General features: G+C 29.1%; 3 protein-coding genes across 3 annotated transcripts; 1 reads left to right on the top strand and 2 right to left on the bottom strand.

Annotated features, from left to right (window-relative positions):
• Positions 1 to 20,719: 20,719 nt before the first annotated feature.
• LOC113383426 (protein disulfide-isomerase A3-like) lies at positions 20,720 to 21,949 on the bottom strand. The gene is made up of 5 exons (XM_026621696.1): positions 21,812 to 21,949; positions 21,598 to 21,731; positions 21,189 to 21,405; positions 20,892 to 21,026; positions 20,720 to 20,824 (listed from the first exon to the last, which is right to left on the bottom strand). The coding sequence occupies exons 1-5, from the start codon at positions 21,947 to 21,949 to the stop codon at positions 20,720 to 20,722; spliced, it is 729 nt and encodes a 242-aa protein (XP_026477481.1).
• Positions 21,950 to 22,517: 568 nt separating this feature from the next.
• On the top strand, positions 22,518 to 23,372 carry LOC113383415 (probable protein disulfide-isomerase ER-60). Its single transcript, XM_026621686.1, has 4 exons — positions 22,518 to 22,627; positions 22,734 to 22,932; positions 23,057 to 23,191; positions 23,250 to 23,372. Exons 1-4 carry the CDS (start codon positions 22,518 to 22,520, stop codon positions 23,370 to 23,372), a joined length of 567 nt encoding a protein of 188 aa, XP_026477471.1.
• A 5,590-nt stretch (positions 23,373 to 28,962) lies between these two features.
• LOC113383404 (short stature homeobox protein 2-like) lies at positions 28,963 to 57,699 on the bottom strand. Its single transcript, XM_026621675.1, has 6 exons — positions 57,609 to 57,699; positions 54,908 to 55,134; positions 48,178 to 48,235; positions 31,080 to 31,291; positions 29,166 to 29,214; positions 28,963 to 29,105 (listed from the first exon to the last, which is right to left on the bottom strand). Exons 1-6 carry the CDS (start codon positions 57,697 to 57,699, stop codon positions 28,963 to 28,965), a joined length of 780 nt encoding a protein of 259 aa, XP_026477460.1.
• Positions 57,700 to 72,089: the final 14,390 nt, after the last annotated feature.

Raw genomic sequence — 72,089 nt, 5'->3', positions numbered from 1 at the left:
TTTTTTTGATGATTTTGATGAAACTTTATATAAAGTTAGATTTTGTAGTCTGAAATAACATATTGAAAAATTATAGGCCTACGATAAGCGCATGAATTATGAAAATTCTTTAAAATTTATAATTTCTTCGCCATCTTGGGTAATTCTAATGAGAATCTATACCGAAGCATATGTAATGTACGTTCTTTGTTGTTTCGTAATTAGTTACTGATTACAGTTGACGCCTACGCTTAAATAATTACATTTTTGGAACAAGAAATGAATGAAATTGAATATGTTAAGTAAACACTTAATTTAAATAATTACAGATATTATAAGTCTGTTTGAATGGAATCAATTGGAAATCGTACCGATTGTTTTTTAGTGAAAGCGAAAATATTATATTATAAAATATTACTTCGCAAAAAAATCTGATTCCCTAATTATTGATTGATTATTTATACATGTCGGGAAGTTCATGTAACTTTCCTCAAGCCAAACTTTACTTACAACAAGTTTATTTTAATTTTCAAGTCCATTTCTAAGTTCCTGATATGTTGAATATTATTTGAATGTTGGTCAGGATCACTGTGATTAATTAGATATAGGCGGACTGTAAATTATAAATATTGCATCACCATAAGATATGTGAATAAAACCACTATTTAGTTTATGATATATATTGAACTTCACTCTACAACCTTCTTCTCTCATTACATTTGCTAGTCTCCCTTATTATTATAAGTTACAGGTATTTATACTCATACCATTGTATCCCCTATCCCAAAGGGTCCCGGATTAAATAGAAAAAACCCTGGTCAAATCTTGACCAAATGTATTGATAATATTTAGTAATATTAACTAAGTTTATAACAAAATATTTTGTATTATGTAATTTCATACTTATTTTTTGAAAAATGCACTATTAGAACCGCGACTATCCGACCAAGCGCGTAATGGACGCCGCGCGAGAAAAAGAGCCAAGAAATGAAAGGATTAGAGTTTTTCTCCTCGGTACCTGATATTCCGTGATTGCAAATTTTGTCTGTGAAATAACGCTTCTGCAGAACTTTTTTGTAAATGTAATTACATTTTCTTGCAGTGTAATTTGTATTAACATCTTTTGAGTATGGATCTTTTTGTAATCAAGGATTATAATTACAATTAGAGTTCTTTGGTAATCCATTACACAACCAAGTTCCTTGAAAGAATAGGATTAAAATGAGGTGAATTTATGTAAAAACTCGTTTTATTCATAGCCATTCTGTTATATTTGGAGGTGCTATTTTTTCAATTTATTTAATTTTATTTTTTATTGCTTTAATTTTGTTTTTGGAGTCCGAACTAAATATTTTTGCTTTTTTTGTGTATTCACAATAAGGCAGCATTGAGAAATTGAGAAAATCCGTTGAACAAATTAAAGTGGAAAATTGAAAGAGAGTAATCCACTCTATCTGCTTAGTTTGAACGTTATGAATTAATCCTAATTAATTACAAGTTTAATATTAATCTGTATAATCTCTCTCAATTTATGTTCTATGTTTTTGTAATACCGTAAATCTCTTTTGTACTTTTTTATATGGTTAAATTCTACGTTGCAGGATGCGCATTTATCATTATTATGAAAATGTAATCAATTATATCATTTTATTTATATCGTTGCACATACGTTATTTGCATTTTCTGTTTTTATTTGTTCGTTGTTCGACTGAATTAATTGAGCCCGTATTATTTGCATAACGTGAAAAATTTTAAACGAATATATAAATAAAATTGCGGGTTTGTGGGTAGTGTAATATAGATATTCGAAATATACGTCAGTAAAATAATTTTCAAGCTATTATTTACCATGCCCAAGATATTTCATCAAAACTATTTTCAAATTTTTACATTTTTATATGCATATATTAGCTGTCTAACTTCGTAGGGATATTCTGACTAATTTTGAGCGAAAAAATAACCTGACCCCATATTTTCGGTTTCTTGCTATTTATTCGTCTTGTTTAAATTTTTCTGTCACATGTTGCGACTGTAGCTGTATTTATTAGTATGTTAAACTTCAAAAATAAATTTACTACCGACACATGAAACCTATCCAAGAGACAAATGACTAATTTCCATATTTATTACATCTGGATTTCCATTCTATTGTTACATACGCATATTTTATTGAAGTCGTAGAAAGAAATATATGACGTGCTCCACTGAATAAATCACATGGGCCGTAATGTTCCGATCGACTGGCTTACGCCCGATTCGGAATTCGATATCGAGAACAGTTTAAGGGAAATGGGAAAATCATATAACGCACAATATTCTTAAGAGCATATGCATGTGAATGGGAAACTGAAGAACTTCTCGATTCGTAATAAGAATTATTTCTTTAAACCTGTAGTTAAAAATATATTTTCAATAACTCGTATTAACTTATAATGAAAATTGGTAATAAAACTAATATATATAAGGGCGAATATATGTGGTCATGCTATTTGTTTTAACCAACAAGTTACCACTTTCATACATGGCTGCAAGGGTTGATTAATCCGTTATAAACTTGATCCATTTTTCATCAGGTGTAATCTTTCTGACGACAGAAATTACCAAAACTTTAAATTCGGACATCAGTTCAAAGCAAATACCTTTTCCTGATCGAATTATATACTTCAACACTTCTAATTCAATACTTGATAAAACTCTATTGTGTTGTTAATTATTTTTTGGAAGTATATCGTGTTTTATATACATTTATATACCTAATTCCATTTTAATCATTTTCGAGAAATTCTTTTATAAACACCTATCATATTTTTTCCAAGAAAGGGATTTGAGTTAGGTTTTGTGATAGAATTAGAATCGAAAATGTTGGTCGAATTACTGAGAACAGTGGGATATTTCATATGGAATCACGCCAACACAGATCATTCTGAAACTATATATATATATATATATATATAATGTGTATATGTATATCCATTATTGTGCATCACGCAACGTAGCCTCAGACCGACCAAATTGAATATTATTGTCGCCGTTTTGCTACATGCGTAGATTGTAAATTGGAACTGATTTAATAGTTCGTAGTTCCTGAATATATATGCTATCATCGTGAATTCAATGTTAATACTTCAACAATATGCCCGATAGAATCAAATTAGGCAAATATCATATCAAATATCTCCCTTCCGCTTTTTTGCTCTTGGTTTATAATACAAAAAGGCGGAAGGGAGATATTTGACAACCTATTATAAACACCTAAAAACTATACTCAACTTTCACCTCATTTTTTTTCTTGCTGAATCTATGATATTATAATTTAAATTCAATTATGAATAAATATGCTCATTGAATAGTAAAATAAACTTTTCGAAGAGAAAAAAATCTGGGAGAAAATTCCATTCCTCAAATAGCATAGTAGTTTTCGGTCTGTCTACGTTTCGCTACGATTTGGATACAAAGTATACTGCAGCAATTTATCAAGATTTGTTTCGTCTAACACGAACAATCCTCAATAAATGATCAACGATTTATTTTCTGAATATTTTAGTCATAAAAGCAAAAATTTTGAATTTGTATATTGTTCAATCTTCTATATGAAATTTTCAGTTTATATAGTGGAGCCGCCAGTACACCAAGCATAGGTATACAAATGATTCGGGATTTATTACTGAATTTAATCACTTAATGTGTAAAATAAAAATGTCTTAGAATTTAAACCTATAAATACTGAAATAATTTATACATTAATGAGATTCTGAATAACGTTCGAAAAAAGTATTAGTTACTAACAGCTCGACTGACGGAAATCAGTATCACACTAAAGAAAATTAAGATTAACCGAAAATATAAAAGAAATAAGTCTTTCAAGATAATTAAATAAAGAAACATTCGATGAATTACTTTTAGTTACCTTTTTTTTAGTTGTCTAGTAATGTAGTAATGAGAATTATGTGTTCTATGAATATAAAGCAACCCAGTTGTTAGCCATTTTTTTCTGACGAGATCTTTGTTACTTGAGATGAAATTATAGGTCAACATAGGACTTAAAATTCTGCTGCCCGAAACGAGAATAGAACTTGGAACTAGTGGTTGCAAGACCAATCTGTTACCACAAATCCACGGAGCAGCTAATAGTTTCCTTGAGCCAAAAATATTGAAGAGTTCAAGAGTTTAGTTATAGAAGATATATTTATACTGATCGTGATTGATCACTATATTATAATATTATAATAGTTCATAAGTTTCTTAATACTTTATACGCGCTTTTCCATTTCTGAACCAATCATTTTCTTGTCGATAGTTGCATTATTTCTACCAAAATTGCAAATTTCCCGTTGTCTGTATCCGTGACACAGTTTTCCAACAAAGCTTCTCGTTCGTATCTTATGTATGTTTGGGATTTGTAACGGTTTCCATAAAGAAAATCTAAGAGCTATAGCGCAAGAAAGGACAAATAGAAGCACTTGTAGAGAAAATCCAAGGCGTGCATTAAAGATAACTACAATAGCGCAGGAAAGCTAGAACAAATATGAAATCCAAAGCAGATGGAAACACAATGCGCACAGAAAAATATTGTTTAGCACTCACACTTTATTTGCACGTATAAGAGGACACAAAAACATAAATATAGATCTCTGTTTCTCCGGAGGGAATTACAAGGAATTTTTCACTGTTGCACAAAATATAAATTTTATCACGATTTACTTTTTATGTAACCCTTTACCAAAAATCAGAAATTATAGTAAAATAAGATGCTGAAATCATTCAGATTCGTTTGTGGACTGATGGAGACATTTGGCACGTTATCATTGTTATTATAAATAATTTGCATTATATACTAATATATTTGATACTAAAATATATAGATCTTCAGGGCAGTACATCACATAACTAGTGGTGCATGACATAGTGCCTTGCAATCTCTATAAAATACCTCATTTTTCAATGGATTTCCCAAACCGCTGGACCAATCGTTTTAAAAATTTGATTTAAAACGATTTGATCAGTTCTTTATTTCCATTTTTTGTAAATGTTCTAAACTTTCGAAACGTAAAGATATTCGATTACTTTAACTTTTTTTGCAGGAAGTGAACTATGGGAAAATATTTTTAGTATCTTTATTTTACCACAAAGTTTAGACATATTGTCTTATGTCATCTTCAGTAGTAATATAAACTTGATTAAACTTATAATTAATTTGCAATACATTCACTATTAGGCACTGTTAAACTAAATCATCTTATTTTAAATTATCAATTATATTAAACAAATATAAAGTTGCAAAATCCAATAATTGAAACAGATCCACCCAAGGCAAGGCAAGGTGTTGTACAAGCAAAATTTTTCTCTTCTTATACTTCTGGCCTATTATTAAATAAACTTTGTTTTAGTTATTTTGAAGCTGAGACGTCGTTCAGTTAAGTTAATATTTTATTTCCTAGATGAAAGTATATTCCTCTTTGATTTATTTGGGATTTATACACACATACACACACATATATATATATATATATATATATATATATATATATATATATATATATATCTTTGATAGTGATCAACTCCTTAACAATTCACATACTACCATAATGTATTTTATTAATGCATTTTAATTATTGTAGTCATTACATTATTATTTACTCACTAGATACACACTTTATATGAATTAATTAAAATATTCCAATCAACGTTCCGGTAATATCGAAATATAAAACCGTAGCCACGATTTCACAAAGGTGTGAGCTCAAATGATAACGTATAGTTAATTGATTTTGTAAATTGTTTAGTAATTCGATCAGAAAGGTGAGATTATTTGATGTTTAAATGTAAACAGCAATTCAATGTCCTAGTTTGCTATCCAATTGACGTTTAGATCGGATTTCGAGGGAATTTTCATTAGTGGAATTTCTATTAAATAGTTTGAATCATATAATTATTTGGATATAAACTTTAATTAAAAATAATTCGACTAAAGTGCAGTGGATCGTGTGATACATAAATAAATTGTTAATTACAACAAACTAAAGTTTTTATTTATTCTATATATTCATATCGAAATCTATGACTAAACTTATTCTGAATTTATACGTTTTTATTCTGCGTTTTAAATCATAAAATAGTTTCAACGACTAATTAATAACATTTAACAGATTTTAACATTGATGATCAAATAAAAAAGTATCACATTGTGATTTCCAAACCTGTTATTCTTCACTAAAATGGTTACAAAGTACCATCAGAATTTCCTGAAGATAATATGCAATTAAGATCTGTATCTAGAAAATTGAACTAAGAATTGGAAGCTTTTATCGATGTAATATATCTCAGGATAAATGGCATGATTAATTTGGTGAACTCTAAAGTATTTAGTAATTTATATGAAACTATTTAAAAGTTTGTTGTACGTACATTTAAGGAATACTAATTTGAACAAAGTAGAAACTAAATGTTGAAACTAAAAGTTCCATTAAATAAAATTTATTGAATAGTCTCCATACGCTTGCTTTGCAAGCACCCTTCAGCCTCATAACACTATAATTAATATATTTACTTGAAATATATTTATTTATATATTTCTAGAATCAATATAATTTTAATTCTTAATATATTAACACGTATTTTTATTAATATGTCTATAGTAGAAAAATTAAAATAAATAAATAATCAACATACTTCAATTAGTATCTAACCTACAGAGCAAGAAGGAAGTGAGTGTAATTACTAGATAGGATGACTTTTATACTAAAATATTTATTTTTTATATTATTATATACATTATATTGTATCCGGTATATATGTTATCAGGAAAATTAAGAACACTTGAAATAAAAATTGAACAACAGTTAGAGAAGTTGAGAAATGTAGAACTGAAATCTTATACACTGGAGTTGTAGAAGTTGTATAGTATGATAAAATAATAATTCTCATAAGCCTACACTCAAAATAATTATATTACAGAACAATGTATAAATGTTGAAAAATATTTTCTCATGATAACTATGTATTACCAAATGTTTAAGTATAACTATATCCAAAAGATTTTAGAACATAGCTATACATTGAATAGCAAATTAGGTTTAAATTTAGAATATAAATATATCTCATCAACATGAATAATGCAGTATGAAAAATAGCTCTATTACGGCATAAACCATTGCGAATGGACGACCTTTTTCGCTCACGGAAGGGGATTATTCATATAATATTCTGTTGAAGAAGAATTTATGTCGACTTTTGCGAAAGGCTTTCCTGATAAGACTTTGACATTCCACAAAGAAGATAATGGACAACTTAGGTAATATATAGGTGAATTGTAAAATTGGAGTTTAGCTTGAGCAATATGTCAACAGTTTGTGGAGGTATTTGTTGGTATTTATGGGTTAATATACATTAAATATATTAGGCATATTTTTAACAAATTTCTATTTATAGATTCTTCGAATATGAGATTTAAGAAGTGATACAAATTATGATTTTTATTCCTGGGCAAGTATCTATACGTGGTGAAATTGCTCTTTTCAAAAATTACTCTGTAATGAGCTTCCTTTTTGCCAAAATAAATGTACTTCATGAAGAAGACTTATACCAGGTATGTTAATATTTTTCACACTTTTCAGTGAAGTTGTTTAGTATATATATATATATATATATATATATATCTTTCACTATGTCTATGATCTATCTATCTATCTTATCTAATGACTATGATTTATTCTGATAAAACAGAAAAGTATTTTATACTGAATTTTCTATACATAATATTGATTTTTATTCAACTTGTCTATTATCTTCAACCTGAAGTCAGTTTGTACATAGGTCAAGTGATATCTGAATAAAATTAAACGTCTTTTTCATTATCCACTTTATGATAAACTATTTTACAAACAAAACACTTCTAAACTATTACCGGCTTTATGATACAAAAGCTATCAAGGAATATCCGACACTTGAGGCACTTTTCAAATAACGACCGTTCATCTCGTAAACCGAACAATAACAAAAGCTGCGATATTTAGTAAATAGATAGTGCGCATAATTTGATCCTCTTCCGGATGCTGCAAGAAGATGCTCATTGAAGGATCTTGCACAAGATAATAATTTGATAATATTCAGGGGTGATATAATGCTTCGATACTGATATGTAGGAAAAAGAATTCAAAATAAATAGATGAGAATTAGTACGTCGCAAAATTTTGAAATGTGTCGACATCATTTTGCAATTCGGTGCACGCACCAAATTAACTTCGCCAATGCTTATGTTTAGGTTTTAAAGGTTTAGGTTTTTTCTATGCAAAGCTAATGTATTTGATGGTATTCTGAATATTGTTGCTGGATTTTTAGAAAACAAGAAATATATTTATATATACATATACATATATATATATATATATATATTTATTTATATTTATATATATATATATATATATATATATATATATATTGCTGCGACCCAATGGTTTAACTATAACTAATATATTACTAACTATAATATACGCTACGCATATATCCGATTCTCAGTTTCTCAACATTGTATTCATCCCAAGAATTGTATTAACATTGTATTAACTCATGTCGAGTAACAAAAGTATTATAATCAAAAATAGGACCGATGAACTTTTTCCTAATGCGTACGTGATCCTCAGCATACGACGCAGTAATTCCTATGAATATCGATCGGGGAATCACATAATTTGCACTCACACATATAAATGAAATTTAGTTTATCATATCCTAAAAGGAGTAAAGCCCCTCTTCTAAATAAAAGGTTATATAAAGCCGAAATGTAACTTAATGTGGGCAGTTGTGTAATTTTCGTATAGATGACGACATCTCAGAGTATTAATGAACGGGAAAATAAAAGTATACAAGAAGAATATTGTGATTAATTTGAACTTATTATAATATTACAATAACATCTAACGAAATTGGTTGATGAAGAGAAAAGCTAATCGGCGCCCAACAATATATATATATATATATATATATATATATATATATTCATATGATACTAAAAATATTTTTAATGTTACGATCGAATGTAAAATAATAAATAAAATTTTACTACTGGCGTCTTATTGTCACTTCCGCATTTTCTTTACGATTATCTCTCGAAGCCGACGTGACCAAGCTTCTATGAGCCAATTTTATGAATATTCAATATTTTATATCAGATGAAAAAGGTTTAAAAAATTTTCATGGCAATTTATGGTTACGAACACGCGTTTCATAATGCCGTTAAAATTCTATAAGATTATAAAAATTGCGAATTTATAAAAATATATCAGCGTACGTAATAATAAATCTATTACACCGATACGCAAACTAATTAATGAATTGCAAAAAAATAAATGAAAAAATATATAGGGTAGAGCGGCTTAAAAGTTCGCGAGTAAAAAGGTCTACTATTATTATCTTAAATAAGTATGCTATTTTTAGTGATATTATTTTAAAGCAGAAAATAAAAGATGCGTAATCAGTAACCATGCGTAATCATTAGGGTTTGTCGGTTTTCAAAAACCGTTTTTTTGGCAAAAATTATGCAATTCGAAAACTGGTTTTCACTTTATAAATGAAAAATGACAAATATAGCCAAATATAAAAGATAGTTTCAGGCGTTTGATACTTGGAATCACATCGGTTCAATAGCATTTGGAATTTTATTAGTCTTCTATGGTTCCCAGAAAGGTTTTGTTTTATTTTTTTGTCTAATGTATATATTAATTTAGATTTTTGTGACATCTTGAAGAAGTAACTTCCTCTACTCAAACTTAAAAAAAAAGAGTTTTTAGCCATAGAAGCCATAAATAAAAGAACAAAAAACTTGGAATTATTGTAACAGGCTTTAAAAACTTTTGTGAGTAAACAAAGGACGCGTTCAAGTAACAAATCGATATTTCTCAGTTTTTTAAAATCATGTTTTATTAAACAAAAAAATAATTGGAATATTTAAAATTAATTAATAAAAATTGTTTGGAATAAAAAATTCTCAGGGTTAAATTGTTTGTATCTAATAGTTTTTAATGCTTTTTAATTAATAAATATTTTTTTAAATGTATTATTTTTCCATATATATCATAAAAATATATATACACTAACATAAAATAGAAATATATAATAACGAATAATTATTTCCAAAGTTATTATATCGAGATAAACTTGTATTTTTTCATTTTACTAATTAAAGTTGAAATAATTTTATTTACTATTCATAAAATTGAACAATAAATAAATTCTGCTTTAAATCGCAGCGGATAAATTTTTGTTATTACAAAATATTCGAGCAAAAATTTATTTTATATATAAAATTCGAAAACCGGCAAAAACCTGTTTTCTGATAAAATTTAAATTTGAAAACCGATTTTCTGAAATGTCGGTTTTTGTATAAACCTTAGTAACCATCTTGATACTCGCGACGTTACTATCAATAGGTATACGAAAATGTATCAATACGAGTATTCATACCAAAGTTTTTTTGTTAGTCGTTATTTTGGTTTGAGCTCTTGTTTTTAGTTTGTGATACCTGAATATAAAAATTTTTAGGTTTTGTATCATTATTTTTAAGCTAGATTCAACAGTTTTAATACAATCGCAAATAAAGTCTAAAAAAGGCATACTTTGCAAAAGATACAATAAATTAATAGTTCTTCGATCTCTACTGATTAATATTCTTTCGAAATAGCAGATCAAGGTAATATGCAATGAAATCTTTAAATAAAATAGGTTCTATTATTTGCATTTGGCGTTTGTTAAATAATGTATCTTATTATTTTGTCCCGTTATCATAGATGTTGATTTTGGCCCTTGGTTATACATTCTTACATCGCCCATGCGGCAAAAAAGGGACAGATGACAAATTTTAGAAAAATAGTAAAAAAACATATTTCTATTATTATGAGTTAACTGGGAATTTTACTAAGCATAGTTCGATAGTTGTGTGTTTCATACATTTTATGTGTTGTCATGTAGTACACTTAATTTAGACCGTATAGTTACTGAAAGTCACATTGGACCTTTGTGTGTCGCCCAGTCCCGACCTACTACCATACTCAATTTTATTTAATTAATTCTATTATTATTCATAAATGAGTATTTTATTTTTATACAGAAACATATATAATTAGTATTAAGTTTGAGATTATATACATAGAGAATAATTATTTGAATAATTAAATAATGAAATGGATCAACAGTTATTCATATCAGGTCTGTTTTGACCTTTTCAAAGTTACTCTATAAAATATAAATAAATCATTAAATTGAGAAGGGAAGATAACTAAATTGAATCCGTAAACAGAGGAAAATTTCTATATTTTCTTTTTCTCAAATTATTCTTATTTCGGGCAGATGTTTTAAGAAATAACTATTTACAAACGAAGTTCAACCGTGGATGTTTCCGGCTAGAAGTAACGACCGTTTGAAATATCGCGACAGGTCAGCCACGAGCACAACTCGAGCGCTAAATTGGGAATTAAACTTGCAACACGACCAACATGCGAAACATAAAACATGTTAATAAGTTCTGAAAGCTGCACTTTAAGATAAGCGTTCTAAACATTACATAAGAGATGGTAAATATTACTTATATACACGTTTATAGTAGCAGTTGGTGTAGTGAATATGAGCCCTGCTTACAGCAACAAGGTACCAGGTTAAATTCTTTGGACGGGATAACCTGGAATGCAGTATTGATCTTTAATTGTTGCTTGAGAATATAGAGAAAAAAACATTGAAATAAAACATTTTTCAATAAAAATAACCATGTTATGTTGAAAAATTATATCTCTACTAAACTTATCTGAAACATGTTGGAGTTTAACTCAGTTCGTTTTCAATCTGTAATAAATCTATAACTACTGTATCTATATAAGTGCATAATATTACTACATTTAATAACTTGCATGAAATAACCAGAAAAAGTGCCCAAAAGTGCTCCAATAGTCAAAAAAAATTCTCAGCCTTCGTCCTACATGTATTAACATTTTGGGGTCGGTTGTCCACCTGAGTGGACAAACATACTTTGTGAGGCACAGGCTATTTTATAAACAATGACTCAGTTTGCATCGAAAAGTTGAATAAATTACATACAGCAGTGATAAACAGTGTTGTATTTTGAAAATAATTTTAAGTTATTTTAGTGGTATATTTAGCCTTTTTTTTGCTATATAGTCGTTTTTTTAATATTTTAACGACCGAGCGGTTTTAAATATGGCAAAACGATTGGTAAATTTTGTGAATTAAGCAGTAGTGAAGATGGGTTTCAAATAGACATTCATACAGACAAATTTCACGAAATTACTATTCGCACCCAAGATGTGATGAATGTGAAGATGACATTATCCAACCAACAAAAAAGAAAAAGTTTGACAAATTAAATGAAGAGCGGAAAAACATTAGCGAATGTGCCGATTCTCCTTCAATAATCGAGTTTGACAAATACCAAGCAATATAAGACATCCAATAGATTATTTTACTTTATATTTTACAATTGAATTATTAGACAATATAATAGAAAAAACAAACCATTATGGCAGTACAAAAATTAACAAATATACTGACTAATCAGTGACATATTCTAAATGCGAGAGAAAAAAAAAGGGTATTGTTTGTTCCGACAGAAAAGCACCAAAGGCGGCAAACAACATTTTATTATAAAACATGTCAAAATCAACCAGCTATGCATTTTGGGAATTGTTTTGAACGTCACCATTCTTTATAAAATGATCAAAAATAAATTAATATTATAATTGTATGACCACAAATTTTTTTCAAACAAATTGCATAACATACACAATGAAATCAAGTTTACAGCAGGTACAGTAGCTTGTTTTGAAATCGGTGCCGTTCCGTAAGTGTTAATAATATTTAATGGAAAGTTTTGTTTATTTGGCCAAATGCCCCAATTTTCTAGTGACGCTTCATTTCTTTTAAACTCATCATATGTCATGTTTTAAAAGTATTATCAAAATATGAAAGAAAGTTTACATTAGCTTTTCGATATAGTAATATTAACCAAAAAATGATGACAAATATATAGCAATATTTTTAAAGTTACCATGTTTATGCTAATTTTAATAGCTATTAGTACTTGAGTCCTGTAAGCAGTTGTGGTGATTTCACTTATTATCACTTTTTCACAAGTCAACCCAACGGTTGACTTACCTCTACTTGATAAATTTATTATTACAATTTCTGTATTAGTGATGATTTCTTATGAATGCAGCAATTATGGAGAAAGGCATACTTGGAAGCATATTACTACCTATATTGCTTAATCAAAATCGATGTCTATCCTGTTTGATATCAAGCCGTCCGAAACGGGAAACATTGAACTTCTGTTTCAAATCTCTTAGCACTAATCACTAATTCATGTGTTACCCTGATGCCGTCAGAATATTTAACAAAAAGTATTGAATACTGTGTAAAAATTCAAAAGCAATACAATAAATTAATTTATCTTGTTGCAATATATTTGCATTGCACTTGGGAACTCGATTACTCGACTGTGAAATTTATGTACAGTAACCCGTTACTCTCGTGCATTGAGCAATGTCAGCAGCTAGATTTATTTGATCCATTTCGTTCGAACTTGTTCCAATAGAAGGAGCACTTTACTTTATTACATGCCATCTGTGATAATTGCTTTCGGGAAGAAATGTCATAAAATCACATTGAAGTAATAATTAAAACTTTAAGAAATTGAGACGTTACGGACGTTTTACACTATAAAATATGTTTTAATAGAGATAATAGAATGAAAATTATTGCGTGTAAATTGATTAAATTGAACTAATTATATATTTTACTTACCAACATCAAAAATGAAAATTTTTATATATCTACGTTTTAAAGGTTTCTGGACATTTTACTTCGGATACAAATTTTCGTCGACGATTTCGGGAACACGGATCAGCTTCTTTGGATAATTCAAACAAATTTGATTTGCATTGATGTGGTGATTAGTTTATGGTCAAGACAGGTCCAGCCGTTTCGAAGATACGGGGCATATAGTGCCAAAAATGGTAATTCAGTTTTTAAGACCACGTAGAGTTCGATTTAAATGATTTAGAAAACATTTTATTTGCATTGACAAAATGAAGAAACGGTTAAATTTTTGGGAAGGCAGGTCCAGCGGTTTCGGAGATTAAATAAAAAAAGTAAAAAAAAGCCATTTGGTCAAAAACGATCATTAGATATATCTGCACATCAAATTAACAGATATTTTGTAGAGATATCAATAGTAAATACTGCTACTTATATTTCTAGGGGTTTCGTACCAATGTTTTAAAAAATATACATTTTACATTATATATATCGAACGAATAGACCAAAATTATATTTTTAAATTACCGGAATCAGTTATATAATAATCAGAAAGTTGAAATGTGTTGAGTGTTGTAAATAATAAGAATTTATAAGGGGACTATATCGCACCGGTGGAAATAGACGGGACTCGTGCATAAATTTATGACAACTGCAACGTTACTTTAGTTCTCTGGACGTGGGTTGACTTATTTTCGACCTTTGTTGAAAGGGTAATTTATATGGACCCTACGCAGATATCTACAAAAACTTGTTATGTTATAAATGATAAATCAAAGTAAAAAGCCTAATCTTTATTACTAATAGTATTTCATGTTTTTACTGATAATTGATTTGAACGACTAGCAATTGTTAATTTAGATGATAAAAAAGTTAGCTGAGGCAATCAATTATGACTCAGTAAAGCATAGTTTTGGGTTCTTGTTCAATTTCCTTAGAAGAATCTATTCTGTAGAACTGGTGAGGCAAACAACATTAGATTTGTATATGTTGTATATGTCAGCTCCGAAATATAATTGTTTATTATTTTTATCGTTTACTTTGTTTTTACAAAAAATTGCCACCTCGCCACTATTGTCGTTATCGCCATTCCCAATCACCGACCCATGGACGTAATTAATTACCTACATTACTCGTTTCTAATTTGAAATTTAATTCATAGGATACTTTATAAGAATGACAAATAATAAATCTCGGAAGAAGCTCGCAAAGGCCATAAATTAAGGCGAGATTCGCGGAGCGCTGCAAGAAATTAGATATTAACTCAAAACAACACTAATTTATCATTTTGGGTAGATACTGGACGAACAGCGTACAAAAAATGTTTTAGAACCCAGAATGAAATCATGTATCGATTATATAAAGGGATTCAGGAATATTTATATCCTTTTAATTACTTCGGAGCCAGGTATTACTAAAGCAAAATCTATTTGGTTTTTGGTATGTATCTATCCATTTTTTATACTTCACTATATTTTTCTTTTTTAAATTTCTTCTTTAAATAGGTTGTTGAGCTTTATTACATTATTTTTAGATTGTTAATATTTTATATGATTTTTTATATAGTACTACTTTCATGCAAATATATAAATCAAAATAATTTTAATAGGTCTTCCATAAAAATATTTTGTAAAATTATATCTGATACAAAACAAACATCAAGTATACAGTTTCTGGAAATAGATATTCTTCTCATACTTGCCACAAAAAATAAATCCAATAATGCTAAAATTGAAAACTCGACGAAGCGAAACCAGTTGCCTGGGAAAATATTCTAGGAATTTAATATTTATCTACATTTTATGCAACCACCTGAGGTAGAAATATCAAGATAGTATACAAATATTTGATAATTATTGGTACAATATTTTTCTAAAACTGTATATTAATTATATTTTTATAGATTGTATAGTTCAAACCACTTCAGCTACTAAATTACTAGTACATATTCGAGCGAATAGAATAGAATTATAAATAATAAATTTATTTCTTAGGATCTTTCCCCAATATATAGCAGTCATCACAATCATTGCAATACATCTTGTAAAACAAATTATCAATCTTATGTTTAGAAAGAAGAGAAAAATAAACTAAGTGTATCATCAAAACTAAACACAACTTCCTAATATTTTGTTTTTAAAGCTGCGCAATTTCAAAAAAGTTAAATTACGCGTTGGTGGTTATATAATTTAATGATATATTACAACGTCGATCAAAAAATCTTCGAAATATAATTTAATCAGCTGATTTAATGCACTGAAAAAACAATAGTTTTTTTTTCAAAAAAATAAAGTAAATGAATAGATTTATAAAGGTACTTTTCTGATCAAACCATTCCATTTGTTTCAGCCATGGTAATCATTTGAATCAATTCATTCAGTGTTTACTTAGCTAAATAATCTATCAAGTTTTTTTTATAGATTACAGCAATAATTTGAAAACATATTTTCAAATATTCAATTGCAAGTATGTTTGCAGATTAATCAGAGGCAAATGGGGAGTAAATAGTCACTAAAGGACCAGAAAACCACAGGAATTATTAAATTTTAATTATATTGGATGAGAAGTACTAGATCGGAGCTTTCGTCATTTTTTTTTCATTCTTGCCATTGGATCCCAAATTTTGACTTCAGATACGAATCTGAACTTTTTTATGAAGATGTGTTATTATTTGTATGCATTGAAAATGAATCAAATCAAGACTCGAAAGTATGCTACTACAATGAAGACATTTTTTTTAAATTCTTCTAATTATTGAATATATATATATATATATATATATATATATATATATATATATATATTTCTTTGTTTGATGTATCGCCCTCAAGAACTCACTCATATATTTCAACATCAAAATTAACTACTAAATCATATATATATATATATATATATATATATATATATATATATAATATATTATTCTACCAAGGATAATATAGATATTTGTGCACATCAAATGAATGCTCGACCATAAATGAATATCATCTATTCTGCAGAGCAATTTACAGGATGGCGTTTTAAAAATTGCCCTATTGTCCCCGCGTCAAACACCATTCATCAACTGAAAAGAAAGCGCTCGTGAGAGAAAAATATAGGCAGAACATAAAGCAAATGAGATTCTTGTCTTTTATAGAAGTTAATAAACCTGGCAATGGACCACTGAAAAGTTCAAAAGGTAATCTTTTTTATTAATGAGATTCTTGTACACATTAGGAACAAGCGTTCTTGAAATACTACTTTTCTTGAAATATTTGCAATATTAAGATTGCTCGTTAACAAACTGTCTTAATGTAACTGAATCATATGACTGCAATTAGCTATGTTTTTATACGATTGTACGCAATATGACCCGACAATTATTTATATGACATAAATGAAGACCGGTAAATATAAATTGTTCACATTCATTATTTATGCATGCTAAAAATATGTAACTGTAATTAGAAATATATGTTCATTCAATTTGAATTATACTTTTATTGACGCATTTTTTAACGTACGCGAGATATCAAGCTTTAAAATCTTAAAATTTTGACAATAAAATAGATGAATTTTTGGTTAAACTTGCATATATTACTATTATTCAAATCTCTTAAATCGATTAATTATTATTAATGAATCTTGTCTCGATTCTTTTCAGAAGTCTTAATTATGTTATTTAATCTTTTTAAAAAACTTGATTTGATTAATTTTTTTCATTCGATATGTAGCTTTTAAATTACAACTTTTAAATTGAATTTTAAATTCAAAATTTCTCTTCAATTATGAAACACGAGTAATTTGTTATAGCACATCTGGAAACCAACGCTTTTTTTGAAATTTTATTCGTAAGTGACTTTTATAAAAATACGTTTCACGATTTTTTTAATAATTTTTTTAAACGTGTCTTCATGGAATTGTCTTGTTTCGAGCTTCGGATGCTCTTGAGGTAGCATAATGCCTCATAAAAATGTTTCAAAGTTCAACTTCAACTGAAAAGTTCAACTTGAACTGAAAAGGCTGAAGATTTATAGTTTCTTTGTTATGTGCTTGTAGTTCCTCTTGGTCATTGCTGTAGCCTTTTCTGATCGTTTTTTTTTTTTTGGGTTTTTCAGCGCTCTCCGTGACTCTCGAAAGAATTCCCTTGGCTTCTAGCGGAAGTTGCACCAGCTCACCTTCTTCCTCCCGGTTGCTCCTCGCTCGTTCGACCACCTTGACCAGTAGGTCACTATTTAATAAAATTAAATAAAATACGAATAATTTTTTTTAACTTCAAACTTCCATAGCAGCTCGTTCTACTCTAAAATTGCAAAATGTACACATAACATTCAAAGTATACCTTGGTGATTTACAATATTATGCTATCAGTATTTTGTTCAAATTATTCGAGTGATGCAGAGTCACTTCTATTTTATTGAATATTTTCATGTGGGATATAGTAATGATAGTAGTAGCAAGATCGTAATGTATGTAAAATGTTTTCAGAAAGAAACTATTTATTAAACGAAGTCCTTAGAGCCTTATTATGTTTTTGTGATATAATTTATATATCAAATACTTTACGTTTAAACATGTGTATCATACATATAATTAAGAAATTGCACACATATCTTTATCTGATTTGTTTCTATTTATATATTAGGCTTGTTACGTTAGAAGTAAGATATAGATGGGTATAAATTCATATATTGGCATGTATTATTTTAATTTTTATTTATTCATTTATTTATTCTATTTCTTTTCTTTAATTCCTTTAGTTCAACTTTTTTTTCTTGATTTTGATTTTCAATACCATGACTTTTAACTTATAGATTGTATTGTAATCTGATTGTTAAAATTAGCAAAAATATATATATATATATATATATATATATATATATATATATATATATATATTGGCATGTACATGAACCAAAATATCTGGTATTTAAACCTTTTGCAAAAAGTTCTGCAACCTGCTACGAACACTAGCGCATCTAGCGTCGTAATGTGCAATTATTCCGTTGGCTGAAATATCCCCCAAGTTTTCTATCTATTTCCTTATCTATGTTACCAACGGTCGCCGTCTTGGTTTGCGAAACTGCCAATAGATGGCTCATCATTACTTTACAAAAAAGTTGCAAATAAATAATAATAATAATAACTAGCTGTAAGTGGAATTCTGTCTTGAGGCAATTATGGCATCGTGCCTTAAGGCAAATTGCTGGAACTTCCCGTACCGTAACGAAATGTTCGAGGAATACTGAATGTTTTCAAATAGATTATTATAAATATTGTAACATTGAATTGAAACTGAATTGCAGAGTTGAAATTATTTATAAAGTATATTAGAACTAATAGTCAGAATTAAAAATAAAATCTGAAATATTTTCTATATACAAAAAACTAAAAAAAAAAAAAAAAAAAACTAAAAAAAAAAATTCTAAAATCAATTATTTTGTTAAGACAAGCATAAAGTTCTTTGAATCATTTAAATCGGACGCTTAGTTCTCTCAAAAACTGCCATTTTTTACATATTTAGCTCCGTATCTTCAAAATGGCTGGGCCTGCCTTTGCCAAAAACTAATAAACACTTCTTCCAATCATTACTAATTGAATGTTTTTTAGATGATTCAAATCGGATACTCCGTTCTCTCAAAAAATTCGATTTCTATTTTCTGCACTCTTTGCTCCGTATCTCCGAAACGGCTGGACCTGCCTTTGCCAAAAACTAATCAGCTCTTTTCCCTATCAATAGGAATCGAATGTTTTTTGAACCATTCAAATCGGTTGATCCGTGCGCCCTAAAACGTGACTGGAAATTTGTATCCATACATACATACACACACACACACATACACACACACACACACACACATCCATTTTCTCTGAGGTATGCCAAAACGTTCAGAAACCTTCAAAACGTCGAGAAATGTAAAAATTTTCAATTCCGATTTTCGGCCCATTACAATAACTTACCCTACGGGAAGTTAATAATATGAAATTTCATACGAAAATGATTTCAATTCGTAGTTCTATTATCATTGCATATACGATTGTAATGTTAAAATTACGATTCAAACTTTGGTCACTCACTTGACATTTTAAGCCGCCGTTTTGATTCGGTTCAAAAAATTTCTCGTTGCTTTTTTGCGAAGAAAAACTATAAAAACCGAGTTGCTATCGTAAAATTTGAGGAAAATCGGAAAATCTAGAAAAAATTATATGAACACACTTAACCATTTAAAATATCATTTTATTCGTAATTTTATTCTCCATCTTTCGTACGAACAAAGTTTTTTCGTATCTTGTTTAGATAGTATAAGGCAATTTGTGTGATTATACACTTGTTGAAATGCAAAGTGTATATATATATATATACATATATATATATATATATATTTATATATATATATATATATATATATATATATATCGAAGTATGTGAATTTGGTGTTTATATATATTCTGATGAGTTATTTTGATTCGGGCAGTAACATCAAGTAAAATATTGTTTCAAATATTTCTGAACATATTCACATGTTTAGTATTGTTTCGAGTTTTATAATAGATAGTTGGTGCTTTTTATTTTTCAAAAATTAAATGTAATTGAAATAAAATATTAAATAATGTGTTAGTATATAATTAACTGTTTTGAAATTACACTGAAGATGAAGCCTCGAAACGTCTGTAATTATTAAATAAAGTTTGTGTTAAAAATCTGAGTGTTGTGTTGTTCATCTTTAACATTTAATATATATTTATAGTTCACTACTCCTGACAAGATATTACACATTTTCTAAATATTCGCCAGTTCATTATTGTAAAAATTATACTACTTTCAATTGTTTATATATATTTTATTGCAACATATTTTTAAAAAAATCTAATATATTTCTTATTCATTGAAATTCGTCCTATTTTAGAGTTTAAAATAGTATGAATCAACTTTGTCAATATTTTATTATGTCTTTTTATTTTTTGGTTGTCCTGAGCGATCGTATCCATTCAGTTCATTTGTAGAATTTTTGGCTATATAGGTGATGAAATCTTCCAATTTTCGTCCTCCCTATAGTAAACTTAATATATAATCTATAATTGTTAAATATTTTGTAGTATATTTCAGTTTAGTTTACCTTATATTTGATTGGTTCATGTTTCATATTTTTAGGTAACCAATATAAAGAGGGATAAAAATGCACTTCGTAAGTTTTAGGAATATCATTATTAGTCGCATCAATTTTTACTATTTCTACGTCTTCATCCTTCATCTTAAAGCATATAACATGTATTAATTATTCATCTTCTATTTACAATATTATTAATTATAAATTAGATCGGTAAAATGAAGTTTTAAAAATTGAAAGATCTTATGGATCTTTAAATAAATTTATAGATCATTAACCTAGCAGGTAAATTGATGTTGCACCCACCTTTATTGCTAATTCTTCATAGACCGGAGCCAATGATTTACAATGCATGCACCAAGGTGCATAAAATTGTAATAAAGTATCTCTTCCATTTTTGTATACAATTTCTTCAAAATTGTTTGCGACGGCCACTTTTACAGGACCATCATTATTCTGTGGAATAGGCTGAGATTTTAGAAAATCCGCTGCATCATTGTTTACGTTTTTTTTAAGATTTTCCCTGAAAAAGAATATAGGAAAAGATATATTCTAAAGAAAAAATGACAAAGCTATAAAATTAGGTAATAATGAGACTCGTTCAATTTGAACTTTACAATTTTAAGTTGAATACACATACTTATAATGTAAAATAAAGTTTTACTTCTATATATGCATAAGTTATAACCAAAACACAAAATAAAGTTTTACTTACTTTAATTTAATTCTCGAATTAGGATTATTATCTTCGTAATTGTGGTACAATGGCGTTGTGAATTTTGGTAATGCAAATGGGCATTTCGATCCTTTCGTATTATAATTCCAGGATACTAATAAATTATACGCCTTCTGTAAATTTAGATTTTCATACAAACTTTATTACTTAAACATTTTTATAATACTGATTTCAACTTTATCGCTTTACGAACCGCAAATTCCTCAGTTTTCCTATTGCTGGCCTCTTTAAATTTTTTAGTATAGTCATTTTGATAGCAGATATATGTTTTCATTAATTGCTTCACGTGCTTAACTTTTTGCCCAACTAAAGCGTCTAATATAAGGTCCATATTGTATAATATAATCCAAATTTAGAAAACTTAACCAGTAAACATTATTTATAATAAAAATTAAAAATAATAAAAATATGTCATTTTTTTTTTGTTTTTGCATCATTGCCCGACAAAATTGATGAGATTGACAATGCAAAATTCACGTAAAAAAAATTAAAAACTAAAGCCCATTATTCAGAATTCAATAAATTTACAGTTTTAAATCAAATTTCTCACTTATTTAATAATGGATATTTTATATCGTCGGTTTGTTAGTTCGACAATTCACAATAATGGCACAAAAAACTTAATAAAATTATTTTCAATCTCACTTAACCCAAAATCTAACCATAATGCATTTATAAAAACTTGTACCAGGTTTAATAAAAATAATCCGGTAAAAATTAAAATAAATTTATTGCTTCTATCATATTTTTTTTTAACTCTTTCGTTTAAAGTATTATCCATTGAAATTTATGTTTATTGATCATTTATATAAAAAGGGCGATCCTTTTATAACCCGGATTTGATTAGTTGCAAATATCTCAATATTTTTTCTATTTAGGTCAGACATCACTGTTCAATGATGAATTATTTAGCACCAAGCTCAAAGAATAATTCTTTCAACATTTCAAAGTTTGGAGGACAACTTTTGAATAATTGTGATCTATTTGAAAAATCTGATTGCAGGTCGATGTAAGTTTCACTTGAGTTATCAGACTTTTTAAAATTAATCTGAATGAGATTCTGTTGAATAGTTTCGTTAAAACTATTTTTGATATTATTTTTATCACAGATCAAGAAAGATTAAAAAATCTAAACCAGTCTTTAAATTCCAACGTATACCAGAATTGAATTCGGGTTCAGTAAAAGAAGCAGAAGCAAATAATTTTGACGAACTTGTTTATAAGAATCATAAGGACACTTTGGTCGTATTTTATGCTTTCTGGTGCAGACGTTGCAAGATGTTGGCACCAATTTACGAAGAAGTTGGAAAAATGGTATTTATATAGAATATTTCTGTCCAAGAACTAAATTCAGGTTTTCCAAATATTTTGATAAAGATAGCAACAATTTTAAACCAAATATTGTGTAAGAAGTTAATTTTATTTGTGAATTTTTCAGATGAAAAATGAGGACGTAGATATTGTGAAAATCGACGCTACCAGTATTGATATTCCTAAAAAATTTAAAGTTTATTTTTATCCGACTTTGTATTGGTTACCCAAACTTTACAAAGAAAACCATATACGATATAAGGTAAATAATCATTAATCGCAATAAAACTAATCAATTTATGAAACTACTTATTTTGTAGGCTGGTATAAATACAATTGATCTAGTTAAATTTATCGCAGAAAATTCCACAAAGGAACTTAAAGGATACGATCGTCTAGGAAACTCTAAACATATAAAGCATTCAGATACCAAAAAAAATTGAATAAATATATATAAATCTATTGAAAATATATGTTGTGCAAGTTACTTTGACTAAGAATGTTCAAAATGAAGGAAAAAGAGAAATATCAGAATTAAAAATGCGCAAATATGAAATAATTACAAATTTTAAAAAAATCGCATGTTTATGTTGTAACTATCAATATTGTTATTCAAATATAAATTGAAATTTTTCAAAAATTGATTGAATGTTTGTAAACATTTAAAACATTTATGTTATATTTTAATAAATATGAGCAAAATTGTGTATATTTCAAATTCATGTAACTTAATATGTATTTTTAAATGGTGCTATTTACTAGTGATGTGCCAAGTCGAATCAAGTGATTCGAATCATTCGAATCAAGCCTTTAACGACTTGATTCGAATCAGATTTTACTTGATTCGAATCAACTCGCATCAAGCCGCGAAATATTTACTGTGATAAAATATGTATTAACACAAATTTTTCATAAATATAAAATTTTTCATAAAATAAATATAAAAAAATGTTTTAATTTAATTCAATATTATAATAATATAAAAAATAAATATCATAAATATAAAAAATAAATAATGAATTAAATCATGCGAGCCACCCGACTTTAATATGCTTAAATGTATCAGCCAACTCCAATCGTCTTTGTGTGACTTTAACCGCATTCATCGACTAACTATATCATCCGACTTCATATTACTCAAACCGAATCAAGCGGCGATATGAGTTGTTCCGACTTCATATGAGCCAACTCGAATCAAGCGGCGATATGAGTTGTTTCGACTTCATGACACAAACCGAATCAAGCAGCGATATGAGTTGTTCCGACTTCAATTCTGATTCGAATCATCCCGACTTCAAGCCGTTCGAGCGATATGAGTTAACCGTATGGGCGATACAATGCGTCGTCGTTCTTGCGTGTTTATTTATTTTACGGAGCGCTGAGAGCGATTTTATTCGTGAAATATCGATACCCAATTTTGATAATAATTAAGTGTTTTAGATTTTAAATGTTATCAGAATAAACCACTCGAAATTATGAAACGAGTTTTGGGAATCTTTCAATATAATTCTCTTTTGAAACAATTACTAAACACCAGAAAGTCAGTAAATAATATGTTAACTTCTGATTATGTAAGTAATGGCAAATTCACATTAATGAAATTAACTTTCAGCTCTCAGTTTAGATGCGATCCTTTACTGATTACATAGTAAAATAAACAATCGACCCATGATTCCAAATATTATTTTATATGCTTTAGTGATGCAAATTAATTTGAAGATATGTTTTAGCCGTCCTCAAAATTATATCATTTTTTAATAATTTTCAGAATATACTTTTTGATAGTGATTTATGTTTACAATTTCTACTTTGTCGGTTACATTGGTTAAACTGACAATTTTGATTATAAATTTGGATCACTTTTACTAAATTAATACATCCATGATTTTTTTTTTGTCCATATATATACTTGATTCGAGTTGATTCGAATCATGATTCGAATCAGGTTTTTTTCTGATTCGAATCATTCGAATCGGGAATTTTTCGAGTCGGCACATCACTACTATTTACTATGAAAGTTGGAAATAGAATACGTTTCATTGTTCCTATTATTTAATTCCCAAATGCAAATGCAAATAACAAGTGCACTATTTATAGTACTGCCATATATTATATATTTTAATATTTTGTATTAAAATATTTTAATAAAAGAAAAATGTATGAAAAATGCAAACAAAGAATTTAGGCACATTTTTAAATAATACGTACCTATATCACTTTTGAGTGTACGTATTTTTTTCTATCCCAAGATAAATGTAAAATATATTTTAATAAAGTTGTAGTAATATTAGTTTAATTAAATATTTATATTTATTATTTTGACGAACATAGTTTATAAGTATTACTTAATATTACATATTTTTGTCACTTTGCGTTAGTAAAAAAAAATACCTAATACTCTTTCAATTTTTTTGTAATATTTTACATACAGATGAAACTGTAGTAATTTCTCTAAACAAGTCAATTTTTAATTGTTCATGGATTTTGAAAAATAATACTTACCTTATAATTCTACTATAAACCGAAGCATGTATTTCTCCCGTTACTTTCTCAAAATTAGGAGAAATCATGGCATTATTTATTTACTATCCACAATTCCGATTCAATTTTTCATTCTCATCAAAATAAGATATCATATCTGACATATAAATAACTACAGTATATCTCAAGAAAGTTATTCGTTACGTCTGATGTCCATCAAAATCAATTACTGTTCCTGGACTTATCGGTTTTCTAAATTGCCTGTCACATCCAGTAATAATTATATTACTGTTGATCCTGGTTGGAGAATTATAGTAAACTGGAAGGTCAAATATTGATTTTCAACTATATAAAAATATTAATAGATTTAGCTTCTGCTATTTTATTTCTTTTGATTGTAAGTGCTATAAATTTTTATACAATATAGAGGGATATAAAAATTATATTTGTTCTAAAAAACTTGAAGAGAGCTTTTTCATCGAATATTTAAAAGTTTCCGATAAAATAATTATGTATTTTGAATTTAATAAACTGTATATTTTAATTGGTTTTCGACTTTTGAACAAGTTTAATAAATATTTTATTGCCATTACACGAACGAGTTGTTCTCAGTAGTTAGGCTTTTTTATCTCTATGTTACATATTAGGACAATATTATATACACCAAATTTGAAAAACCAAAAGGCGGCTTTAATACACAATATTAATCAATTGCCAATAATTTAACATAGATCATTACGTTTTTAACATAAAGTTAATAATTATCACTTTGTCACCAAACAGTATTACAAATAGAGACTATATGATATATACATCACTATGTAAATCTAATATATATTTATTTACTATTAATACCACAGGTCCACAGAAAAAGTTGTTTGTATTGGGTATGGCATTTGTTTCCTTGTTGAATGAATCTATACACAATAATGGTAAATGGGAAAAACATGATTAAATTAAAAAAAAACTTGTATATTAAAGTAAATTGTATATTAAGTAACATTCTTGTATATGATAATTAAAATCTTATAATTTATGTCGTTCAATTAAATGATTTAATAAGTTTTTTGGTAGATTGCAGCAGTAATTTTCAAGCATATCACATATTCAATTGCAAGTATGTTTGCAGATTACTGCTGAATTATACAAAAAAACTCAACGGATCATTTAATTGAAACTCTATAGTCATTTAAGGCAAAAATGGCCAGAAATTAAGATTTTAATTATGGTGGAAAAGAATTACTAGATCGAAAAATTTGTCGTTTTATTTTTTTTTTGCCATTTGACCCCCGATTATAACTTTAGAGTGTAGTTAAGCGGTAAAAACTACATTAGAAAGCATATGCCACATATCCAATAAGGACAACATTTTGTGCACCTGTATAGTTGATGTTATAATAATAGGCAAATTTGTCCTATTCATTGTAATACAAAGGGCTGCTAAGTTAATTTTAAATATATCACATGTTGTTAAATATTTTGGCTTGCATAGTTCGAGTATTAGAACATTATTTAAGGGGGTATTCTACTGTAGAGGCATGAATTTCGCCCGGACTTTGAAGCGCTGTATAAAGGAAACAAATAATATTTTTACTATCGATTTTTTTATCATTTGTTTATTGATATTTTATTATTACATAAAAAAAATTATTAAAAAAAATTAGAATTCACAAAGTTATGAGCAGTGAAAGTTGGCGCTCAAAAAAAATGAGGGTGTCCTGGCGTGCATGATTCCAACCCTCCTGGTGATCCAAAACATAAAAAATAGATGGATTTTTAATTATTATAGATGCCGCTATCGTATGAACCTTGGATAAGTTAAAAAAAAATTGTTGAATGGCGGCAGTTTGAAAAAAAAATTTTTTTTCATGTTTTTTTTAACAATTTCGAATTTTTTAAAAATACTAAATGAAAAGTTATAGTTTTATGCAAGGTCCATGCGATAAAGCGATGTATAGAGAAGATCTTCTCCAAATTTGAAGTAAATCGGTTCATCAGAACTTGCGATATCCTTACCGCCAGCTCGAAAAAAGTAGTTCCGAGAAAAACGCGTTCAAAGTTTTGATTCTCGGTCGGACCCGAACCGAGGCCACGTCACTAAAATGGATATAACTCAGGAAATAATAGTAATTTTGAAAAATCCTTTTAATGACATATTTTTTTAATAACTAAACTTTGAAAATATGAAAAAAAAAATTTCGATTTTTTCAAAATTCTACAGTAGAATACCCCCTTAAGTTTACAGTTAAAGAAAAATCAATCATTCAAAAATAAATTGAATTTCTCAATACCTGGCTAGAGCAAATTTTTACATTTTATATCACAATTTACTTGTTAAATATATAAAAAATTAGAGATAAAGTAACACACATAGAATTTTATTTATCTTTTTCACGGAAATGATAAGTATAGTGCAAACTCCAAGATAAAGAAATATTTTTTTGGTTTTGAATTTCAATTTCTTTGGATTACGGATCTGAAATATAAATTCATATATTATATGATATATTTCAGATTGAATCAGTTATAGTCCAGTCATTTGGTCGTTTTGCCGGTACAGTACTCCGGGAATTCTGAAAACTGGTAATCTTATAGATTTCGAGGTCTCTTTACAAAAATCAACTTTGCCACCTCAAATTTGAACGGCAAGTCGCTGCCATATTGAAAAAATGGCGTCAAAAAACAGCTTTTTTAAAATATATCCTTTCTGGCTCATTCTACGATAAAAGTATTTATGTACGAATTAAACTAGAGAAAATTTCCTACAATTCTTTAGAAAACCGTTTTTTTGTAAAATTGATAATTTGAGAGTACGGCCGCCTCAAAGTCTTTGCTGCTCTCGCCGTAGTATCAAATCTCTCCATATATGACAGCACTTTGAACTTGACCACATTTCTTCTAATAAATAAATATTTTCAATGTTAAATTAAGCGAATAAGATCTAGAAATAAAATAATTCAAATATTTTTCTGTTTTTTGCTGATTTTTTAACACTTCAAGCTACTTACTTATAGCTACTATGCCATTGAAGTGTTAAAAAATCTGCTAAAAAACAGAAAAATATTTGAATTTTTTTATTTCTTGATCTTATTCGCTTAATTTAACATTGAAAATATTAATTATTAGAGAGAATATGGTCAAGTTCGAAGTGCTGTCATATATTGAGAAATTTGATACTACGGCGAGAGCAGCAAAGACTTTGAGGCGGCCGTACTCTCAAACTATCAATTTTACAAATAAACGGTTTTCTAAGGAATTGTAGGAAATTTTATCTAGTTTAATTCGTACATAGATACTTTTATCGAAGAATCAGCCAGAAAGGATATATTTTAAAAAAGCTGTTTTTCGACGCCATTTTTTCAATATGGCAGCAACTTGCCGTTCAAATTTGAGGTGGCAAAGTTGATTTTCGTAAAGAGCACCTCGAAATCTATAACATTACCAGTTTTCAGAATTTCCGGATTACTGTACCGGGAACAGCCTTTTTTTACACCAAATGACTGGACTATTATAAAAACATTAATCTTACCGATATCAACCATATACTATCATTTACGTTGCATGTTCCCTAGCCGTCAACGCCAACGCTTCCGCATGGCGCCTCGCTTTTAACCTCAGATCTGCGATACTGGAGTTCTTGCTGTGAGCTGCGGCCAAAGCGGCGAGACCGAGAGGATATTGCGGCGGACAGAAGACTGACACCGCCGCCGTACCCGTAGCTCCTGGAGGTGCAACTGTGGAGGTTCCTCTGGTACTTCCGGCCGCAGCAGCTGCTGCTGACATTGCGGCTGCTGCCGCTGCATACTGAGGTAAAAGAAACTTATTGATACTTATGTAACAATTAAAAAATGTGATGGCAAAACTAAAACTTACAATTACTTCAGCCAAAAGGCTCTCCATGGTCAAAGTAAAATTAATCAGTATTTGAATTAATAGACCATATTAAATAAAAAATGTCTTGCATTTATATCATTTATACTTGTTTATCTATGATTCATATCTTATTTTTTTGTGTTTGTTTTAACTTGAAAATAAATCCGATTTTAAAATTGAGAACTCACAAATATAATAATTTACCATGGCTTACTTCGTACAATTATCTCAAATAATTGGAAACTCACCAAAATACCAAAAATAATTATCATTAATAATTGTATCAGTCCATCAATAAATAAATGTATTAACGAATAAATTAAATAAAAATAGAATAAATATTCAATTGAGTTTAGCATTTGTTTTGTATATATTAATACTGAACGGTAAAGCTAAAACTTAATTTGGGCAATGCGTTCTAATATATATTGTGATATAATTATGGTAATAAATAACCCAACTTTCCAGTTTTGGGGACTTAGCATATCACTCGGCTGAAGGTAATGCAATACCGGTATACCGGTATACCGAATTACCGGTAAACCGCCCGAATTTTCGGCGGTATTTTTACCTATATTTATCCCAAAAATACCGGTATTTTCGGTATTTTTACATAAGCGCTATTTGATACATAATACACTAAAGTTTAAATTTCTCGGAACAAATTTATCTTTAAATTCCAAAATCGCATAAACAGCTATATCTTCAAGTGATTCTAAAAGATAAACAAATGTCAAATATTATCTCAACACGTCATTAAACGGAATATTTATTGCTTTACTCAGGGCTTCATATCGTGTTACAGTAAATAGAATTGGACTGATAGATAATGATGTATGTTTCATCTTTTGTAAAAATGTAGCGGTTTTTTAAGTGATATTTGCGCCAAAATATTTTATAACATACGTAATCTTTATTTTTTTCTAATTTTATACATAATAATTATGATAATTACTAAATATTTTTGCTTCTTATTACAATTATAAAATATTATTTTTCGAAAACGTTTTGAAGTTTCGCATTCACACATTGTTTTAAGTAACAATACTCAACAATTATAGTAACTTATTATTTATCTCGACAAAGTATCCGGTCTTAAATTAGTGTAGAAAAATTTTTTTTTTAAAAAGTTTATTACAGTTTATTATAATAATGTAGTATGATCTTTTATGAATTTTTGGTCTTTCTTACTCATAAGTTTGTTTTTGGCGAAAAGTACTCAATATACTCGATAGTGATAATGAATTAATTAAATTGGATATACTTTTTTTAAATTATTATTTAAAAAACTTATTGTTTTATTGTTTAGTTGAATATAGTTGTAGTTGTATATACATTTTTTATATTTGTACTAGTAACTGGTTACGTTTGTTTAAGATAAAAAAAAATACCGGTAATTTACCGGTATTCCGGTTTTAAAATGAAAAATTACCGAAAAACCGGTATTGAAATTTTCCATCGGTATTGCATTCCCTACTCGGCTGTCTCTTCTGGCTCTGAGGCACTCGACAGTTTGTATACATAAGGGCTCAGTTCGTATTGAAGCGTCAAACAGAATAGGAATATACCAAAGATGAGCAACCTCCGGCCCGCTGTTGGATATTATAATTATTTTTTTGTATATTTACACTATAATTGATAAAGCAGAATCCGGGTTTTATGACTGTCTTCAATATCATGGACATATTTGATTGGTTGTTATACCAGGTCATATTTGATTGGTTGTTATACCAGTGGCTGCCTTACTATAATGGTTGCTATACAATACTCACGATGTTTATTTAATTTTCTCTTACCTGATGTGCAGCAGTTATCAAAGCCGGATCAAAAGCCGTAAAAGGCGGTGGAAAAACTCTGGGTCCTGAAGCGTTTAGTCTATCAAATGCCGTAGGTGCTGATGAAGTACTATTTGCTCTCAAAGAAGAAGGTACGTTCACATAAGGCGCCACTCTGCAAGGCTCTAACGGAGTGGAAACCGGCGGACTGCTATGCGAACTCAGCATAATTCCTGCTTTACGATAAAAGAAAATTTATGCAAATAATAATATATCAGTTTTATTATAAATTTTAAAAATAAAATAATCAAATAAGTGTGGGAGTTGTAGTAATGGATATGAAAGTATAAACTCCCATCGTATAAAAATATATAAATTTTATTCATTATAAAATATTACTGATATGAAAAATATAAATGACAAGTCATATTGTTTTTTCTCTCCCTGCCCAGTGTTGACCTCACATTTAAAAAAAAAAATACAGGGAAACACGTTATAAAAATATGGTAGGAAAGCAGATAATAGCTGTATTTTGTTACTAGTCAATTAGTAATTCCAATGTTTCGTCGGCAGATCCACCGTATGGTAGGTAATTCGACCTTCCATCATCTCCATACTCTGCATAAGATTCTGAATAAAAATTATGTGAAACTTTCAAGATTCAGCTTCGATCTAATTGGTATTAGTTATATCAGAATTACTTAATGTTTGGAATGCGTTATTTATGGGTACAGTTTCCATTTCTGCAGGCGTTGCATTCGTATCAGATGGGTTCTAATCAGAGAAAGAAGTTGGCTCTTTATCCAAATCAGGATCATTGGTTTCTTTAACATAATAGTCCAGAATTGTGGAGTCCAATAAATAATTTATGTCATTATTTTGTTTTGACTCGTCGTTGTCACCGATAATGGGAGGTAGCATCAAAAGACGATTTGTTGAGTTAACGGACAAGGAGAGGTTGAACTGCATTCCAATGAAAAGTTTAGTTTTTTGTCAGCAATAAACACTGAGGTCTGGGTATACCAAATGGGTAACCACGAAAGTCCGGTTCAGGTAGTAAGTGCGTTAACTATGATGATCCGGGGACTGGACGTACCTTATAAGTCGTCTCTGAAGACCAGTGATTATGGTGCTGCGTCAAAAACTATATTTCTTAAATCCTCGAAAAATAAAACTCCTTCTTTATCTTCATCTCCATCGTCGTGAGTCACCAATGTGGGTGTTGTAGTAATGGATATGAAAGTATAAACTCCCATCGTATAAAAATATATAAATTTTATTCATTATAAAATATTACTGATATAAAAAATATAAATGGAAAGTCCTATTGTTTTTTTTTTTTCTGTCATGACTAGCCTGCTTGATCCTCATATAAGGATGAATCAACCGTCGGTTACCATCTAAAAATACGACGTATACAGAAGTTTCAGCTCAACAGCTGAAGATTCTTACCGTTGTTAAATATGACTGTAGAAAATGCAAATAATTTTATGTGGAATTGGGATAGTATTTCACAATATTTTCAAAAAAAAAAAAATGGAATATATTTGTTTTCAAGGCAACGTTTCGTGTTCTAATATGTACCACCAGGTCTAAGTTCCGAGTTCCGGTTGAGGCTGCACGCGCTGTCTCGCACCGGACGACGACAAATCGGTCCCGCGGGGAATCATTTGATTTGATTGCAAAGTGCGCTCCTTTTTCATTCTTCCACCTAACACTAATGCTTGATAAAGTGAATCGCATACGGAAAATAACCTTGCACTTTAAGTTATTGCACGTACAAAATTTATCGCTAATTTTGTATGTTTTAATCTAATTAAGACATTAGACTAATTGAAGACTTCAAGCTAATACCACTCGAGAGATAACAAATATACAAAACTACGTATATCACAAATTTAATTTTTAATTTATTACAAATGGCATTATATTTTATGTATTTTTTTATTTTGAATATTTATAATATTGTGTCACAATAATATTTCATAAAATAATATTACAAACTTAGTGTTTAATTTTTATTATTGGTGGCGCCGCAATGAATATTTACATGTGTCGATAATAATGTAGTCACCATCTCGGGTTTGCAATATGTCAACCGAATTATTCCATTCTAATCGAGACTACCTGTCTCTTTCCTTCCAAAAAAAACTTTGACCTATGCTTCGGGTTCTATCCTGTTTGGGTCTATTCTGCTCGGGTTTAATTCAGTTTGGGTTCTATTTAGTTTGATTCGCTATCCAGTTCGGGTTCAGTCCAGTACGTTTTCAGTTCATTTCCAGTGCGTTATCAGTACGATTTCAGTTCGCTTTCAGTTAGATTCAGTTCGCTTCGAATTGATCTCTTCTGATGCAGTTTTCCTGACGTCTTTGCTTCAGTTTCGAAGTTTTGTTGAGTTTTTTATATTATTTAAAGTGAGGTCATTTTTAGTGTGTTATTATCTGAGAAGAAGAACGTTTTAGTTTTCAAATACAGTCCATTCAAAAATAATCAACGATTCCGGGGGTCTGATTATTTTAATCAAGACCACACCAATTATAATCAATCATATGTTTTAAATGACAATTTGTATGGCGATTAATTATAAAAACGTGAAGATTTTTGTAAAATATATCTCCGGTAAAGTTTTTTATTTGAACGAGTTCTCATAAGAATAACAAGAGTTGTAATTTTAAGCCTTCTTATTCCTGTACTCAGTATAAATTTGAAAAGTCTAGTTGCATAAATATCCGAAGAAAAGAGTCAATGTTTAACTTAATTAATTAAGTGAAAACCTCTTAGATTCCTTTGCTTTTATACAAATCCCACAGATTGAATTTAAGACAGACTAGAATGAATATTTCATCACTAATTAGCATAATTGTTTCTAAATGAGAATTATTTCGTTTAATTTATTTCTCAATTAAGAAATATTTTCTCGGAAAAGTAGCTAAGATATTATCAAATGAAATTAAATTAATTGAAACAAACTTTGTCACCAGAAAATATTGATTATCTTCTATTGAACATATATTCATAATACGAAAGAAATTATAGAAAGAATATTACTATATGACATAACACTCTAATTTTCCTAATGATTTTCAAATATATGTATTTAAAACATAATAAAAATATTGATCTTTATTATAAAGCCATTTTCATGTGTCGATAATAATATAGTCGCCATCTCGGGTTTGCAATATGTCAACCGAATTATTCCATTCCAATCCAGACTACCGGTCTTGTTCCTTCAAAAAAGATCTTTGACCGATGTGAGGTCAGATCGGGTCTAGTACGTTTTCAGTTCGCTTCCAGTTCCGTGTTCAATTCGCTTTCAGTGCCTTATCAGTAGATTTCAGTGCGTTATCAGTACGATTTCAGTTTGCTTTCCTTCTTTGGTTCAGTTTCGAGTTTCCTTCCGAGTCAGTCGATTTTAAAAGTTTCATTGAGTTTCCTTTTATTAGTTAAAGTGAGGTCATTTTTAGTTTGTTATTATCAGAGAAGAAGAACGTTTTAGTTTTCAAATACTATTCAAAAATAACCAGTGATTCCGGGGGTCTGGTTATTTTAATCAAGGCCACACCACATTTTGGCCCTTCGAGCTGGATCTCAATTAAGATTGAGAGTTTCTACAAGTATATATAATTGCATTTACCGGACATCAAGGTAAATACCTTTCTACTTCTAATAATTATTCAATTTTACGGGATGCACTAATAAACAAATTTCAAAATAATCGTTATCTGGGTATTAACTATTTAACACTTTGGGGACGGCTGTCCACCTCAGTGGACAAACATACTCTGTGAGTCACAGGCTATTTTATAAACAATGACTCAGTTTGCATCGAAAAGTTGAATAAATCACATATAGCAGTGATAAACAGTATTGTATTTTGAAAATAATTTTAAGTTATTTTAGTAGTATTTTTAGTCTTTTTCTTTGCTATATTGTCTTTTTTTAATATTTAAAACGACCGAGCGTTTTTAAATATGGCAAAACGACTGGTGAATTTTGTGAATTAAGCAGTAGTGAAGATGAGTTTCAAATAGACATTCATACAGACAAATTTTACGAAATTACTATTCGCACGGATGATAGTGATGAATGTGATGATGATATTATCCAACCAACAAAAAGAAGAAGAAGTTCGACAAATTAAATGAAGAGCGGAAAGACATTAGCGAATGTGTCGATTCTCCTTCAATAATCGAGTTTGACATACATCAACAAGCACCCCGACTACAAATACCAAGCAATATAAAACATCCAATAGATTATTTTACTTTATATTTTATAACATATAATAGAAATAATAAACCATTATGGTAGCAAAAAAATGACCAAATATACTGACTAATCAGTGGCATATTCTAAATTCTAAAAGAAAACGGATTGTATTGTCTGTTCTGACAGAAAAGCACCAGGAGGAAGACGGCGAACAACATTTTATAGTAAAATATGTCAAAATAAACCAGCTATGCATTTTGAAAATTGTTTTAAACGTCACCATTCTTTATAAAATGATCAAAAATAAATTAATATTATAAATGTATGTCCTTCAATGACCACAAATTTTTATCAAACAAATTGCATAACATACACAATGAAATCAAGTGCCGTCCCGAAAGTGTTAAAACAGTTAATGTCCTTCAAAACTGTAAACACGTTGCAGTTGCATAACTTTATTGAAAAATTTGAGACTGCTGTACAAGCATTAAATCAATTAAATGTTCCAGACGTATATGATTTTTTCCTAACATCGATCTCCCTATCAAAATTAGATACAAAATTACAGAGGAAAATTGAAAATTATTCTCAAGGCGAATATCCTTTATATAAAGAATTATTACAACTCATAAATAAAGTCCAAAAAGGTCAAAGTTATGTTTATGATTTTCGCGGAAGAGATACGAAACACAACACTTCTCATTCTTTTGTAACCAACACTGTCAAATCCCTTAAATGTTATTCATGCAACAAAAATCATAACATTTTCAAATGCTAACAATTTCTACAATTAAACATTAATGAAAGATTAATGTCGGCAATTAAAAGATTTAATCTCTGTTCTAATTGTCTGGGTCATACACGTAATAGTCCGTGCCATTCTAAGAAAACATGTCTGCTTGTAATACTAGACATGATACTTTATTACATTCTAACACTAGTGTTGACATTATAAAATAATGTCAAACCGATATTTCTTCCAAAAATTCTAAGCAGAATATTTCCGATCCCAATCAAAGTAATATTTTATGCGTTGTAAATGGATCAGATTTATCACATTATATGAACCTAATGCCGAACGCAACTGTTTACGTTTGAGCAACGATCGAGGCTCAAGTCATTTCTATAGGCAACTCTTTACAAAAAATTACGGACATGGCAAATTTTATTATGTTGAATCATTGTTCCTTTCAAATGTCTGTATGTGCCTGAAATTGTCAAACCACAGCCGACCATTAAAATTCCCTTCGATTTCATTAATAAATTTTTATTTTTACAACTGGCGGATAATAAATTTTTCATTCCTCAAACTGTCGATGGAATCTTGGGTTATGATGCATTTAATGCTATTATTTTATCAAATCACATAAAAACCGTCGATTCACCTATCGCGTTGGATACTAAATTGGGTTATGTAACAATGGGATCTATTCCAAAAGTTGCATCGCCTGATTCAATTTTGACAAATTTATGCACTATTGAACATGATTTCTTATCTAAACAAATGAAAACATTTCTTGAGTTAAAAGATGTATTTGACATGATTGTTTCGTAAAACGATTATTGCGAACAGTTCTATACATTCACCACAATACGGAATTTCGTGGACGTTATGTGGTTACATTACCATTCCGTGACAACGTTAAATTAAATTTTCAAATATCATATGAACTCGCGTATAAACGTTATTGTATTTTAGAACAAAAAATTTGTGAATCTTTTGAATTCCATAAACAATATGTATGATAGCAAAATTATAAATAATCACCAGTGGTGCTACATGCAAGTCTCATGGTAGTGACGTCTTCCAAATCTTGTATCTATTAAAGAATATAATATAATCATTTTCTATAATAGAAGAAAAATGAGATAAGCAGTATTATTAAAGCATGATACTGAGTAGCTATTATATATTTTAATCAAATTACAAGGCTACTGCTTTTCCTGTCAAGATTACTTAATATTGATTCTGACTGGTAAACATAGAAGCATTGGATATTCCTTCAAAATTTACTTAAATTACTTCCTAGATTCAATTAAGAATCAACATGTCATTTTTTCACCATCTCTCATATGTTATATTCTTTGCATAGTCTGACTTTTAGTTTATATATTTCAATTTATTTTGTAGTATTTAAAAGGTACCCTTTTCGCCCGGGGATGAAATGGTAACTCCATAATGAATATTTACATGTGTCGATAATAAAATAGTCGCCATCTCGGGTTTGCAATATGTCAACCGAATTATTTCATTCTAATCCAGACTAGTTCGGGTTCTATCCGGTTCGGGTTCTATCCGGTTCGGGTTCTATCCGGTTCGGGTTCTATCCGGTTCGGGTTCTATCCAGTTCGGGGTCTATCCAGTTTGGGGTCTATCCAGTTCGGGGTCTATCCAGTTCGGGTTCTATCCAGTTTGGGTCTGAATATCTGAATATCTGAATATCTGAATATCTGAATATCTGAATATCTGAATATCTGAATATCTGAATATCTGAATATCTGAATATCTGAATATCTGAATATCTGAATATCTGAATATCTGAATATCTGAATATCTGAATATCTGAATATCTGAATATCTGAATATCTGAATATCTGAATATCTGAATATCTGAATATCTGAATATCTGAATATCTGAATATCTGAATATCTGAATATCTGAATATCTGAATATCTGAATATCTGAATATCTGAATATCTGAATATCTGAATATCTGAATATCTGAATATCTGAATATCTGAATATCTGAATATCTGAATATCTGAATATCTGAATATCTGAATATCTGAATATCTGAATATCTGAATATCTGAATATCTGAATATCTGAATATCTGAATATCTGAATATCTGAATATCTGAATATCTGAATATCTGAATATCTGAATATCTGAATATCTGAATATCTGAATATCTGAATATCTGAATATCTGAATATCTGAATATCTGAATATCTGAATATCTGAATATCTGAATATCTGAATATCTGAATATCTGAATATCTGAATATCTGAATATCTGAATATCTGAATATCTGAATATCTGAATATCTGAATATCTGAATATCTGAATATCTGAATATCTGAATATCTGAATATCTGAATATCTGAATATCTGAATATCTGAATATCTGAATATCTGAATATCTGAATATCTGAATATCTGAATATCTGAATATCTGAATATCTGAATATCTGAATATCTGAATATCTGAATATCTGAATATCTGAATATCTGAATATCTGAATATCTGAATATCTGAATATCTGAATATCTGAATATCTGAATATCTGAATATCTGAATATCTGAATATCTGAATATCTGAATATCTGAATATCTGAATATCTGAATATCTGAATATCTGAATATCTGAATATCTGAATATCTGAATATCTGAATATCTGAATATCTGAATATCTGAATGAATATCTGAATATCTGAATATCTGAATGAATATCTGAATATCTGAATATCTGAATGAATATCTGAATATCTGAATGAATATCTGAATATCTGAATGAATATCTGAATATCTGAATGAATATCTGAATATCTGAATGAATATCTGAATATCTGAATGAATATCTGAATATCTGAATGAATATCTGAATATCTGAATATCTGAATATCTGAATATCTGAATATCTGAATATCTGAATATCTGAATATCTGAATATCTGAATATCTGAATATCTGAATATCTGAATATCTGAATATCTGAATATCTGAATATCTGAATATCTGAATATCTGAATATCTGAATATCTGAATATCTGAATATCTGAATATCTGAATATCTGAATATCTGAATATCTGAATATCTGAATATCTGAATATCTGAATATATGAATATATGAATATCTGAATATCTGAATATCTGAATATCTGAATATCTGAATATCTGAATATCTGAATATCTGAATATCTGAATATCTGAATTCTGAATATCTGAATATCTGAATATCTGAATATCTGAATATCTGAATATCTGAATATCTGAATATCTGAATATCTGAATATCTGAATATCTGAATATCTGAATATCTGAATATCTGAATATCTGAATATCTGAATATCTAAATATCTGAATATCTGAATATCTGAATATCTGAATATCTGAATATCTGAATATCTGAATATCTGAATATCTGAATATCTGAATGAATATCTGAATATCTGAATGAATATCTGAATATCTGAATATCTGAATATCTGAATATCTGAATATCTGAATATCTGAATATCTGAATATCTGAATATCTGAATATCTGAATATCTGAATATCTGAATATCTGAATATCTGAATATCTGAATATCTGAATATCTAAATATCTGAATATCTGAATATCTGAATATCGGAATATCTGAATATCTGAATATCTGAATATCGGAATATCGGAATATCGGAATATCTATCCAGTTCGGGTTCTATCCAGTTCGCTTCCAGTGCGTTATCAGTACGCTTTCAGTTAGATTTTGTTAGATTCCAATTGATCTCTTCTGATCCAGTTTTCTTTCCGTCTTCGGTTCAGTTTCGAGTTTCCTTTCGAGTCAGTCGAGTTTAGAAGTTTTGTTGAGTTTTTTTTATTATTTAAAATGAGGTCGTTTTTAGTTTGTTATTATCAGAGAAGAACGTTTTAGTTTTCAAATACATCCAAGAATAGCCAGCGATTCCGGGGGTCTGATTATTATAATCAAGGCCACACCAAATATAATCAATCCTATGTTTTAAATGACAATTTGTATTGCAATTAATTATAAAAACGAGAAGAATTTTGTGATTCAAAAATTATCTTTGATAAAGTTTTATATTTGAACGAGTTCTCAAGACTAACAAGAGTTGTAATTTTAAGACAAAATAAACCCTTTTTATTCCTGTCCTCAGGATTAGTTGGAAAAGTCTAGTTGCATAAATATCCGAAGAAAAGAGTCAATGTTTAACTTAATTAATTAAGTGAAAACCTTTTATATCCCTTTGCTTTTATACAAATCCCGCAGATTGAATTCAAGACAGACTAGAATGAATATTTCATTACTAATTAGCATAATTGTTTCTAAATGAAAATTATTTTGTTTAATTTATTTCTCAATTAAGAAATATTTTCTCGGAGAATTGACTCTGATATTTTCAAATGAAATGGATTTACAGACTGATTTAATGTATATATACATCTTCACAAGAATCTAATTAATTATTTTGTAATAGGCATAAATTTAAATGATAAAAAATGATATAAAGAGTATTATTTGTTTACGACTTAATAATTGAGCTAATGATTACAATTTATTAATCAAAATTAACTATTTTAAACAAAATAACACATAATATTAATCAAAACTTTTCCCTTTATTATAGAGAATTTCCTTACAATTACTAAAACGTTATAAACATTTCTAATTAATGGCTATAAAACGTTGAAAAAAAATTGAAACACCTATATTATATTATTATTAATAGTACGATTTAATATACGAGCATAAAATAACACTAAAATTTTCAAGAAATATTTATCAAACTAAATTTCTAAAAATTTTCAAAGCTTAAGATACAATTTAATTTCAATTGTTAATTTTGTAAAAACATTACTGACGATATCCGCGAATTATTTATAAACATAATCTTTGTAATAAGTTTACTACATTTATATATAAATTTTAATATATGTAGATACATTCATATTTAATTTTTTTAGTATTATTTTAGAACTTATATACTACTTTTTTTCTCTATATAGTAATTCTATCAAGAAATTCAAAAAACGAATCTGAATATTAACGACCTTACATTGTAACATTGTAAATTGTAACATTTGAGAAGTGATATGAAATGAAATCAAGTATTATTTTATGAGTCCTTGGGGAATAAATTTAGACCTCAGTGGAGGCAAGTCGCATCTCTCGGCTCGGATGTCTATTAATTATTAAAATTTGTTGCCGACTGTTGTGTACTCGAGCATCGTCTAACGCGAATCTGTTTAATGGCTTCTGCAACCATATTATTTGAATATATGACAGTTTAAGGAAGAAGTTTTCATTTTAATGCTTTTATAATGTGTCATAAATCTGTTTATCACAATTGCGACTGTATATGCAATTGCTATATGTGAAAACTATTTTTCTCATTATTTTGTATATTTTGCAATATTGTTGCACTTGAAATTGAATAAATTTGAATTGTAGGTAATTATATACTTTTTTGATCATTCAATTTCACAATTCATATGTTATCACAAATAATGAAATAATGGCATAAAATGGCATAGATAGAATATTTGATTGAATCACACTTTAATTGAGTTAATATTGGAGTTTAAATTCTTAAAGCAATAACAATAATAATAATTTTTATTACAAATATAAATAGATATTTTATATATTATATTTTTATTTTATGAAGAAATATTATGATAATCAATTTCAGATATAAATGTTTTACGATTGTATGTTTTTACTCACAAGCTTTGAAAAATGTAGACATATACATACATAGGTAGGGTAGGGCAAGGCACAAAGGTTCAATATGACCTTGACCAATTATATTGTGAAAATCAAACCAATTATATCACAACAAATAACACATATTATACAAAAAACCGTTTACGTTCAAATAACAAATACAAATTGGTCTAGTATTTCGTCAGAAATAATTATAAGCAGGATTGGAATGCCTATTGATTTAACTTATCCCTTGTAAAATTGTTTTTTTAACACAATTTACTTTTTTATTTACTATTTACTATTGTTTACACCTCTGCCAGATGATCTTTTTTACTCCACCCACATGTAATTATTTATAGAGGTTATATTTAAAAAAAACTGTTGAATTTAACTTAAAAATATCAATATATATGTTATAAAATTTAACACTTTGGGGACGGCTGTCCACCAGAGTGGACAAACAGCCTCTGTGAGGCGCAGGCTATTTTATAAACAATGACTCAGTTTGCATAGAAAAGTTGAATAAAATACATATAGCAGTGATCCACAGTGTTGTATTTAGGAAACAATTCTAAGTCATTTTAGTAGTAGATTTAGACCGAGCGCTTTTAAATATGGCAAAACGACGAATATGGTAAACTTTGTGGATTAAGCAGTAGTGAAGATCAGTTTCAAATAGACATTCATAGTTCATACAGACAAATTTTACGAAATTACTATTCGCACCGAAGATGGTGATGAATGTGATGATGATATTATCCAACCAACAAAAAGAAGAAGTTTGACAAATTAAATGAAGAACGCGGAAAGACATTAGCGAATGTGCCGATTCTTCTTCAATAATGGAGTTTGACATACATCAACAAGCACCCCGACTACAAATACCAAGCAATATAAGACATCCAATAGATTATTTTACTTTATATTTTACAAATGAATTATTAGACAATATAATAGAAAAAACAAACCATTATGGCAGCAAAAAAACGAACGAATATACTGACTAATCAGTGGCATATTCTAAATGTGAGAAAAAGGAATTGTATACTCTGTTCTGACAGAAAAGCACTAGGAGGAAGGCGGCGAAAAACATTTTATTGTAAAACATGTCAAAATCAACCAGCTATGCATTTTGGAAATTGTTTTGAACGTCACCATTCTTTATAAAATGATCAAAAATAAATTAATATAATAAATGTATGTCCTTCAATGACCACAAAATTTTATCAAACAAATTGCATAACACACACAATGAAATCGAGTTTACAGCCGGTACAGAAGATTGTTTTGAAACCGGTGCCGTTCCGTAAGTGTTAAATAACGTAGATTTGAAAATTATATTAGGTCTCGTAAATTAAAGTGCTTACGACCAAAAGAATCAAGATGCTGGCTCATTATACATCTTTTTTACTCTGCTTCCAATTATTGTTAATAAAAATTCTTAACTTTATTTGTTTTTGAGATATCGAAAATGGACCCTATACATAGTATTTCAAATGTCCATGAATCGAAAAACTGTTGCCTGTACGTGAATAAAATATTTGACGATGAAGGGCCGGGCACACTCTAAATTCGATTAAATTAAATATCTTCCGAGTTAATCAAATAAATGGATATGGCAGTTTCGGATGTTGTGACTGCAAATGTACGGGAACGATCTCCGTAAAGTGTTGCCTCATGATGCATAACGCACAAATGTGCGTAAGGGTCGCGACCACCCCGCAAAGGCAATTTGTTGCAAAGTCAGTTTATTTGATTAAAAAAAAGAGAAACATATCGTGAGGCATTAAATTTTTAACAATAGTTCTGTGAATTATTTACGTATATCATATGAAAGTTATGTACTATTTTATAAGTTTTATCTTGTAGATTTTTTATCATTTTCTAAATCAAATATATACATGATTAGAATTGGTAAATAATGAGAATAAGGGTTAAACAATTAAGTAAAAATTAAATAAAACAAAACTTACTTTATAATATTATTTGTATTATAAGCAATATTATTAGAAAATTTAATTTAGCAATTGATCTCAAATAATAAATGGTTTATATGTATTAATGAAATGTATAAACTAGTGAAATAAAATAGAACTTCTTATATATTGGGTAGAGTGGGGCTCAAAGGTTTTTTTGGTTGTTAGCACTGTTGTGTAATTGTCGAGACCTTAGTATAATTTGTAAGTCTACGTTATTTATTTATTTTATAATATGTATTGCTATTTTTCATTCAATAGTTTTTTTTTATTACTTTCATATGAGCTTACATGTGGGTGGTGTAAAAAGGTCCAACTGAACCTTTACTCTAGCGAAGGTGTTTACAATAAAAAATAGTGAATAAAACAGTAAATTAAATTAAAAAAACAATTTTGCAAAAGATAAATTAAATAAATCGTTATTCCAACTTGGCTGAAAATATTTCTGACAAAATATCTGATCAAAGTCATATGCAGTGTAATTTCTGTGAAAATGTACTCATAATATTTATCTGCGTTGGTTGAACAATGCAACTATTATTTCGTAAAATCCATATGAAATTAAAAATAAGACATTGGGTCTATTAGGCTGACTCAATTTACTCCACATATGGGCTAAAAAGGGACAGATGTTTTTTTTTAGAAAGATAGTGCAAAGAGACATTTTTACAATTGGTAATGAACTAGGAATTTTGCTGAACAGAGTTTGTTAAATCATATTAAATTGTTATTAACTTCCCGTAGGGCAAGTTATAGTAATCGCAAAAAAATCAAAAATGAAAATTTTTATATATCTTTACGTTTCAAAGGTTTCTGAACATTTTAGCATACCTTAGAAAAAATGGATGCATGTGTGTGTGTGTGTATGTATGTATGTGTGTGTATGTGCGGATACAAATTTTCGTCGACGATTTTGGGAACACGGATCAACCGATTTGAATAATTCAAAAAACATTCGATTCGTATTGATAAGGAGACGTGCTGATTAGTTTTTGGCGAAGGCAGGTCTAGCCGTTCCAAAGATACGGCTCAGTTTTTAAGAGAACGGAGCGTCCGATTTGAATAATTCAAAAAGCATTTCACTTGTATTGACAAGATGAAGAATCGATAAAATTTTCATGAAGGTAGGTCTAGCGGTTTCGGAGATATGGAGGAAAAAGTAAAAAAATGAGCCATTTGGCGGTCAAAAATGATCATTAGACATATGCACATCAAATTATCAGATATTTTATAGAGATTTTAACAATAAGTATACATTTTGTTAACATTCCTATGGGTTCCGTACCAATGCTTATGCGTTATACAGCGACGCGGCGCTTACGCGCTTTATATTTTGTCCCTATGCAGTTAAAGCAGTACGATTGCTTTGAAAAGAAAGTTCAGATCTTCCACAATATGTTAAAATAAAGAAAAAAAAAATTTTTTTCAAATAAAAAAATTAAAAAATAATTTTTTTTTTCAAAAAAAAGTAATTTTTTGTCCAATTTATAGTTTCTCAAAAATCTTATTTTTTCAAAGTAAATTTTTTTCAAAAATGTTAATCGTTTTTAAAAAAATAATAATTTTTGGTACGGAAAGTCCCAGCAATTTGCCTTAAGGCACGATGCCTTAATTGCCTTAAGACGGAATTCCACTTACAGCTAGTTGTTTTATAATTCAGATTGTTGGTCAGATCTGATCAGATTACCGGTCAGATCCGTTGAAAAATTAGAATATTGTCACTTATACAAATGAAATGTGAATTTTGTTACTTATACAAACATGTATTACAAAGTTTAGCAAGTTAGAAATTTATGAAACTTGTTTTAGCAAATTATCTCAATTAAAATAATGCGAAAACCTTAAAAATTAACTACTTTCTAGCTTTAAATTAATAAATTCTCTTACTGTACGATTGAATAAATTTTTCTGGTAATATTTTGTACAAATCTCATTTCCATTAAACGTTGTCGATCTCAAACGCAAACCTTTGCTTTTTCGTCACGTACATCCACGGCATCGGTTATTTACAGTAAATAGGATTAGATGCACGCCAATCAACTGTTTGGCGCAAATTCGATAACCGACTTCTGTTTACTCGACAAATTTACAATATATATTTTTTACAGTCTATTTAATGCCTGGCGAAAACCCTACCACCCAACAGATAATAAATAATGTGAGAGTTAGTAGATAATTTAAAAAAATACTTTTAGAGTAATAAAAATTAGATAAAAAAATTGTGCTAATAAGTTTTTACTCATATCATATTTAGTAGAGTTTTGAGTTTGAAATCGCAAAAAATCGAAAATGAAAATTTTGCATGTCTTTTTTGCGAAAGGCAGTTCCTCACGTTTAGGAGATACAGAGTGCTAAAAATGACAGTTTTTATTATTCATAGCAAGCTATACAAAGTACATTCAGCTACATTTGTTACAGTTATATATTAATTGACGGCGTGAGAAGGATCGCTATCCTGCGATAGCGCCTTCATAGATGTTTGTAGTAAATCATTGCAGATTGTTTTTTTGAGACGTAGTAAATCATTGCAGAATGTTTTTTTGAGACGCTTTGGTGGTAAAGGCTTGAGCAGATCTAACGCTAAAACGTTTGGATGACGACTTAGACGAGCTTTGTATCTGGTGCAGTAAAGACTAATTTCTTCTTCTATAGTTCGAATTCTGAGAACTTGATGTATCAACCAGTTGGGAACGTATTTTGGAACGTTCACGATTTCTTTCAAAATGTTATTTTGGAACCCTTGTAGAATAGATATGTTCGGTTTACTGGCCGCACCCCATAGTTGTAGGCCGTACGACCATATTGGTTTAATAATTGACTTGTATATTAGGAGTTTATTTTCTATTGTGACAGTTTTTATGATGACAAAATGGAGCATCGAATTTGAATTATACAAAAACTATTGTTGACAGAAGGAAGGATTAATTATTTTTTTGCAAAGGCAGGTCCGCAGGTGATGCAGAAAAAATTGCAAGAATTGACATTTGTTGGTCAAATATTATCTTTACTAATCATTATTATTGATTCATATACAGATAGAATTATTGATAAATAGGTAGACATGTATACAGGTATACAGGTAAACATATCGAAAAGTAGAAAAGAGGAAAAGTAGACAAGAAGGTTGGCAGATTTAATTGGTAGGCAGTAGATAAGCACCTAGTCTGTTAAACAGTTAACAGGTTATCAGGTAAAAAACTAGAAAAAGATGACTGATGAAAAGGTAGACTGATAAACTAATAGACAGATAAGTTGGTGTCTACGTTGACAAGTTAGCAGATGGGTAATTAGACCAGTGAATAGTTGAACAGTTAGACAGACAGGCGGGTAAACCGGTAGATGGGAATAAATAAATAAAGTAGAAGGGTTGACAGGTGGAAAAGCAGACAAATAAAAAATAATATTGATTAAATCAATTGTTTATACATGTCGGGAAGTTTATGCAACTTGCACAAGGAAAAAGTTTCACTTACAACTGATGATATTTTTATAACCTAACTGTTAATAATTATATTACCAAGGGTAAAAAGTCATATTTGCCGACTTGTAATTGTTACAATCAATTTTACTGTAGTCTCTAATTAGAAGATTTAAGTGCAAAATAGTTTTCCTCTGCAATATTTTCTAAATTAGTCCCCAACTCCCTGTCTATCCCCGTTCAGTAATTTTGTTGCGTAGCAGATTTGATCATCGGGTTAAAACTTTAAACAGAGCGTGCAACCCCACAACGTATGTCTCTTCATCAGAAGAAAAATGAGGCACCCCTTCTTGATTTACAGATTTTACACACTCACTTTTTGATTTACATGCCTTTAAATGTCCTCATAAATTCAGAACGACGACAAGTGTATATTTGCATACACGAAGTGAAACATACATGTAAATTACTATTTGCTTTACTAATTTGATTAATAATGTAATCAATTAATTAACAGTATTTTCTAAATAGTAGGATATTCAGTTAAAAAATTACATAATAGCAATAATTATTTTTTTATTAAACATTCTAAATTTAATTCTAATTGTAATCTTGAAAAGTTTTACTGAAATATAATAATTTCAGTAAAAGAACTTTAATGGAATTACCTGATAAATTAATAAGAAATGCATTATAATAATTTTTTGCATTATTGGAAATTATGTATGAGTTATTAGCAAAAATAATCTTTTAAACAAGTAACTAATATATTTTACAAATAATAATAATTGCATGTGCATGCTAAAAGATTTTTTTTCAAAAAATTGTAAATGATGGTAATAATGTTAGAAGCTTTTGTGCAAAAGTCAGCTATATTATGTTATTTTCTATATAATATGATGATAAATTGGTATAAACAGTAAAACCCCGTTTAGACTCAATTGATCAAGCTCAATGCGATTCTTGCTTAATAAGCCACTTTGCGTCGAGTTTTTAGCTTAGTCCTTGGAAAATAGTCTTGACGGGGTTTCATTGGATATACACATATATAATAGTAAATTTATCCAACTTACCTTTATGAAGTTGGCTTTCATGTTTTCTACATTTTGCACGCCTATTTTGAAACCACACCTGAAATAAATATAATTTATTTAGCTCAAGAGTATAAATGAAGGCATTTAAAATTCCGTATTAATATATAAATTAATTATTTATATTTTTACATTCCATAATCATATTTTTTTTAAATAATATAATTTATATAATGAATATTGTGTGATTATGAGGAATATTGCTGTAAGCTGTTGTAACTAAATAAATTATTATGTGCCACTAACGAGAGATCCTTTGTTATATATGTTTAAGTAACATTTCACACAATTCTATTCCCTAATTATGGATTTCGATTCGTAATATGTTTAAGTAACATTTGACGTAATTTTATTCCCAAATTATGGATTTCGCTATAGCTCTCGTAGGGGTGCTCTTCAGTCTTGTTCAGTATAAACATACCGATGGGAGAAGGGTAGGAATATTTCACCAAAAACATGGTATAGAGACACATAAACATAAATCGGTACAACGTCCTCTCACTGTAATCCAATTACGTTTCGATTGAGTTCCGCGTATTCGAACCAAAGATTCTTAACATTTTGGAGAAAGATAGATAAAAGATAAATTTCTTAAGTGACCAGATTTATGTGGATTAAATTTTGCACTCGTTAGATCGATTCTTGATGTTACTAAACTATACCTTCCACATTCAAAAATTGAACAGGATGATAGATAATTAATTAATTTAAGTGAATACTTTTAAATACTTCTGCTAAAAAGCTCGAATTTTTCCATAACCTTTACTACTGATCTTATTACAGAAAGTAGTTAATCGGCTCTTTATTTGTTTTCCATAATTAAAATTTATATCATTACAAGTTTTGCCACTTTAGGGTGTTTAATTCATTTTTTCATGTAAAAACTCCAAAGATGTTAAATGAAATATCATAATTCAATTAAGTTTTATCATTTAAAGTTATACAAACTAGTTGAACATGACAGGAAATTGTCGTATCAAAGGTTCTATTAAAATCAAATTCGATTTATCAAAAATATCATAATGCAAAATCATATTTAAATTAAATTTGGTTAATATATCCCATAAAATGTTTTATAATAATCAATAAACATGAGATTGAGATAACTTAATAGTCTTTTAAGCTATTGTGGTAACTTGACTTATTACTAGTCGGTTTTACAGGTGGCATCCCAAACAGTTGTCCCATCTGTGTATGATGAATTATTATTAAAATTTCTGTAGTAGGGTGGGTATTAATTGATGCAGCAATGCCGGATCAGGGCTATTTTCACTTAGCAACATATTATAAAATCCAAGTGAAGTCCGTTGTCATTACTACTTGACAAATCTCTGATTAAAGTCCAGTCATTTTAGCCGACTTACCTACGTGCGAGCCCGATATTAATTAACTTCCCGAAGGAGAAGTTTATGTTTTCATCAAAAAATCCGATTTGCTAATTTTATGTTTTCTCGACGCTTCAAGCCATTTTGATTCGAATGAGACCAAATTTGGATAAAGTATGTGCGTGTGCATGTGCACCAACAGATTTTTTGCCGTAAATCGCCGTTTCCTCAAAAACGGCTGGACCGATTTCAAAAATTTAAAAGCCATTTGATATATCTCGATGAGGACCATTGTTTGTCAGTTCTTTGCGACGATCGGCCAAGCCGTTTCCTTATAAATCGCAGAAAAGTGAAAAAATTTTCGTCTACGTTTTAGCCCGCAATTCTGAATCGATTTTGAAAATTCAAAAACCGTTCGAAAGATATTGGTTGGGGATCGTGCTGATTAGTTTTTGGTAGAGATCGGCCGGGCCATTTTCTATAATAAAGTTTAAAAAAAAAATTCGACGATTTTTATGATTATTTTTTTGATGGTAGAGACCATAGTCTTCTAGATCATACTAAAATATTGACAATTGGTTTAGCTTTAAAAATTCGTCAAAGTTTGCAAAAATTAGTATGGTCTTTTTGGCATTTGTCAAAATTAGAACTTTCATCGACGCTTACTCAAAAACCCCTGCACCGATTTCGGATATTTAAAAAGCATTTGATGTATCTCAATGAGGATTATTGTTTGGAAATTTGGAAAAAAGTATTAAACTTTTTGTCCACATTTAAGCTCATCCTACCGAACCGATCTTAAAAAATCAAAAACTGTTCGAAAGATATTAGTTGGGAATGATACTGATTAGTTTTAGGTGAAAATCTACCGAGCCGTTTTCTTGTTTTTAACTGTTAACTGGAACTTTTTTTGGCGATATATATATCATGGTCTTATAGAACTTACTGAATTATTACGGCCTTACGACAAGTAGTTTAATTTTTAAAATTTATCAAAGTTTGAAAAAATGAGTAGGTTTTTTTTGACGTTTTTTAAAAATAAAATTAGATGATTTAGTTGGTATAACAATAGTGTACTTGGTCTTGAACCTAGTAAACCATCAAAGTCCTACGGAAACTGGTTCAATTATAATTATTGATTAATTAAAATTATTGATTTTTGAAAATTTGCTTTTAGAAAATACTCCGAGTTAACGTGTTCGTTCGTTCGTTTGCAATGATGTGTAATAAATCCACTCAGAATACTTATAATCACTCATAAATTTATTTATTTTTTATTGATTAAGTCGATTATTTACATATATCGGGAAGTTCATGTAACTTGCCTCAAGGCAAAATACCAATACCAACTAGTTTAGAATTTAGATTTAAGAACATATTAATATTAGTAGAAAAAAGATTGATACTCATGATAGTAATAATGGTGAAATTATCACGAATTAGCAAATAGTTTTAATATTAAGTCGTGGAATGATTACTGCAAAATAGTTTTATTATTATATAAAAGAACGCCATTCAAATCTTCCGAAAAAAATCTGCAACAACTAAATTATTCGTTTTCAATCTTCTAATGTTGGTTTTACGAATCAATGTCCTAACCAGGTTGATTGAAAATCTCTGAAGGGGCTGAGATATGTCAGCGTGAAGTGTTGCTCTTGTCGCAGTTGCGACGTGATTGTGATTTGTGGGGCTCTTAACCGACGCTCACGCTCCCAATCGTGGACCCCGATCTGACTAGCCTTCTCTGGTCAACTATTTCACTTGATTTGTAGAGGCCACGCGCAACCCCGCGTGCAGCCAATAAAATAGTAAAACATTTTTTATTATTTTATCATGCCTCTTTTTATTTTTGTTCGCCTAACTGGGAATAGGGTAGTGCTAGTGCATATTCATAAATATAGGATACAAATATATCGATGCAGCATGTTGGATATAAAGTAATGCTATGAAGGAATTTACTTGTTCGATTCATAGATAAACAATTTATTTAATATTATGAGAATAGAGAAAAATATTATTAACTTCCTAAAGATGGGGTTTACGTTTGCCAAAAATCCGGGTTACTAATTTTATTTTATTTTAAATTATTGCGTATATTGAGACCATGGTCTTGAAGAACACACTAAAATAGTATGGCCTTACCACAACTTGTCCAATTTTAAAAATTCACCAATTTTTCGAATAATGAGTAATGTTTTTTAACTTTTCGTAGTGCAAGTTATAGTAATCGCAAAAAAATCGAAAATATTTTTTTTATATATCTTTACGTTTCGAAAGTTTCTGAACATTTTGGCATACCTTAGGAAAAAATGATGTATGTGTATGTGTGTGCGGATACAAATTTTCGTCGACGATTTCGAGATCACGGATTAACCGATTTAAGCAATTCAAAAAACATTCGATTTGTATTGATAAGGAGACGTGTTGATTAGTTTTTGGCGAAGGCAGATCTAGCCAAAAATATGGGGCAAAAAGTGCCAAAAACGGTAAGTCAGTTTTTAAGGAAACGGAGCGTCTATTATAATGATTCGATAACCAATTTACTTGTATTGACAAGATGAACAACTGATTAAATTTTTTGGAAGGCAGGTCCAGCGGTTATGGATTCTCAATAAAAATAAGTTGAAAAAATGTCATTAGGCGATCAAAAATGTTTATTGGACATATGCACATCAAATTATCAGATTTTTTATAGAGATTATAATAGTGTATACACATTTTGTGTATATTTTCTGGGTTCCGTACAAAGATTTTTATTTGCGGTACAAAAAGTTCCAGCAATTTGCCTTAGGGCCCGATGCCATGCATCCCACCAGATTGAATTTGAATTTTTGTCGACGTTTTTGCACAAACAACTGAATCGATTTTCGACAAAAAGGTTTGTACTATCATTCCAATTAAAAAAAACGCTTTGGCTGATCGTCTCCAAAACCAAAAAATCTACGTAAGCCCTTATAATATTCATCAAGTAGTTTTTGAATTTTTGAAATCGGTTAAGCCAGGTTTAAGTAAATGTCGACAAATAGTCAAATTTTGGCTGACATACTTACAAACATATTATTTTTTTTATATTAGTCTCAAACGATGTAGAATGACTTGAAACTTCTAGGAAACATAAAATTGGGAATTTGGGAAGTAAAAAAACAAAATATGAATGAATGAAAATCTCATAAATAAATGTATGCGCTCATGAATATTTGCGTTCAATAATATTATCTGATAGAATGAGCTGAGAAAAATGGTGTTTCTATTTATTTTTCATATATTTAATAAAAAGTTTTATAGCTAAACTTTACTGAATCAACAATAACATGATCTGCGGTGAATTATAAAAGAGATATTACCATATTTTTATTGGTAGTGTCAAATCTAAAACCAATGAATTAAAAAAGATCTCAACTATATAAAGAAACTAGTAGTTCAAACAAAATGTTTCACATGAGACAAGGGTATCCCATTAGACGATTAGGGGAACTTCGGTAAGACGCGCCGTTCTGTAACGCGATCGATCAATCGGAGCTAGACGCTCGTTAATCCGAGGATAATCGTTTAGCCGCCCATTTAGCACCCTTCATCTATCCTATAAAACCCACTGAGAAAAAGAATACGCGACTGCCATAGTGATACCATAGCAGTTTTTACTCTCATTCTTAGATTATTATACTCAATACTGGAATATTATACCTTGTGCTAATAATATAGAAATTATATAATTTGAATAAAACCCATAGTGCTTAGTTATTACACTTTTTTACAAATCACCTTCTAACCAATTTTACTAATAAACTAGTGGGGTGTGTGGCATAGTGCCTTAAGGCAAATTGCTGGAATTTCCCGTACCGTGACGAAATATTCGAGGAATACTGAATGTTTTCAAATAGATTATTATAAATATTGTAATATTGTCTAATATTTATAAGAATTATATAAACTGAATTGCAAAGTTGAAATTATTTGTTTAAAGTATATTAGAACTATAGTCAGAATTAAAAATAAAATCTGAATTATTTTCGATATACAAAAATTTAAACTAGTGGGGTAGGTGGCATCGTGCCTTAAGGCAAATTGCTGGAACTTCTCGTACCGTAACGAAATGCTCGATGAATACTGAATGTTTTCAAATATATTATTATAAATATTGTTACATTGTCTAATATTTATAAGAATTATATAAACTGAATTGCAAAGTTGAAATTTTTTGTTTAAAGTATATTATAACTATAGTCAGAATTAAAAATTATATCTGAATTATTTTCGATTTACAAAAAATTAAAAAAAAAAAAAAAATGGAACAAAAATTTTTTTTTCCAAAATCAATTATTTTGTTAAGACAAGCAGAAAGTTCTTTGAATCATTCAAATCGGACGCTTAGTTCTCTCAAAAACTGCCATTTTTTGTACATTTAGCTCCGTATCTTCGAAATGCCTCGGTTTGCCTTTGCCAAAAACTAATAACCACTTCTCCTTTTTATTACTAATTGAATGTTTTTTAGATCATTCAAATCGGATGCTCCGTTCTCTCAAAAACTCGATTTCTATTTTCTGCACTCTTTGCTCTTTATTTCCGTAACTGCTGGACCTGCCTTTCCAAAAACTAATCAGCACATCTCCTTATCAATAAGAATCGAATGTTTTTTGAACCATTCAAATCGATTGATCCGTACGCCCGAAAACGTGGACGGAAAATTGTATCCATACATACATACACACACACACATCCATTTTTTCTGAAGTATGCCAAAATGTTCAGAATCCTTCAAAACGTCGAGAAATGTAAAAATTTTCAATTTTGATTTTCGGCCCATTACAATAACATACCCTACGGGAAGTTAAAAATATCAAAAATTATATATTTCTAATATAAAGTTTCTAAGATGATTTATAAGGTATTTTGCAAAAGTGGTAATAAAATTTAATATTATCCAGGTTGCCTAAATATTACTGTATGATTTATAATAAGTCTTTAGATCATTATTATTGATTCTGAATAAAGGTTCTTATAAGAATCTAGCAATTTATATTATATATTTATTAAAAATAATTGGCGACTATACATTTAATAAATTACACCATTGTTTCAAATATATGCTGCAATATTTTTATGAAAAGTGAATAACATTTTTTGTACATTTGATTAATAACAATTATATTAAAAACGTTTCAAATTTTCCATTGATTAAGAATTCATTTTTATGCCACGATCGCCTTAATATATACTCTATAAGATTTATTGCGTTGATTGTATGTAGAGTTCCGAAAGAAATTTTCAAAATTAGGTTTATTTGGCATTTCTGTGGATATCAATGTTTAAAATATCATAAAACTAAGATGAATTTACATTTAGAATCTGTCGAATTTTTTACAGTTTCTTTTATTTAATTATCCCACCTGCACTCTAGCTTCGCTAAGTCCTAGCCTCTGGCTCAATTCTTCCCTCATGAAGGCATCTGGGTAATGGGTTTCATCGAATAATCGTTCCAGTTCGTTGAGTTGCTCTAAGGTAAAATTGGTCCTCGATCTACGTTGTTTATTATTAGTAGTTGCACTTTTACTAGAATTTGATGCTACGCCGGATTCTTCAGCATCTGCATCTTGTTTTCCGTCATCTGATAGAGCTGAAAATTGGAATTTGATTTAACTAGCTTTATAAAATATCGAAACAAATATAATAGTATTAGGGTAAGCAATATTGCAGCAATTATAAACTGTTTTATAAATGAATTAGCTATTTAAAGTTATAAATTTGACCAATCGACACTGCGACCGTAGACCTTGCAATTATACCTGCATAACAATTATAACCGCATAAACCAGAATAGTACCTTTTTTTAAATTATAAGTCTCTACTCCTGCGTTGCTGCATCAAATTAGGAAATAATATCAGTGTTAGATAAATTATACTAATGAAAATATATTATATATAGATGGGCAAACCCTTTGGATTTCTTCTAAATAGCGATGATGTCGAGGAGAAGTATCATCACAATATCTCATAGAACTGTTATATTCTGATTGCTGTTCAATAACAAGAAAAATAATAATTTTTTTCTTTTAGGTAGGTGCAAAGGTATATTAATATTATTTTGTATTTCACTGTAAATAATATTGTGCAAGAGATCAAAAATCAAATAACTCGGCATTTCGCACAGTTTATAGACAACATCGAAGGCAATAACACAGCTATTAGAGTATTCATGACAAATTTTAATCTCATTGCTAAAAAAAACTGTTCTACAATGAGCTACAAATTCTTACAATAATTTCTTTCAGATACTATATTTCTACGTTCAGAAATGATTGAAAATGAGATGAAATATTCAAACCAAAAATACACTGTATTATTAGAATCTAAAAATGATCGCCATACTATTGTAATTATTGCAATATTTTAAAATAATAATTCCTGTATCATATATGATTTTTTTTACAAAATTTCTATTAGGATAATGCCGGTGCTGCGGAATAAAAAAATTCGTTGTCCCTGCACGTTGCCTGCAGAATTTTTTATGCGCGCGATATTTCTCAATTGTCGGCCCAAAGCGTATAATTTAATTTTGATTCATTCCTGCACGGCGAAGTGTGCTCATTCTTTATGGTTATTATATAAACTCTGAAGATTTAATGTGCGGATGTTTTATGTTGGGGTGCATAAAAAATAAGATTGCTTCACCAAGAAACTTTGTAATTACTTTACACTGATAAACCGTTACGATAACAGATCATATTTTTATTTTTATTTTTATTTCATGGTTTGCTGTCTTGGTTCTTTTCATGTAAAATATTATAATCTTGTGTGGAAGTGCTGGAGGATTTAATCGCGATTCCATGTCGCACAAGTCATCTACGAAAAATGTGCTCTATTCAAATTTATATTTTTAATGTATTTTTTTTTGCAGTTCATGTTTCCATTTAGGAATTTGAAAATAATTCTTGAAACATAATATAATCATATTTATAAGCTTGCTATTGCAATTAAACTTGAATCAATCATTGTAGCATCTGCATTAAAAAAATAATTATTTATCCATCAGAAGGCTTAATTTTAAAGTTCATACAACATACAAATTTGGTTGAATATCGAATATTTTTTATGAATCTTAATTATTATTTGACTCAGTGGATAAACTATAAAAAAATTAGATAAGAAATAATATAGGATACAGCGGGGCACAGATATCCAATTTGACTTCGGGAAATGATATTGTGTAGACCAAACCAATTATATTACAACAAATAACACATATCAAACAAACGACTATCTGACTATGTTCCGTAAAACTTCCAGTTAATTCATCATTGTTGAAATGTGTTTTTTTGCTGTTTTTCAAAAACTTCATGGGCTGGGTAAAAAGTGACGGCCAGAAATGCATCTTACGAAATAATAGCTACATTAACCAACGCAAAATATAAATTTTATGGGTACATTATTTACAGAGTTTACATTGTATATGACCTTTATCTGGTATTTAGTCAATATTATTCATCAACAGAGTTGGAATAGCTATTTATTTGATTTACCTCTTATAAATTTGTTTTATTCAACTTAGTCAGCAACTATAACAACGTTGTAGGAATCAAGATGATAGCTGGTTATACATCTTTTTCCATTTCAAATATTAATGTTAAAAAATTCTTAGCTTTACTGGTTTTTGGGATATCAGTAGTGGACCTTTTTACCCGCGAACCTTCAAGCTCCGTTCTACCCTACAGCTACAAAGGAATTATAAGTGATATACATTATCATTAGTGATTTATTATAAAATTAAAAATATATGTTATAATAAATGCTATACAATAATATATTGCAAATTAACCATATAAAAAGCAAAAAACTATCGTTATAATTTTATTAAGTCCGGTTACAGTCCGTAACATTTTAATTAATTTCTTTTGCTCCTGTGCACAATCATTAATTAATTACTTTCCTTAATCTCGGCTAAATTCTCTTTCGAGACGTTGGCAAAGTGCGTCGTTATTCTCAAACTCTTTGCTTTTAATTAGAGCTAATTGCTTTCGAATAAACAGGACTTTTACGGTGCTGTACTGTAATATGTATTTATTTCAACTGTGGAGAAAAGGGTTTAAGTACATGAAACAGAGTTTATTGTTTCCAACTTGAGAGGGCTTAACATTATTTTACGAGCTGCTTTGGGGCGCATTGGCGTACGAAATTGTTGCATTATAAGGGTTGTTCAACATAAGGTTTAAAGTATCGCGAATAATATTGAAAACTCAAGTACTAGTATTGAAAAATCTAAAACGTTTGAAATATATTTATTTTTACATGTAACTCACATCGTTGAGTTCTAAAGAGATTAAATACTATAACCCTTACAGCATCATATTAATTTTAATGCTGAGTAGGTACTCAAAATTGAATAACTCTCAACGACTTACGATATCAGTGACATTATTCTACATAAGTTATTCAAAATTATTTAACTGTGACTGAAAGAATTAATACATTATAAAATAATAATCCAAAAATAAATTTAAAAAAGTATTGGTAAACTTAATTTTTGAAAAAGATGAAGCTGAACAGTTTACAAATAACTTCAATATCAAATATTCAATTTATTTATTATTTACTTATTAATTATTTAATTTATATCATTGGTTATTATTATATATGTTATTAAGTATAATTATGTTACTTAAAAAAGTTGTAGCATTTACATTTAAATGAATGCATGCTGTGAATATGAATGCACTTCTAAAAATCGTGTTATTTAATGGTTTTTATTTTTTTCTCGATTATTTTATTATGAAACCTAAAAGTGTTTTAGCATTTTACGATCCTGATTAAATGAGCTAACTTTTGGTATAATTTTCCAATACATTTTGTGTCTTTAAAAGTAGAACAATATTGAAAATTTTAGATGCATGATTTAACAAATAGTCTTATTTCATGAAAACTTAAGGCAAATTTGACTGTGATTCTAGAAATGTTATTTACGGTGACTTCCAAAGCTTAAATTTACAAAGAAAAAATAAAAACCAACCACAATATCCGAGAAAGGGTCACATATTATCCAAATCTCTGAGCTTTTAAACACATGTTGTGAAAATAAGTGAAATAACTTTTTTTCTATTATTTATATTTATTTAAAGTAAAAATAATATACTGAATAAATGCAATTTCATTTGCTAATAATGGCAAATCTATAACTAACAACATTATTATTAATCTTTGTATTTTTGCTATTTGACTATTAAAAATGATTTGGTAAATCTACTTTATATTATCAAAATGTTGTAAAATATACAAACAAATCTAACGTTTTTACTTATTTAGGAAAAAAAGATTATCATATTATTTTGGCGGATGATTCCTAATGTTTTTCATATAGATCCTCAGTATTCCATTACAACTTTCAGGGGGTCTACGTCAGTAAAAACAAATTGGCATAGTTCACGAATTGAAAATAAAAAAAAATCTTGCTGAAAATTACTCTGAGGCATCCAAATAAAGGAGTCCATGGCATGACCAAATAACAATTCCGTGTGAAAAGCTGTAGTACATTGTAGAATTTAATTTAATATAATTAATACATTATTTTTAATTTATTAAAATCTTTGGTTATATTACGTTCAAGTCAATCGTATTTATTTATTTTACAAGGGGATGTACGACCAGTGATAGCGAGTTATAAACACATTCAGCGTGAGCGATCCGCGCTCAGTTCATTTGGTGGATTGAAGTGTTTTATCGGGCAATTACCCTGAGGAGTATTCCGTGTAAATCGGGGGTTGATCCGAATAAAGAGTTCTGCTACATCTGCCAGGGGCAATCGCAATGGCTACACCCTCATCGAAAACATTTCGCAAATAACTCGAACGGCGAGTAACTTCTGTTCCGTGCAAAAATTGTGTAAACGACCATCGATTACTAATCATATATTGGCGATGATAAGCGATAAAAGCAATACATTGTCAACAAAGAAGTAATAGCATTATATTTTACTATAGGGTCGAGCGAGCGCTTAAAGGTCCGCGGGTAAGAAGATTCACCACCGATATCTCAAAAACAAGTAAAGTTAAGAATTTTTTAACAACAATATTTGGAAGTAGAGGTATAAAAATGTATAAACAGCCATCACCTTGATTCTTATGACGTTGCTTTCGAGAGATAAATGGCATCGTTTAAAATATTAACAATAATATTTTGTTTCGTTATTAGTTTTTTGGTTGTGAGCACTGTTATTTAGTTTATGAGACCATCATATAATTTTTAAGAATACGTTATCTGTTTGTTCTATAAGATATATTGTTAATTTCAAATGAAATTTAACAGTTTCTTTATATAACCTCTATAAAAGCTTACCCTTGTGGGGCGTAAAAAGGACCAATTAAACTTTTACCCTGGCAAAAGTATAAACAATAAAAAATTGTAAATAAAAATGTGAATTAAGTTAAAAATGCAATTTTATAAAAGATGAGTTAAATAAATAATCAATCCAACTCTGCTGATGATTTTTCTAATGAAATACCAGATCAAGGTTATATAAAGTATTATTATCTCTGTGAAAAATGTACACGTGAAATTTTTATTTTGCATTGGTTGAATAATGCAGCTATTATTTCGTAAAATCCCTTTAAAACTAAAAATAGTCTTTAGACCTGTTTGTCCCGTGGCGGTCTAATTTTATTGGGTAAAAAGAACCAATTGATATTTTTTTAAAAACTAGCAAAAAACACGTTTCTACAATAGTGAACTCGCTGGGAATTTAAATAAAAATCGTCAGATAGTTGCTTAGTTCTTACATTATAATTGCTTAAAGACCTTTGTGCCCCACCCTACTCTATATATTTTGGAAGATTTTTCGAACATAAGCAACTGCAAATATTTAGTCTATAATTCTATATTTCCCTACTTATATATATTTTTAACACTTTAATTACTTAGATTCAACTAGGGCTTACAATACCGGGATTCCGTAATCCCGAATACCGGGATCCCGGACGATTTTTGTCCGGTATTCAATACCGGTATTGATGCAAATAATACCGATATTACGGTATTACCAGTATTCTATCGAAAATTCAACTTACGCAAAACATATATGTATCAAGTTTTAGTTTCCAAACTATGTATTGTGTATTGCCGACTCAGCTTGACTTAGCTGAGGCAAGATAAAGCGGTGTCGGCAAGATAAAGCGATTGTTTATATATTATGTGTGACAGCCAGCTAGTAAAAGGGTTCATTTACAAAAGTTATTATGCGTTCACGTGCCTCGTCCCTATATCGAATTCGTTATCGATGAGAAATAATTCTTTATTTATTATATATAAATCATTTTACATAAGTAAGAACGGCAGTTGTTTAAATTGCGTGTCGCTGACAACATATTGAGAATTTTCGAAGTGTATTGTTAGTTAGTTAGTTAGTTAGTTAATATTAATAACTAATATAGTAGAAACACACCACGTAATAAATCATATTCTCAATTGTATTGCATTCAACATAAGAATAGTCAACATTGTAATAATCTTTTATCGATGAATTGCACACATCGCAGTAATTCCCGAGAAATCCGAACGGGTAATAACTTGACTTGCACTCACACATATAAAAAAACTCTATTGATCATATTCAAAATCAAGGGAATTCCCTTAAACTAAATAAAATGTTATATAAAGCCGAAATGTAACTTTAAGTAGGCAGTTGTGTAAATTTCGTGTAGATAACATCTCAAAGTTGCGGGAAAATAAATGTTTATATGAAGAATAGTGTGTTAATATTGTGTGAATATTATGTGAATATTGCGTTTAATTTGAACTTATGATATTTATAAGTGAGTATATAAACCAAAGTTAATTAAGTTAATGTGTAATTAAAAAATATTAAAATAAATACTTCACCCTTGTATGTGTTCAAAAAAATCCAAGTCTAGAACAAAAAATAAAAGATGAAATTACTTTTTTTGAAAAAACAGGAATAAAAAGAACGAACCTACAAAATATGTATAATTTCTTAATTACAATTGTACCAACGAGTGTAGAATCGGAAAGAGCTTTTTCGGCGGCTGGTTATATTTGTAATAAAATTCGGTCCTCGCTTGATGATCAAACAATTGATTGTTTATGTTTCTTAAAAGCATATTTTATTAAGCAAAACGTTAGCCATGAATTATAATTTATTCTTTTCTTAAATATATTGTTAAATAATAAATTCTTATTATAAATGTAGAATGTAAAATGTAACATAGAAAAATATATATTTTTTACTGACACGTTTTTTGTTTCAATCTACTTCTACTCCTTATGTAATAAATATATAATACGTACTCATTTCAGGACAATATTTGTTAGATTTCATATATTATTTGTTAATATGTCAATATAACTGAAGTAAGTAAAAATATAACTATTTAATTTTTCATCGACAATACCGGTATTAAAACCGGGATCCCGGAATTTCATTTTTCAAATATCAAATACCGGTATTCAGATTTTTGTACGGTATTGGAAGCCCTAGATTCAACCATTAACTAGTGATGTACGGCACCGTGCCTTAAGGCAAATTGCTGGAACTTCGCGTTCCGTAATAAAATATTATAAGAATATTAAATGTTTTCAAATGTATTATTATAATTGCTATAATTTTCATTATTTGTATTCTATAGTCAAAATCTAAGAGCTTATGAATTGGACGACAATGATTATGTATGTTTGTATGAAAAGTAAATAAACAAAGCTCGATCAATCGGATTTAAGAAAAGGATATTGTCTAATATTTATAAGAATTATATAAACTTAATTTCTAAGTTAAAATTATTTATTTGAAATATATAAGTGATGATTAGAACTCTAGCTAAAATTAGAATAAAAACCGAAATATATTCTACATTAAAAAAAAATCTTTTAAAATTTAAAAAAAAATATTTTTTTGAAATTAAAAAAAAATCTTTCCCCGAAAGTGATCGTTTCGCCAATACAAGCAGAAAGTTTTTTAAATCGTTTAAATCAGATGCTTAGTTCTCTCAGAAACTGTCATTTTTTAACACTTTTGCTTTGTATATTCGGAACGGCTAGACCTGACTTTACCAAAAACTAATCAGCACATCTCTCTATCAATAAGAATGGATTGCTTTTAAGGTATAATTCAATAAACTGTAATTTTTTAATGTTTGATTTTTGCTTAGACAAACATTTATCTGTCATGTATAATACCTATAAATATTATTACACATATATATATATATATATATATATATATATATATATATGTATATATGTGTGTGTATTTCCCCCACAACGGGGTTGCACGAAACCAATCCGCCCCTAAGAGCGACGCCGTATGTCGCTCAGTTGCGGAGGTGCGCTAATTTAATGAGCTGTTACCGTGATAAGGAATTACATTGAAGATTTAACACCCAATAAAACGAATTAGTCTATTTCAATTTATAGAATGTTTCCATTTTATTACTTAGATTGGTGTTTTAGATGTAATTGACTAAATGGAAACTTCGTACGTGGAACACGAACGGAATAATATATTTGTTGGAGGACTTTTATTGTTACATTAATCTACATTGAGCATGGTTACATATTCGCAGTAATGAAGTAATAGATTTTGGAAAATATAATTAGTAGAAAACTACTTCTGCTTTTTACTCGAGGGGAAAGTTCGTGCTTTCTCCTCACAATTTCTAATCTAGAAACACTTGGTTATTTTATTTTTTTCGACATTAGAAGTCATTCTGAATCGGTTAGGACAAAACTTGGAAATAGTATGAGCGCTTTTGTCGAATTTTTGTCAAAAAACGGTTAGACAGATTTTCAAAATTTTAAATTTTTATATAATTCGATGAGGACTCGCGTTGATTAGTTTTGCGCGACTTGAACAATAATGATACAGCAGGATCTTGACAATTGTGACATTACCAATTTTTATCCTTAGAATAAACAGTTTGGAAAATTAGGAACTCACTAAACTGTCATTAAGAAATTATATAGAATTTAATTATAAATTTATGAACTTTGTATAAATAGCTATCGTTTTGCTTATAAAGTCAATCAAATCATAAAAAAAACTTCGTAGAAGTCTACTAATTAAGCTATATGAAATTTCATCTTTTTAGATTTTTAGTACATTAAATAATTATAATTAAAATAGATAAATTATCGAAAAGTTAGTGTATTGAACTCGTTGAGAAATTTGTTGTTCACACTGAAAATAATAAATACATATATATTAAATAATATAAATTAGATAAAATTAGGAAATTTGAGGTAGATAAGCAAAACAACTCTCGGACTATTGCGTTGCAAATTAACTAAAAATTTGTAGATTTTCTTGATTACAACAATCAGAATTTCTAAATTCTTAATTACAACCGCTGACAGAGCTTGATGGCGTTCGATAAGCATATTCAATTACAATTAGGCTGTTTTTACTGTTAAGAAATTAATTATTGTACCTGGTTTGTAATCTGTCTCTTCAGCAACATCAATTTGCATATTTTCCTTAGTTGCTATCCTACACTTTCCGTCTACTGGTAAAGCCATGACTACTACAGAATCCTTCTGGTCCTGAAAATTTTTCACATCTGCCGTAGGACTATTTGCATCTTTAGAATAATCTACTGCAGGCGGTGAAGAAATTGGAGTAACATTAGCTTCTGCTAATTGGTTTCCTGCACCAACTATTTCCCTCAGGTGTTGAAAAGGTCTTTGTGAAATTTGTTTTGGTATTATTGGTGCAGGCTCTGTTTGATCAGGTATCAACCAATTTCTTGTACTGGGTTCTTTTTGAATTAATTTTTTCGGTAAAACAGTTTCTGGGATGGAATCATTTTCGATTCTTGTTGATTTTAGGAGGGCTATTGGTGAATCTCGTCCGGGTAGGTCTGTAATGTTGATTTCTATGGTATCCTCGCTAGGAGGAATGTTTGATGCATCAGAACAAGCCGACGGTGGTCTTGCAGCTTCTACAGGTGACACTATGCGATTATTATTATTGTACTCGAAGGATTTAGACACAAATTCGGCAAGTTGCTCCATTTTGGTAAAATAATTGCTCGTTGAACTACACACTAGTAAAGAGTTAATATGCACTGTCAAGCACTAAAAATTAGATAAACTTTAAAATTTGTTGATAGTCTCGCTAATTTATTTTCATATTAAAAACATACATAGATATCATACGTGTGGAGAAGTCTTGAAAATAAAATGAGTCTACAGTTTAATTTAAAAGATAAAATTTATTTTTATTAAAAATATTATAAATATTTAGTTAGAAATATTATATTGATTTTGAATGTAATGTACACTATAACACTTGCTAATTATCAATATAAATACTGGTGATCAAATAAATAATTTATATGAATTATTATATGAAGTATTATAGAGAGTATAAAAAGTAATATGCATTGTCAATTAGTTATCAAAATCAAAATTAACCACAGATTTTAAAATGTATTTTCAAAAAATACATTCATAAATATTTTAAAACATCTGATAATTGCTATTTGAATTCACAGTATTAATACATATTTTAGCACCGTTTTTTATTTGAACTAAGTTTTTGGACGATGAAATTGTCCTAACAGTCATTAGGATTAGTCTCTCAACATCTCATGTTTGGATAATTGGATGTTTTAGATATATTTTTAACTATAAACACAAAAAAACTAATTTTTAGTTTTGATTTGAATTGAAAATTTGCAATTCAAATATCATTTTTTTAAATATCATTTGATAATTATTATAAATCAATTATAATTTCTTATCCTCACTATCCTTCAATCACAAAACAAGAACTTCCTGGTTCCGTTATCACCAACAAATGATACCATCATCATCAGATAACTCAAGATCGTTTAACGCCCGAATGTAAACACCATCAAATTCTCGTACGCACATCGCAGATGCGCCGTTAAGATAACTGCTTCGTTCTAAGGGATGCTGCACGGACCATTACCCTCAGTGACGTCACCCCCATTACCATGGCAACGGGTAGGTGTGCCCTTCGCCCCATTGGTCGAATTGGGCGTGGTGAGCACATTCAGTGTTCTAATCCATTACCGGGGTGGGGGTTGTAACGGGTTATTTTTTAACGGAGGGTTTGAATTATGATGATTCCGAAACGCGTATAATGTACCGAGAGAGAGGCTGGAGGAAGTTGGCGAATCTCTCAAAACTACTGGACCAGGATAGGGAAAGTCCGTAGTACGAATGTGTAATTATCTGTCAGACTGATGTTATGAATGATAATACTACGATTTATTTTTATGAGAGAATCTTCGATATATGCACTCTTATGCTATAAAGTTTTCGAGAGTAACGCGGCAGTGGTGTATCTATGGGAAATTTTAAAGTTATGCGGTTATAAAAATTGAAACAGATTGCGTCTTAGAAATGTCAAAATAAATGTAACATTCTAATTGAGCCAAAATAGCATTTAATAAATTAATGAGTTTTTTTGCATAATTGAATCCTCACTTCTGATCGTCTCAGAACTAAACTAGTTGTGTATGGCATATTGCTGGAATTTCCCGTAATTTTAATGTTTTCAAATAGATTATTATAAATATTGTAACATTGTATAACATTTATAGGAATTATATAAACTGAATCACAAAGTCAAAAATATTTATTTAAAGTATAAAAGTCAGGTTAAAACTTTAGGCAGAATTAAAATTGAAATCTGAATTATTTTAGATATACACAAAAAAAATTATTTTATTGATTATTTTTCCAAAAGCAATAGTTTTTTTTCAACACAAGCAGGAAGTTTTTTGAACCATTCAATTCGGATGCTTATTTCTCTCAAAAACTGCCATTTTTTGTACAATTAGGTCTGTGTTTTCAAAATGGCGGGGCCTGCCTTTACCAAAAACTAATAGCCATTTCTCCCGATCATTACTAATTGCATGTTTTGCAGATCATTCAAATCGGATGCTCCGTTCTCTCAAAAACTCGATTTCTATTTTCTGCACTATTTGCTTTTTATCTCCGTAACGGTTGGACCTGCCTTTGACAAAATGTTTTTTGAACCATTCAAATCGGTTGATCCGTGCGCCCGAAAACGTTGCTGACACACAAAACACACACACATCCATTTTTTCTGAGGTATGCTAAAATGTTCAGAAACCTTCAAAACGTCGAGAAATACAAAAATTTCATCTTCGATTCTCGGCTCATTACTATAACTACCCTTCGGGAAGTTAATAAATCAATGATAAAGATATAGAAAAAGTCAGCATTTATTTTATCGGTTAATGGCAACTTTTGAAAATCGGAAAAAAACTATTATCATAATCACTAAATAATGCAATAACAAAATCTTAGTCGTACTCTGTAACAATATATTCTTCAACCAAGAAGTACAAAATAGCACAAATTACATCAAAATGTAATTAGGTAAACTTTCAGATCATTCAATATTTGTTTTAACAAATAAATATTCATCTAAATAAAACTCTTGTTAAAACTTGTTAAAAACTGTTTTAACAAATAAAACTCGAATTATATTAAAAGTCACCGAAAACATAATCTTAAAAAAGTTAACACATTTTGGAGAAGTAAATTATAATATCGCCTTTTTGTCAAATTCAACATGGTTTATTATAAATCAAATACATCATGCTATTGACAAGAAAAAATCATAAATCCTGCTATTTCGAAAACATATATAAAATCAGGTAAAATATCACGATGCCCTTCTGCATATCTTTATCGACCTTTTGCGTCCGAATATACTACTTCGGATATAAGATATAGTATTTTCAAAAATTTAATAAAATTGAATCATATAAATAATAGATGCATGCAAATATATGTACATATGAATATAGCATTCTTACAACTTAGAACCTTATAAGTTCTTTGAATATTCATATCAGAAGTTAATGACAGAAATCCATAAGTTTTAGGGCTAAGTTACCGATAGAAAATCAAAAAAGGAGATAAAGGTCATCAAGCAAATGGGCCATTTATGCATTAAGATGATTGTAAATTATTGCATAATGTTTAGTACTGTTATTCTTGATGACATCTATCTTTGAAGATTTGGAACATTAAAGACTTTATTTATATTTAATGTAATTCAATAATAATATACTTATATTTTAACAAATATTTAATTAGTATATTTAATCAGATCTTGTATGTTTTTACAACTCGTCAACAAATCCTAATAAGGTAAAAAATACAATAATATAAAATAATCAATTTAATTTCATAAAACACAGCAATTTTTGGAGTACTTTCCGTTTGCACAAGCAATGGGAAATGTCTTCCTATTTTTGCGAAACTTGTAGTAAGTGATTTTCCCTCTCGAGCCAACTCGAAGTATGTTACAATGAAAGTAAAAAGAATGAAATAAGAAAAACAACAGAGTCGGTGTTCCGCGAATTACCCCGGCAGTTTTTCACCCCGAGATAAATGTACAGAACGTGTTACGTTTTAGTGTTCTATTATTGAAATTCAATTTCCAGCGGGCGAAGAGGCCCAACCATGTGTGTAATCCGGATGAAATGTGCGACAGAAACGATTTCTGATGTCGGAACTTAGAAATTTTACTAATAATATTAAACTTCACTTATATTTAAAATTATTTTGAACTTAAATGATCAATCAATTTTCACACATAAACTTGATTTATACTTTTTTATAAGCGCCAATCGGTTGTATGCAGTAGGTATTGTATCACCGATTCTGTAATATCTATATATACACACACTATATATTAAATACTTATAACAAAAATAAATTATTTTAAATTTTCGTTAAATGTAATTCATGAAACCACCATTAGGATAACTAATTTAGAACAAATCGGTTGGTAATTTTCTTTTCTGTATTTTTTAAGTATTTCAAGCAGTTTTGCATCCACGTGAAATATGAACTATAAAATTAATTTGTTTTTTTCACACCCGCCATAAAAGCACATTATACATTAACGAAGATAACACAATATAACATTCAATCCAAAGAAATTAAAAGATGGTTAAAAACACTTCACTAAAAATACTCCAGACTCCAGATAAATTTGTATATTTCAAAAATGTGGTAATTATAAAAAAAGAAATATATTAAATCAAGATTCCAAATAGTAAGAATTAATTTAAGGAAGCCGTTAAAAACTAAGGCAAGTCTTTCTAATAATAAAATAATAACAAACAAATACTCAAGATGATTGATTTTAAAAAAATATATAAAAAGAGATATTTTAGAAAAGTATAAATAGTAATATAAAAATATATTTACGGACCTGAGCTGAGGTATATAATTGTTGCTAATTACATAAAACTAATTCCGATTTGATTTATCTGTGTTTTTTTAGTATATTTAGATTTTTGAATAATTAGAACTTAGGAGTTCTTTTCAGAAGTCAGCTTAACCGTTTGCTCATTTATATTATTTTTCCTAAGACTGATGGTATATTTTTAATTTGAAGCATCAATACTGGATAGGAACTATTTGGCATATGTACGTATTTTCACAAATTTTAAATCTATATTTTCAAAGGAAAACCGATAACACTATTGCTTGATATTAGGCTATCCGAGGGGGGTATCGAACTGGGATTACAAGACCAATACCGGCCCTGATGTATTTTTACAATTCTATTTTCTATATTTGTTTTTTACAAATTATTTTAGACCTATAGTTTCAAGTAAACATTAATATCACTACTGCATAATAACAAAGGTGGATATCAAACCCAAGAATCTTGGACTGCAAAGCCAAAAATTTTACCACTAATCAACGGAAAAGCTCTGATCAGTCTTAAAATAATTTCGATTCAAATTATGAACCTTTTCTATTTTGTCACGTAAATATCACATACTGCATATTATTGTATACAAATGTATCTACTGTTAAATAACATATAATACTAGTGTAAAAGTATAGTACGTAAGCGTAGCAAACTTATGTACTAATGACACTATGGAAAAGTCACTTATTTAATGAATAAAGTTGAATGAAAAATGGAATATTTTGGTTCAATTTCAAAACCATTGATACACAATTGAATCATTGTTTGAAATCAAAGCAAAGAACTTTAAAACCACTATACTAATTTCTATCCCAAAGATAGCTAACTAATAAATCAACTTCCGAATAATAATAAATATCTATTCACGCATTTATTTCACCCCATAAATAATTTTTAAATTTCATTTATATTACGTAAAGCGCTATTTAATAGTGCGCTGTCGTCGCGGCTATCTTCTATGCGAATAAACCGTAGAACAATAATAAATGATTCTGTTGATACATTTATTACAATTGTATTAAATACATGCACATGCAGACGCAGGAATAAATAATATTTAATTATAGCATCCCCAATGTATCTCTACCCTCTACCCCTAGACATTCGGTGCTGATACAAATGCGATATTGCGCAACTAACAAGTACAACCCACAGGGTTCAAATTGCTACGTGTATAGTGTGAGAGGAATTTATAATATAGTATGCCGAGTAATATGTATATTTGGTTTCAAGTTTTGTTTATTCCACACGGCAAGTGACACCTTTTAGAATTATAAGGTTTGTTGTCACATATCTACATAATATTCTCATAAATAAACGTGCAATACATTTTGTAATTACAGATAGTGATAAAACATATTAGTTGATCATCAGATTGAAAAAAAATATTATATGCTGTGACAATCACGGCATGTTATCTACATATATATAAAAACTAGCTGTAAGTGGAATTCTGTCTTGAGGCAATTATGGCATCGTGCTTTAAGGCAAATTGCTGGAACTTCCCGTACCGTAACGAATTGTTCGTGGAATACTGAATGTTTTCAAATAGATTATTCTAAATATTGTAACATTGTCAATATTTATAAGAATTATATAAACTGTATTGCAGAGTTGAAATTATTTGTAAAGTATATTAGAACTATAGTCAGAATTAAAAATGAAATCTGAAATATTTTCGATATAAAAAACTAAAAAAAAAACTAAAAAAAAAAAAAAAAAAATACTAAAAAAAAAAAAAAAATGGAACAAAAATTTTTTTTCCAAAATCAATTATTTTGTTAAGACAAGCAGAAAGTTCTTTGAATCAATTGAATCGGACGCTTAGTTCTCTCAAAAACTGCTATTTTTTGTACATTTAGCTCTGTATCTCCGAATGGCTGGGCCTGCCTTTGCGAAAAACTAATAAAACCCCTTCTCCCAATCATTACTAATTGAATGTTTTTTAGATCATTCAAATCGGATGCTTCGTTCACTCAAAAACTCGATTTCTATTTTCTGCACTCTTTGCTCCGTATCTCCGAAACGGCTGGACCTGCCTTCGAATCGAATGTTTTTTAAACCATTCAAATCGGTTGATCCGTACGCCCGAAAACGTGGACGAAAATTTGTATCCATACATACATAACACACACACACACACACACACACACACACACACACACACACACACATCCATTTTTCTGAGGTATGCCAAAACGTTCAGAAACCTTCAAAACGTCGAGAAATGTAAAAATTTTCAATTCCGATTTTCGGCCCATTACAATAACTTACCCTACGGTAAGTTAATAAGTCGGGTTTTCTTTCCTGACGATATAACTCCAGAACGCACAAACCGATTTCGACAAATTTGCATTCGTTGGGGCTCCGCAAGGTTTATAGCTAATAAATTAGTTGTGCATGGCATCGTGCTTTAATGCAAATTGCTGAAACTTCACCCACCGTAATTAAAAATTCGAGTAATGACATTAGTGAGAATTATCAGAATTATGCTTGGTTAAGTCAACGAGCAATTCTTGTCGCAAATAATTTGTTCGCAATGACAATTAACAAGTCGCAAGACCAATCGCTTAGAGTTTGCGGGATAAATTTCAAACAGATTATTTAGAAAAACATTGTTTTTCACATAGGCAGTTATACGTTGCCTGTTCACGAGTTGGAAAACCATCCGTTAACGTCAGATCAAAAAACAAAAAATGTGGTTTATCAAAGAGCATTTCAATGAAACGGATAATTTGCGAATTCACTTTCATTTACTTAGAGAAGTTTGACTAAAAAACACTTCATTTTTGTAATCGAAATAAATTCATTACTGTCGTGTAATAAAATCAAATTTTTCCTTTTCAAATATAAAACAAACAAAAAAATAATTTCTTCATCTTTCTCACGAAACCATCTGATTTGACTTATATTGCAATAAATAAGTTAAAAAAAACAGAACGTGTTAGTCACTTTAGTAATGCCTTACAAAATTTAATATTGAAGTATTCATTTTTATAATAAAGCAAATGAAATACTAGACCTCTTCCCTTAACTTTCTTTTCTCTCTTTTCATGTAACAATAGCTTATTGTATTATAAATTTTATTGTTTCCTGATTGCTATTTTTGAGGAAATAATAAAAATTATTATAAAGGAATATACATATACATACTCGTATAGATATGAACACCTCTAAGTTATACCTTGTATTATAATTTTTAAAAAATATATGTGAAAATACATGAGTTTTCTAACAAAAACAAGAACTGTTTGTTGGGGAAATCAATAATGATCTTTTTTATCTCAAATCTCAAATTATAATTATCCAAAAACCTCTTAACCCCTCCAATAAATGCG

The sequence above is a fragment of the Ctenocephalides felis genome, unplaced genomic scaffold (assembly GCF_003426905.1).
Source record: "Ctenocephalides felis isolate EL2017-DRISC unplaced genomic scaffold, ASM342690v1 CF-g0.4_SCAFFOLD_00845, whole genome shotgun sequence".
Lineage (NCBI taxonomy): Eukaryota > Metazoa > Arthropoda > Insecta > Siphonaptera > Pulicidae > Ctenocephalides > Ctenocephalides felis.
The sequence above is the reverse complement of the archived record's forward strand: the minus strand, read 5'-3'. Positions and strand labels throughout refer to the sequence as shown.

Excerpts from the sequence above, each read along its gene's own strand:
- LOC113383404 (XM_026621675.1), bottom strand. The coding sequence starts at position 57,699 with ATGCAACAATTTCGTACGCCAATGCGCCCCAAAGCAGCTCGTAAAATA. Across the intron at positions 48,236-54,907 it reads TTAGCGAAGCTAGAGTGCAG|GTGTGGTTTCAAAATAGGCG; the intron begins GTGGGATAATTA and ends TATTTATTTCAG. Across the intron at positions 29,215-31,079 it reads TGATAACTGCTGCACATCAG|TATGCAGCGGCAGCAGCCGC; the intron begins GTAAGAGAAAAT and ends CTTTTACCTCAG.
- LOC113383415 (XM_026621686.1), top strand. The coding sequence starts at position 22,518 with ATGAATTATTTAGCACCAAGCTCAAAGAATAATTCTTTCAACATTTCA. Across the intron at positions 22,628-22,733 it reads AAATCTGATTGCAGGTCGAT|AAAGATTAAAAAATCTAAAC; the intron begins GTAAGTTTCACT and ends TCACAGATCAAG. Across the intron at positions 22,933-23,056 it reads ACGAAGAAGTTGGAAAAATG|ATGAAAAATGAGGACGTAGA; the intron begins GTATTTATATAG and ends TGAATTTTTCAG.
- LOC113383426 (XM_026621696.1), bottom strand. The coding sequence starts at position 21,949 with ATGGACCTTATATTAGACGCTTTAGTTGGGCAAAAAGTTAAGCACGTG. Across the intron at positions 21,732-21,811 it reads GGAAAACTGAGGAATTTGCG|AAGGCGTATAATTTATTAGT; the intron begins GTTCGTAAAGCG and ends CTAAATTTACAG. Across the intron at positions 21,027-21,188 it reads ATGAAGAATTAGCAATAAAG|ATGAAGGATGAAGACGTAGA; the intron begins GTGGGTGCAACA and ends ATATGCTTTAAG.